The sequence below is a fragment of the Lepisma saccharinum genome, chromosome 2 (assembly GCF_977018435.1).
Source record: "Lepisma saccharinum chromosome 2, izLepSacc3.1, whole genome shotgun sequence".
Lineage (NCBI taxonomy): Eukaryota > Metazoa > Arthropoda > Insecta > Zygentoma > Lepismatidae > Lepisma > Lepisma saccharinum.
In genome coordinates this window covers 134,451,882-134,523,970 of record NC_139230.1, presented here as the reverse complement: position 1 = coordinate 134,523,970, position 72,089 = coordinate 134,451,882, and the positions used below count along the sequence as shown (strand labels likewise).

General features: G+C 36.1%; 1 long non-coding RNA gene and 1 other non-coding gene across 2 annotated transcripts; one reads left to right on the top strand and one right to left on the bottom strand.

The window, feature by feature from the left end:
- The first annotated feature begins 19,303 nt into the window (after window positions 1–19,303).
- On the top strand, window positions 19,304–49,962 carry LOC145984504 (uncharacterized). The gene is made up of 3 exons (XR_014441333.1): window positions 19,304–19,427; window positions 27,881–28,059; window positions 49,503–49,962. It is a non-coding gene; the product is annotated as an uncharacterized LOC145984504 (long non-coding RNA).
- A 16,199-nt stretch (window positions 49,963–66,161) lies between these two features.
- On the bottom strand, window positions 66,162–66,234 carry TRNAK-CUU (transfer RNA lysine (anticodon CUU)). The gene has a single exon. It is a non-coding gene; the product is annotated as a tRNA-Lys (tRNA).
- Window positions 66,235–72,089: the final 5,855 nt, after the last annotated feature.

The window sequence follows — 72,089 nt, the reverse complement described above, 5'->3', positions numbered from 1 at the left end:
AGGCAGCAGGTGCGAACCAGGAAAACTTCGTCAAAAATGTAAGCAATGGGGAGAACCTTTTTCATAGCCAGTCTAGGACTTCGTGGAAGCCACCAGTGAGAAGGCGTGGATTCGAATCCAGATCTTCTGATCTTTCTGGCGCATCTTTTGGACAGTTTGGATTAGAGGATACTAAACAACAATTATGTAATTTGAAAATTGGATTTTATGATGTTATTACTTCTAAGCTAGGACGTTTAAAGAACTTTTCGTATAAAATTAAATTATATGATAATGTTCCAGTACATCGGAGTCCATATTTAGTTTCTCCATCTAAACAACAGGAACTAGATGCAGTGATTATGGAATTATTAGAACAAAACATTATTGAATCTTCTTCGTCACCTTACGCAGGACCTTGCTTTGTAATTCCTTCTTCAGGGGGGCACTAAAATACTTATTTGTGATTATTCTGCAGTGAATAAGAAAATAATCTATGATGCGCACCCATTGGCTAATATGGAAGAAACAATGGCTCAATTGAGTCAGGGGCGAGTATTTTCTGTTATTGACTTAAAGCAAGCGTTCAACCAAGTAAATTTGGATGAATCTAGTAGAGATGTAACAGTTTCTGTAACTCCTAATAATCAGTATAGATATAAGGTCATTCCATTTGGCATTAGTATTGGGCCAAGTTGCATGTCACGAGTCATGAACAAAGTTTTTCATGATTATAAGGGAAGGTTTTTACATTTATTTTGTGATGACATAATTGTTTATAGTGCTAATGAGAAAGAACATCTGGAACATTTACGTTTAGTACTGCAGAGGTTACGATAATATGGGTTAACGATTTCCCCCAATAAAAGTAGTTCTTTTGAAAAGGAGAATAAAATTCTTGGGATTTAATTTGGGGCAAGGAAAATGTGAAATGGATCCAGACAGAAACGAAGCGATTCAAAATCTCCCCTCTAAAGAAATTTAAAAGGATTATTAAGATTGTTGGGTACCTTAAATTTTTATTTTTAATTTATTCCAGAGTATTCTACTGTCGTAGCACCCTTAAATGAAATCCGAACACCCAAAATAAAGTTTCATTGGGGTTCTAGGCAACAAGAAGCACCAGAAAAAATTAAAACTTTATTTAGAGAACATGAAATTTTGAAATTGACTGATTTAAATAAACAGTTTGATATTCAATGTAATGGGTCCTTGAGAGGATTCGGCTCTTGTCTTTTGCAAGCTGATGTAAATAATAATCTGAGACCAGTGGCGTTCTTTTCTAAAATATTAAAAGAAGTCGATAGAAAACGAACAATTTACGAGATTGAACTTATAAGTTTAATGCAAGCCATATCACGTTTTGAATACTGTTTGAAAATTCAGCCTTTCATAATTCAATTAGATAATATGAGCCTGAGTTATATGATTAAACAATCTAGGAAATATTCCAAGTATGTGAGGTGGATGGAAAAACTCTCTTGTTATAAGTTAGAAGTGGTGCACATACCCTCTAAGAAAAATGTGACTTCTGACTTTTTATCTCATATGTATGATTGGAGAGAATATCAGACGGAAGTATTAGATTCTGATTATGTTAGTAATGATAGTTTGGCCATGTTGGTGAACCCATTTCATGCTGATACCTTGAAGAAAGAAATGTTGAACGATCAAGAATTGGCTAATATCATACAATAAATGAAGCAAGGTATAAATTTACCAGATTATAGATTGCATCGGGGTTTCTTGTACAAAAGAATTAAAGCCAAGAATTTTCCTTATAGGATATGTGTACCAGATAATTCGAAACACCCTTTAATATTTTATTATCACACTAATATGCGAACAGGATCTCATGGAAATTTGTTGAAAAAATTTAAGCGTCTGCAAAGACACTTTACCTGGGATCATATGTAGCAGGATATTAAGGATTTATGTGATGTATGTCAACGAGCTAAGTGTAAAAACACAACCCCTGAAAATATATTAACGTCTGAAATTGTAACAATTCCATTGAAATGTTGATTCTGCGATAAGATATGTGTAACTGGGAGTACACTATGTGCTGGAAAATTGTATTTTGGGGGAGGGGTTGTTTTTTAAGCCCATAGTGTACAATAACTCATTGGTGACGTATTGAAGACGCACTATACATGTGACTAAGGTAGTGTATGCCATTTGCTAGGCTTCTGCGCTGGGTGAGCGAGGAGTTTGGCGTGGCAGATCCTTGCCGACTGGGGGAGACGTAGGACTAACTGGACACAGGCTGAGTATGCTGTATTTCCGTGTATCACCCTTTTGGGCCTGCATGGCATGGTGTAATTAGCCTAACGTTAATATAGTTATTTCAACTTCTTAAAAGTGCTAAAGACGAATATTTTTTTGGATAGATTGCTCCGGGTCATGTTGGCTGTGGTGGTTTTGGGCGGAGTTGCAGTTGACTCTTATAGCCGTTACGTACTGACTTTAGACAATTTAATTGGACTGACTGTTACAATTTAATGGGAAGATTATACAGATGGTTATTATTGTTGAGTAAACTAAAAGGTTTTTCTTAGGTGTTTTGATTGATTTTGAATAAACCATGTGATGCATATATAAATTTGGAAAGTATATTTACTGATATGATCTTTTAATAAATATTATGGTTGAATGAATATTAAGTTTACATTAACTAGTTTAATTACCTACTGAAAGATAATTTTCTTCCACTGCGTCGATAACATAACCCACGTCTCACTACTTTATTATTCATAAAAGGGAAATAAGAGACGTAGAGGATTTAATACCCACAAAGGATGAGGTAGAAAAAACCGAGTTGGTGTGAAAATTGTACTGGAACGTCGTCGAACGCTATAAAATCCACAAAAAATCGGCATAATATGATACGACTGAGGTTAAATGCATAGAAATAGGGGATACCCACAAAGGATTACTTTGAAACTATCAATATATACTACTTAGACATCAAATTACTATTTGTATACAAAATTGTATGATATGGCAATGGGTTCCTATGGAAATTAAACTGTATTACAAACAATATGTCACTTCAATCATTCAAAAGATCCCTATTGGATAAGTGGAGAAAGGAGTGAGGGGTTCGTCTATATAGTAATTAGTGAAACAATTTGTGTTATGCACAAACATATGAGTAGAGTAGTTGGCCGGTTCAAAGTCACACTTGGTACGAGGCCTATTATTTTTATTAATTTAAGCACAATAGAAAACCTATTTTGACGATGTTTTGTCGATTTTATACTATTGCAAATCTGTGTTTTTCATCTCACTCTTGGTACGAGTGGTACGAGGCCTATTGTTTATATTAATTTAACCACAATGGAAAATCTATTTTGATGATTTTTTTTGTCAATTTTATACTATTGCAAATTTGTGTTTTATCATCTCAAACTTCGTACGAGTGTCATAATTTCTTTCGAGTTAAAGTATGTAATACCTACACCCACGCACAGCCACCTACGCACACATATGCACACATACGCACACCTACGCACACATACGCCCACCCATCAACACCCACGCACAAGTTATTACGCTATATTGTGATGACCCTGTATCTGATGTGTTGTTTTCTGATTGGTTGGATTATGACGTAATGGGTGTATTCTGATTGGTTGGATTATGATGTAATGGGTGTTTTCTGATTGGCTCACTGTTTCTGATGTTTTCAACGCGTCCGCACTTAGGTTATTTAAATGCGAAAGCATTACAGGTCAGTCAGTATCGTGAGAGTTTTTGAAGAGTGCGGACGCGTTGTTGCAGTGCTGTCATAATTTTTTTTCATGTGCTAAGCACAGGGTGATATTTTTTATACTTAGTACAAATATATATTTTATATATAATAAAAAATAGCTAATATAAAATAAAACGTCATGAATATTTTTGGGTTTAAAAAGCAACAACATATTCAGCCTGTAGAAAGAATTCAAGTGAACATGGATGTCTTGAGAGAAATTTATCATCAATTGAAAGGGATACTTCTTATTCATTTGAATAGTATTTTGTCTCATGTTGACGAGGATACTGGAAAGCACTTATTTGTGTTTAATAATAACTTATCATCATATAAGTTACCTGTTAGTGGGAAAATTCAAATAAACGTTTCTCCACCCAATGCCGCAGTTTTGCACATAGGTCGAAATTTGTATAGAATTAAACATAGTACATTACTTCCTGATACGTCTTATGATGTGGAAGCTGGTGAATTTTTGTATGCTGAGATAATTGGAGAGTATGATAAATTGATTCCACTGTTTATCGAAATAAGAATAATCTATCCTCTTATTAATATATAAAATACCTAAAACAAAAAAAGACATGGATATATTTGGTAATAGAAGGCGACAGGAGATTCCAGATAATTCAAGCGAGATTGCTAGTTTAGATGCACATCTAAAGAAACTGAAATCCGATTTACTCATATTACAGAATTCGCTAAATCTAAATATTCAAGCAGAGATTACAAATCTTCAAACTCAACTGATTGATCCTATAGTAAAAATTGATGGAGAACTCAAATCTTTGCTTGAGAAATATACTAACTTAGCTTCAATAGATAATATTCAGAACTTAGAAGAGAATATTGCCAAATTGAAAAAAGAACTTGATAAATTTAGACAAATCCAGCGAACGAATACCGAACAGCTGAAACAGCAATTAAATGAGCAGGCAAATAGTATTCGTACCGAACTGCAAACCATCATCCAGAATATCAAAACTCAAGAAGAATATGAGCAGGTAAATGCTAGTATTGCTAAATTACAAGAACAGTTTCAATCTTTCGAAGTTCCTACATTGCAAAGTATCAAATCTGAATTACAGACAGATGAACTGCATACAGGTATAACAGAAGTTCAATCGAAACTGCAGACATTGGAAGATTTTATCAATAATTTACCTTCATCTTCTGAATTAAATGCTATTGCCCTGAGCGTTGCCAGCATCAAATTGCAGTTGGAGACTTATGAAGATTTTGTGAAGATAGAAGGTACCATAGCTCACATAGAAGATACTATGGCAACTATGAAAAATGAGGTAACAAGTGTACAGGAAACTCTGGAATCGGAACTGCCTGGCATTACTGATATCCTTGCTATAGTTCAACAGCAAGTTACTAAGCTTGAAAGCTTGAATACTGAATCAGAATTATCGCATTTCCATCATCTTATTGACGACATTCAGAGTAACTTAGAGACACTGCAACAGTCTACACCTACGCAGGATGACATAAAGCAACTGCAAGAAATTTTGAAAAATGCAGCTGATGCAACAGAACTCGATGCTATAAAATTAACTCTCCCCACACTTCAGAATACTGTAGCTGCTTTGCCTACTTCTCAGGAAATCAGAACTATGAGGAGAGCAGTACATCGAATTTTAAAATCTGAAGATATCAAAAACATTCAAGCAGAAATTGCGCAAATCAGTGAAACTGTTGCCACTCTCCCCAACAATCAAATAATTAACGAACTACATGCATTATTTACAGAAATCAGAAGTCAAGTACACGATCTTGCTACCCAGAGTTCTAAATTGAAACTTGTAGAAAATTTACAAGAGATTATTTCTAATATTACTCTTGAAGCAAGTCAAGAATCTGCTTTATCAGGTTTTGCTACTCAACTTCAGGATCTCAAAGAGGAATACAAACAACTGTATGTTGATGTAAAAATCAAACCTAGCTACGATGAGTTGGTTCGTACTATCAACGAACACTTGGAATCGGTATTAAGCAGACGAGATGACGTAGATACTCGTCAATTTTATTCTATGAAATTTGCTAGGTTACAAAGTGTTCCAAATGCTCGAGGGCACTGGACGTACGCCAATGCTGGCAATGTTTACACATTATATCCGTACACTCAGGTACATGAATTTTTTGTTGATGGTAGTTTAAGATTTCTGAAGTTTAGTTTTCTAAAACATGGAAATCATATTGAAGTTCCTCAGTTTACTATAGTGCGAAAAGATGCTATACACAAGGCAGTTCAAATACCTATCGCATACTGGGATGAGTCTACAAATAAATATAAAGTACATGACGACGAACAATTATCAGTTTTTGATATTGAAATTGGTGACAAGCTAGTATTTGACATTAAGCGGTTATACCCAGAGGACAATCCATTTTATGCGATATTCTCAATTCGAACTCGATGTCAAGACAAGACATAGTTCATGAATTACACAAACCAGCCCGTCGCAATTACAAGTGATTAAACGTACTAGCAAAAGGTATAAATGATCTGTTTCAGGCTGATCTGATCGAGATGGCCCCTCGCCTAAAGGGGACACTTTAAAAAAATTGGATAAGATACATCATGGTTACAAATATATGCTTACAGTTATTGATACCTTTAGCAAATATGCATGGGCTGTTCCCCTAAATTCCAAGACTGGTACTTGTGTTAAGTCGATATTTAGTGAAGGAAGGATACCAAAATATTTACAGACAGATAGAGGGAAAGAATTTTACAATTCTACATTTGCTAAGTTAATGCAACAACATAATATTAAACATTATTGTACGTACAGTGATCTGAAAGCTAGTATAGTGGAACGATTCAACAGGACATTAAAAAATCGCATGTGGAGACAATTCACTCTACACGGCAATTATAAATGGGTGCAAATTTTACCCGAGCTAGTTCATGATTACAACAATACAGTACACAGTACTATTCACATGAAACCTGCTGAGGTAACCAAATCTGATGAGCAACGATTCATTTCTACTGTTTATTTAAAAAATATACATACACTACCAAGAAGCCAAAGTTTAAAATAGGGGATCAGCTAAGGGTCTGTAAATATAAACAGTTATTCGAGAAAGGATTCACTAAAAACTGGAGTACGGAGTTATTCTCAGTGATTCAAGTTTAACCAGGGAATATAAATACATATATCATAAAAGATAACCATAAAAAAATACTGAAAGGGAGATTCTATGAAGAGGATACTTAGTAAAACAAAATATCGAGATACATATCTAATTGAGAAAATATTGAAGAAGAAAAATAATAAATTGTTTGTGAAATGGCTAGGTCTGCCAGACAAAAGTTGGATAGAAGTAAACCAGGTGATTCTTTGACACCAACATGGAATGTGGTACAGCGTTTAACAGATGTAGTGGAAACTAGTAAGAAAAATGGAGAGTTGTTACCTGATAACATAAGATGCCTCATTGCAGGCCCATCAGGTTGTGGAAAAACCACTTTGCTGGTTGATAATTTCTTGCTTGCCCCCAATTGGCTAGATTGGAAAAATAGACAGTTGTATGTATTCTCAAAAAGTTTAGAACAACCGAAATAAAAACAACTCATGAAGCTGTACGAGGGACTGGGCATAGCTACATTTGCATCAACAATAAAACCCCTCGACCAATGTTTGAAAAATTCTGTTGTAGTGTTCGATGATGTTATTCTAGAAAATCAGAATGAGATTAGAAATTTCTTTACACAGGGTCGTCACAAACAAATAGATGGCTTTTATTTAGCTCAAACTTTTTCCAAAATTCCCAAACAGTTGCTACGAGATAATACAAACTTAATCTGTTTGTTTCGTCAAGATCATACTAATTTGAAACATGTATACGATGATTATGTGGGAGGAGACTTAACTTACATTCAATTTTCAAAATTCTGTTCATCTTGTTGGAACAGCGACGATTTTGGATTTGTCACTATAGACATGACTCGTTAACCTAACAATGGTAAATTTAGAAATAAAATCTACGACTTTTTAAACGTTGAAACGATATAAATTAATCAAAAAAACAAAAATATGACGAAACGTAAAATAGAAGATAATTCGAAATTACGAGAGTACTTGTCCAAACGTTTCAAAGGTTGGAAATCAGAGAATCGAGGTTTTTACGAACAATGCAAGCGTCAAGACCAACCTATTATCGATGTAATCAGTGGTCTCGGTAAAGAGATTAAGAGTGTTACAGAACAAATTAGAAACCTCATCAATGAATTGGTAAATTATGTAAATTTCCTCCTACGCCATTATCTAGCATCCACGCTCCTCTAGTACTCAAGGAACCACCTGCTAAAGCAGCTATAGAAGAATCAGAAAAATCGAGTTGGGTCCCCTGGCAAGGGATTATTTGAGTACTGGAAAATTCGAAAAAGTTGAAGTATTTGGATTGTATCCAACTATGGAGGCTAATGAAGGCGTAGTATGGAAAATTGGCAAGTCTAAAGTAACATTTGAAAGGGACAACATAAAAAATAATTTGGATGGGAGCAACAGCTGGTCTAGATATCCTGGTACCGTAGGGCTATGGGAGCTCATCACTAAGAAACAACCAAAACATTTTACTGAAGATGATTATCAAAGTTACTCTGAAATTTTGACACTCTCTGATGCTTTGTATCAAAATAACGATGCTAGTCAAAAGCGTGTGAAATCGAGCAGCGGGGATAAATAAAAAAATCTGATTAAACCTATCTGGAATCAACTCAAAACCGGTAGTGGTATAAAACAATACAATACTCTACCTAAGCAATTTGTATGGGTAAACGATGTGAGAAAACTTATAAATAGGTTGCTGGTTATAGCAGGAGAGGAAAATGCTGGGTACAATAATTTCCACAATGAGAAAATGGGTATTGTGAACATGATTAGTGACAACTTAGCTAATTTTATCGTAAACGATCATAAAGGTATAGGATACTTAATTAAAATGATCAATACTCTACCTGCTAGATTCTGGAATATATCAGAGGGTCGAGGTTTAGTGAATTATATTATTAATAAACTTCCGTTCGAGTTACACGTACCTGGTTATGAATATTGTGGTCCTGGTACAAAACTTGAGAAACGAATAGAGAGAGGGGACAGGGGTATTAATCTTTTGGATGCAGCTTGCAAAGAAAATGATATTGCTTACAACACACACAAAGATCTGAATGATCATCATGTGACTGATCAAAAACTGGAAGAGGCAGCTTTTGGAAGATTAACAAGCAGAGATGCATCATTGGGTGAAATAATAACAGCGTTGGGTACAACTATTGCTATGAATACAAAACAAAAATTAGGGTGGGGTTTGTAATATAAATACACTGAAATATAATATTAATAACAACAACAACATGAAACCAAAAGGAGTTGTGTACCAAATATTGTATCACGATCTTAAAAATTTAAAACTTAATTCGATTTTAACTTAAAAAACAACAAGAAAAGAAGAGGCAATGTATAGCCAAAGGGAACGGAATGAAATTATTACTCAGTTCGCCACAATTAAAACGATTGCAAAATGCAAAAAGAAAACACACAGTGGTGGATTCATATTCAGCATTCCAGCTATCCTTGTTGCATTGGGAGCAGTTTGGAGCTTAGCTGGGGGTAGTGCTGCTATTGCCAAAACTGTCATTGATTCGAGGAAGAATAAAGCAGAACTAGAAGAGCAAAAGCGTCATAATCTTGTCATGGAGAAAAAAAATAGGCAAAGGTGTGAAGTCTAGAGCACTCAGAAAATTAAAGAAAAAGAAGAAGCACTCACGAACCAAGACATTGAATCTTTAGTTAAAATATTTAAAGTTAAACACTTCAGGGGGGTTTTCATGTCTGATTCTCTCCCTAAAGGTAGTCTTCACTCTCGAGAATGTGGCGTGCTGAATTTGGACAAGTCCGAAAACGTTGGTACTCACTGGATATGCTATTACAAACAAAATGACAATGCTTTAACTTTCGATTCTTTCGGAGGGGAACCCCCTGCAGAATTAATTCGTTACTTGAAACATGTTAAAATTTATTACAACGACGATCGTATTCAAGATTTCGATCAAATTATATGTGGCCATGTTTGCATTACGATGCTCAGAATTTAAAAAACAAATACCAAACATCAATTTAAAAGATTTTCAAAAAGCTGTATTATATATTAAATATGGGAATTTTCCATCTCTCCAGCGAGACTTCGGTTTTAAAACTACATCTTCACAATGATATTCTCTATCCAAAATCCATAGCTCTGAGAGCATTCTACAATATGATCTGATTCCGAATGTAACTACCTACAACAATACTATATTAGTAGGTAATGAAAAAAATAATTATTCCTCCTGGACAGTATAACTTATCTACATTACAATTTGAACTTCCACACACTGTCTTGCTTTCTCAAAATTCTGTAACACACAGAGTAGAAATTGTAACTACTAATGAAACAGTCGACTTATCTACCATGGGAGAACTTTTAGGATTCGAAAACAATAGCAAATTAGAACCAGGTGATAGGCACGTAGATAAATTTATACCGAAATTCTTAGCCATTGAATATTCACTGTAACATTGCCAAAGGTATTATCAAAGCAGATGAAAATTCGATTGGCAGCCACAAGGAGACAGGTATCATTACTACATTTAAACCGAATTCGGAATTTATGGAACCTATCTTCTATTCCCCAATCCCACCAGTCTATTTCCCTGTTGCTATTGATAAAGTTAATTACATAGAGATAACAATTACGAATGAGAAAAATGAGATCATCGACTTTGCCGGTGCTAATAGCACTGCGATATTAGAAATTAATATTTAAAATATATAAATAAATACCAAATGGAAAATATCGAGAGTCATGAATTACAGTCCTTCCCTCCAAACAGGAGAACATTTGCAAATTTGAATCAGCCCAACAAGGAGATACAGTATGACATCACAGTAGGGGATGGGTTCATTCATCCACATAGATCTGATCTGTATATAAAATTTGATATTGTAAAACAAAGTAATGGTGAAGAATATCCCCTCCCTGGGGCTAATATAAAACTTATAGATAATTTTGTTCCATTCTTATTTTCTCAAATTGAAGTCAGAAAGCATGGTACAGTGATTGACAGGATTATTTGCCCTGGAATTACATCCACTACAGTAGGGACATTGAAAGTGTCCAAATCAGAGAGTGCATATTATAAAGTTGGTGGGTTCGAAGCTGGAACAAAAATTCAAGCAACAAGTCACACAGTACTGTTCCCCATGAGATTGCTATTTGGTTTTTTCTCTGATTATAAAGAAATTATGTGGAAAGGTGGTTTGAGTGTCATTGATTGGATTGGATTGATTTGTTGTTTTAAGTACACTTTATGCACAGTAAGGCTAATCGGGACTGGACCTACAGTTTAAAGTGGGATCCGAACCACTTGTGCCTCCACCGGGTATCGAACCCAGGACCCCTTGATTACAAGGCGACGACGCTACCACTAGGTTTGAGTGTCATATTTGGCAGAGCACCCATTGATCATAATGCCATCATCAGATTCAAAACTTTGAATGCAGATGGAACAGCCAATGAGGCTAGTTTACCCGAAGCTGCGACATGTGTGATCCAGTCTATGGAGTTACGAATGCCTATAGTTGAATATGAATCGAATTATGCTCTCAAATACAAAGCCAACATTTTGAAAAATCCCCAAATTCCGATTCAATTTTATACTTATCGATGCATACAGAGGTCAGTGGAGGGTAAATTGTTTGAATTAGATCTTACTAATCAGTTCCAATCTTTGCAATATGACATGCCAGAGTTCGTAGGAAATCAGGAAAAGGATAGCAGCCAATTTGATAATTGTAAAGTTAAAAATGTGTATCTGAAGAATGGCAGAAATGAAGTATTTCCTCGTGAAAATTACAATTTAAACATTGCAGAACAAGATTATTTAAAATTATATGAAGCTTACAGTGCATTTAAACGAGTAACTGAAGGTAACATAGACATGTATTATAATCCAGATGAGTTAATAATTCACAGACCAATAATTTTAGTGAACGCGTCAAAAAGAAAATTAGTAGTTATCAATGATCGAAGTAATATAAAATTGATATGTGAATTTCATGAAACTCTATCTGAAAATACTACATGCAGTGCAATTTTAATTGTTTAGAAATCATATATTTATGATGTAAAAAATGAAAGAGTGATAGAAAAATTTTAATAATATAGTAGAGAATAATATATAAAAAATTATACTACGTGTAGACTGCAGTTATTATTAACTTCTAAACTAAAGTGCCCCCAAGGCAGAGTATGGATTCCACACTCGAGAATACACCTCTTGTCGTCATGTGGATCCAGAGCTACTTTTTTTATTTTATTCGTTGTAATCTCATGGTTTGAGCTTTGTATTCTATTATCCTCTCGAAGTATCCTCGACTGTGAAGAAAGACAACAAATATAATCTTGGAATGTTAGGTTGTTTTCCACAGTATCTTTGCACGTTTCTTTTGCTTTCTTCGTGACGCTGCTCTCTGTTCTGAAACGTATTCGAACGCAAAACAGCGAACTCAACAATAATATCGCCGTTACACTCATCTTTGAACTTGCCGAGAACCTTCTTTTTGTGGGAAGGAATTCCAAATCTGTTGGGTTGAGGATTGGAAGAAGTGTCGAAATACCCAAGCATGGAAGGATGTTTAAGATCTTCGTAGAGGTTAGATGTTTGTATGTCATAAATAAAACTATCAGTGTCCATGTACAAAATTGACAGCTTATCATTAGAGAAAGGTTTCATAATATTATAGTGAAATTCAAACATGTACAATTTCGACAAGTCGAGAACCGTTGCGCCAACGTAAATAGGTTTTCTGAATTTTATCAATTTTATATCTAGATTAAAAAGTGTTAAATTCTCATTGTAAATTTTTCGCGATTTGAATCTAGGATAAGATACTAATTTTCTACATTTATTGTTATCCGAAACCAATTTTATGTCTACATGCTTTCTGAAGTTCTCCATTGTCTTTCCATAAACGGCATTATTCATTAGTTTATAAAAACCTTTATCTAATTCTGAAATGGTAGCTGTTCTGTGTCTCGTTTTGGTCTCAATATAAGATTTTAGCCATGCAGAGTGTTTGAACTTGAGAATTCTTCTCACATTTACTACCTGAACACCCTTCCAAATCAAAAACTGGAGATTCTTGTAGTGGACGGCATATCTCTCTTTTCTCTCTAGAGTTAACATAAGCTTGCTTTGATTAGAATCAGGTGGACATTTAATTTCTGGAGCCGCAGGCAAATAGGAAAAAGTAGCATGCAAAGTATTTGGAAATTCAATGTCCACCTCAATGAACAAACCAAATTCACGATCGTCCAAAACGATTAATATCAATTGAAATAGGATCCAGCCACTCGAATCCTCCGTATGGAAGTTTCTGTATCATTGCGAACCCGTATAGATTGTTTACGTCATACATACAACATATCCAAAACTATTTGGATCATGAACCTGGTACGGTGTTGTGGAAGACAAGTCTGGATCCGGATCGCAATAAGACAATGGTTTGAGAAAAGCCTCAAAGTCCGCAATGATGATGGCCGGATGTTCCAACAAGGCCTTGTGCATTTTAAATTCTTCGAATTCATTTCCTTTGGGCATCAACATGCGAGCCGGTCTATAACTCCACAGTAGACTTTATGTTCAGCAAGTTTTTGAGCAGCAATTTGACGTCCGGTGTATTTTCTGTAGTCGACTTGTTTTTGATCGTCGAACGTGGTCAAACACCTTGGACAGATCTCGATGTTGTGTTCATGCTTGGTTGTTTGAATTCCCACCAACCGTGACATTGAACGAATGAGACAGTAATGAAACTTGTTATCGTCAGCAATAAGAAGCAGATTGATTTCCGTGGCATCAACAATATTAGTTATCCTAACAGGATGCACAAAATACTTAACTGAACTATACGAATATACATTTATAGCTAATCGTTTGCCTTCTCTACTTCGTACCCTGTTTTCAAACTTTGTTATGTCGGAAATAGCAACAGGGTATTCGATGCCTGTCATAGCATCTTCAATCTCATCGATATATTGTGTGTAGTGACTAACTCGACATGGATTATTTGAACGATGAACCGGGTGAAGCGCTGCTAAAATGCACCACATGAAACACTTATTGTCGGTGTTATGAATGTTCAGCACAGCTCTCTTATGCTGAATTTCTACCGGAAGTGGAACGTAGCTCGAAGCAGAAAAAGGTGTAAATTTGTTCACATAAGCGATTACCCTGTGAGGACTTCCGCATAGAGATCAACCTGATCCCTTAGCCTCGAACTCATCGTGTTTCCTAATCAATTCACTAGTAAGATTAGAATAAAAAACGTTCAAATTATCAATGTCTGCCAAATAAAGAACTTGGTTTTCCGTTTTGTGAAAGAAAACATTTCTTGTACCATTGGGTTTCTCATATTCACAAATTAGATCAACATATACTTTTATGCAGTTGTTTTCTAGTTTATTTTTCAGAATATTTATGATAGATGTTTTAATTTTACTCAAGAAACTGGAAATATCACAGCGTGGGTTCGAAGTAAAACAGAAATCCAAGAGTTGGTTGTTGAATGCAGATCTAATCGGCTTTTGGTCATTAGACATCTTAATTTGTTTAGAAGTAGAAGCTTCAGTTTCAGGATGATCAATTTTTCTTTTCAATGTTCCATGTCCGGTTGATGCTTTGCAACTTTTCATGTGTTTACTTAAATTAGCAATGCTAATTATTTTTTCCACATTCAGTACAAGGCCTAGAAGGTAACAAACGATTTATTTTCGAACCTGTTTCGCAACATCTTGCCCTATGCTTGCTAATATTAGTTTTGGAGATTAATTTTGCACAAATGACACATTCGATGAATGTGGTAGATGACATTTTTTTTAATATGCTTTAAGTAAATAACAATAAGACGCACAATCAAGTCAAGATTCAATAAGACAATTTTAAATTTACGATAATTGATAGAATGTAACTTAAAAAAACAATAGTTATAATTATAATATTTTTTTCAGCTCTGGTATTTATATATAAATTTTCTCGGGAAAAAATACAAAATTCAATACAAATACAAATTCATACAAATTCAATCTGTATGAAAAACGACTTGAACCCTCTTCAAAATAAAATAATTTTAGCTATTACGATAAAATTTTCAGCTATGTTATTTATACAGAATTTCCAGAGACAACAAGTAACAACTGATCACATCAAAACTTAAATTTGTGTGGTTGGGCGTGGGTGTGCGTGGGTGTATACTTAAAAAAATAAACTGGAAAAACTCACAGTTGTCTGTCAAGTAGACAGAAGTAGACCGGAAGTAAATAGGTGTAGGTGGGTGTGGGTGCGCGTGGGTGGGCATGGGTGGGCATAAGTGTGCATGGCTGTGCGTGGGTGTGCGTGGGTGGGTGTGGGTATGCGTGGCTGTGCGTGGGTGTAGGTGTTACATACTTTAACTCGAAAGAAATTATGACACTCGTACGAAGTGTGAGATGAAAAAACACAAAAGACTGCCCTTCTGGTCGATTCTCTTCTTTTCCAGAGTAGGGGAAGGAGTTACAAAATTAGTTTGTTTCAGTATCAACTGCAACCCAAAACTTTAATCCATATTTATCAGGTTTACTGCCCATAAATTGAGTAAAGCTGCATCGCGTTTTGCTGGGTAAAAGCTGTTCGTCAATTGTTACGTTTTCACTTGGTGTGTAATAACTCAAACAATTGTAGATAAATTTTCTCCAAACTTCTGACACCAGCGCAAATTTGTCGATCAAGATTGTTTAATTTCGAGATGACATTTCATCAAAACGTAAGTATCTCAGTATCTCCTTGTAGCGATCCCTTGACATTGTGCGTCGGAAGAAGCTAACTCCCCAACTTTCAGACCACAGATCTTCGACTGATATTCCTTTTGCACAATAAACACCTCTTACATACATCAAAGAGATTGCAGCTTCCAGTTCCTCCTTCCTGTATCACAAGCTGACGTCTTGCCTCTTATTCTGTGCATTTTCGGATTAGGCGTAACATTGATTCATCAAACAGAAGGCGAAAAGCACTTGAAACTACCTCTGCACTAATACGTCGTTTGGTGTAGCTTGTAGGTCCACCCATGTTATTTCAGTACATTCACGGCAGCTTTCCTGCCTCACAGAAATATGACCCTTCATTATCTCTCAAACAGAACTGTCTCTTCCAAACCAAACCTTCTTTTCAAGAACCCGAGCATCTCCTCCTGCCTCTTCTCTGCTGTGGGAAGACGTTGTTGCAACTGTTTGAATGGGCATGTCATCTTCTCGGTCACACACCACTGCATCCTCATCCGAAGATGATGATAGAGGATAGGGTAGTATTTCTGGACCTGATCCTTCAGAATCTTGACTTGAGTACCCCCTTCTTCCTCAGATAGCTCGAGAAAGCTTTCAATTTTCTTCGAAGACAACCCACTCTTACACATCTTCTAAAGTCAAGTACTCATTGATGAATGTTAGATCGAAGAACAAAGCAATTTGCTAGCTCAAATCGAAACACCTGCATTACTAGTAAAAGGAACGCGAGACCAACAATGAAGTAACAATCGTTGTATGTGTACAAACATGTAAAGAAAGAGAAGTTAGTTTTCGAACAATGAAAATAACAATAACACAAGCCTACAATCGGACATTCCAATGATTTTTTTATGACAGTCAAAATGACCATTCGTCGTCGTTCTAGGGTAATGTAGTACTCATACAGTCCATATTTTGGATTTTTTTTAATACTGCTTACATTCATCGAAAGGAGATATAAAATTATGAAAAGTCAAGTACATTGAGATTTTTTGCGCAAAAAGTAAGAGAACGAGAAAGAAAAAAGATTTTTGAAAACGATCAAAATGACCGCTCCCGTCGTTCTAGTGTTAATGCAGCACCCTTTAACAGAATCATCTTGATAGCCTTGCTGAAATATTTCAGCATTAAAGTATGCATTTCCTCAAGCATTTTTATAAACACAAGTCATATTTAATAGCTTCTGATTTTTTTTTCAATTTTGAACTAATACATTATATCATACAGACGCAATTCAACTATTATAGCGTTAGTTCTTTTTTTGGTAAGGCAGAAAAAGCATTAAAAAGCAATTTGAAAGAATTTGCACTTTTGTTACTATTTTTGTCATTTACAATTGAAAATTTATTTTATTTATTATATTCTTGTATTACATTCCACCTCGTAGTTTCAATTGCTTTTGTTGATTTTCATTATTTTACTTCCCTTTATGTGCCACTTTTGGCTAATTTGCGAATATGTGGGTGAGTGATGACATGTTGGAATTCATGAATGGACACTCACAAACATACAGGCCCAGGCCCGGATTCGATCCCGTGACCCTTGGCGTCGTAGCGCGATGAGCTAACTACTCCGCCACATCGGTCAGCACCTCGTAGTTTCATAATGTCCAATGTAGAGAGTAGAAGACACGAGTAAATTAGGTTCATCTTGATTGTCCTCAGACTGATCTGTGTGTTTAACATGATTACTGTTCGATGGCTCCTCAACATCACTATCATCTAAGACTTGAGAGTTGAACAATCTGTCAAGGTCTATTTTTCTTCGTCAATTGGTTCATCAATCTATGCTAGGATCTACTCGAGACTTAGCTCTTTTGGGGCCAGATCTGGCTTTCTCGTGCACTTGTTTGGTTCTGAACTGGGGTGCCCGCCCCCCATGCTCCACTATGATGCCTTCACTGGATCCGGCACACATAGATCAACTTTTGCCGTGAGTATACGTTTTGCACGTGACGTGATATTGTTATATTGACTGCTTCGGCCCGTTCCCTCTTACATTCCAGGCTATTTTTATAGCACCGTGGAGATGACATAATATTGTTATCCGGGAATCCTTTATTTTCGATATCATACCGACATCGATGGAATATTGAGATGGGTGATGACGCCGGAAAACTTAGAATAAATTGTCATTAATTTAAAGTTAATTGTAATAGCAGCGCCCCCACCCCTTTGACATCTAAATTAAAATTACCCTAGGAGACACTTTATCCAGCATTCGTAAATATAGCTCCTTGGAAATCAGTTTTAATTCAATCGGACGTGAAATTTAGCAACACTGTCAGGATAACCGTAGAAGACAACGATAAATGCATTGCACTTATGAGAGTATTATTTGATTTGTTCTTTTGGGAATATCAAACTTTCGATGGCATGAAAAAAATATCAACGAAAAGAGGGCAGTTTGAAGACGTGTTTGACAAGCGGAAAAGTCGAAACTTCAATTTGGTTAGCTGCAACTATAAGTTGAAGTCGTTGAGTTATTTTTATTCATAACGAATAGATTCGGATTCTGAAAATTCTCACTCATCATATATTTCAAGTATCGTGACTAGTTAATAATCGACATAATAAAACGCTTCCACTTGCAACGTGAGTTACGTTACTTTTCGAGTTGCGTTCCTGTGGTTCTCATACGACGCACTGTTTCATTCATGGCGAATATAGGATTTCGAAATTTACCATGCGGGAAATATTGGCAAATGTAGCTGAATCGAGACAAATATCAAAATAGTAGCAGAATAATCAAAACTCAAAGTCGTGGATCAATACGAATCAGCTATGGGCCTACCCGATGGCCTAGTTGTAAGGTTGTCACCTTGAAATCAAGGAGTGCTGTGTTCGATCCCTACTAGAAGCTCATAGTGTTACTCACGAGACATTTCTCGCCTCTTTTCGAAAACGTAATTACCTTCAAAATACTTCTGTTTAGTACTGTAAATTGAATTCATGGAAGTATTGTTTTAAGTCCACTTTATGTAGAGATAAGCTAATCTGGACTGGACCTACAGTTTAAAGTGGGATCCGTACCACTGTGCAATGTGCTTCTACCAGGTATCGAACCTGGCCTATCTTGGCCCTCCATTAAGCAGCTCTAACGTTCACCCAGCCTCTAAATGGTATTGGTGGTAAAGGTAGCTGAAGAGTGATGATGATCACATCAGCACCACAATGGTTGAGATAGTGACATCCCCCTATGTAACTTCATGGCAAGATGCAATGAACACGGGGAGCCTCCCAGATAGTGCAGTGGTAGCGTCGTCGCCTTGTAATCAAGGGGTCCATGTTCGATACCCGGTGGAGGTACGTAGTGGTTCGGATCCCACTTTAAACTGTAGGTCCAGTCCCGATTAGCCTTACTGTGCATGAAGTAGACTTTAAACACCAACTCGATCAATCAAAAAAAGCAATGAGCACGGGTTAACTTCACATTTTTCCTATATACGTTCATCTTCAGTAAAGGGGGGGGGGGATGCGACGACAGTTCCCGCTGTCACAAAAATGTTGGATTTGATACAACCGTTTTGTGCTGATAACAGTCGCTTTGTTATGCTCATGCTTTTCAGTTTTGTTTTCCCAATATAACAATAGGACAGTATTACTAAGGCGAAAAAATGTCAACTACTCTTAGGTTAGAGTTTTTAAACAAATACACGCTTCCTGACGTAGCAATACATTCATTCTATTGTTCTCGAAAAAAGGAGGTAGAATATACTCATTGTGTAGTTTCTATGTTAGGAAATTGACTGGGAAGTCAGTTAAAAGTGTTTCAACTGTCCTTGAATATCAGACAACTTCGAAGAAGAAATGGAGTTCGTAGGTAATATATATCCACTATTTTGTTTTATATCATAGGACAATTTATTTATCGTGTACATTCGTACCGTGTTAAGCGATATCGGTGTAAATACAAGCATGGAACGTCGAATAAAAATGGTGCTTGAGCAAGGGATTCCAGTCGGTTCGTGTTGTATTTTTCTTGTCAACATAGCGCCATTCCTGACAGGAAGACCTCTGAATAGGATAACACCCCACAAGTGTTATTGATTGATCTGTCACTTGGAAGAATGAAAAACAATTCTAATAATTTTGAAATATATTGTTTATGTAGTTCCCATACTTTATTACTGATAAGATTTCTCGATTTATTTATCCCTATAACAAGTTTAATGCTGTTAAAATTAATTTTAAGAACCAGATAAAATTCCTTTGCAAATACTAATTTTAGTGATTGATTAATTTTGATTATTTTATTTTGCATTTTTCGGCTGATTTTTACTAATCGCGAAGATGAGGATGGGAGATGATGTTATGAAATTGAAGAAGAGACATTCACAAAGAACACCCATGTCTAAGTCGGAATTCGAACCAGGGACACCTGGCATCGTAGTGTTCTGTACTAACCACACCGCCAAGGAGTCCAGATAAATAAATAAAAAATAGATGAATACTCTCGACTGCATCAGAAAGAAATACTAGGTAGGTAAAGGGGTTGGCATTTCTTGGAGGTAACGGGAACGTTAGTCACATTAACTATTCCACTAAATATCATAGAAAAATCGAAAAGCTTTCATTTATCTAGTTTCCATATTTACTGGTAAATCAGTAAGGTGGAAACTGGTAAACCGGTGGACCGTACCCGCCATTGCTGGCCCTCTGCACCTCACTGATACTCTCCCTTATTAGTCCAGTCCCTTGCCATAAGACCCGCAGAAATTTTGAGGTGGACGAGTTTTCTCTTTTGATCTGTTAAGGCATGCCTAAAGGAAGGGGAAGAAAATCTTGGGTAGATATCTAGCATAACGGGCCCAAATTTTCTAGGGGCCCGTAAATTCAACATGGCAGCCGCTTCACTCACCAACAAAGGAAATCGATCATAACTCCTTTAATATTGGTTTTTTTACAGTTTTGCACGCAGACATATTTTGTTCACAATTAAAAACGGAACAAAAAATTTTCTTACAGTTTTTTTCATATCTTGCACTGTTATGGGGATATATCCAGTGAAATAATTCCGTACCCTTTTCTGCAAGGATTCTAAGCAATATTTAATATTGCCAGCTCCCGGCCATAAGACCCGCAGAAATTTTAAGGTGGACGAGTTTTTTCTCTTTTGATCCTGTTAGGGCATGCCTAAAGAAAAGAAAAAATCTTGGTTAGGCATCTGGCATTCCGAGCCTAAGATTTCTAGGGGACCATAAATTCAAGGTAGCTACCGCTTCACCACGCACCAACAAATGAAATCGATCATACCTCCTTTATTTATTTATTTTTTTAATTTCGTATAGATACATATTTTGTTCAGAATTGAAAACGGAACAAAAAATATTCTTACACTGGTTTTTATATCTTGCACTCTTATGGAGATATATCGAGTGAAAGGATTCCGTACCCTTTCTGCGAGGATTCTAAGCAATATTTTACACAGTACTTGACATTCCGGCATATAAAGGGCAAAACATTACTGCCTGTGATACTTGGTTGATGCCTACTATTGTGGCGCATGGCCTGTGTGACGTCATACATCAAAGATTGCTGCCTCTGAAGACATTAACAAAGAAAATCCACCATGTCTCCTTATCTCCATCAGAAGTCATTTTGACCATTTGTAGGTTCGTTTGGTTATTTTATTGAAGGGAAGACTTGTGTATGGAGGATGCCTTCATTATGAGGCATGAAGTCATAAGTATAATACTAGGTGTCCCAAGAGAAGGTACATGGCGTCGGGAATCCAAGATGGCCGCCACGAAGGTTCTCAGCATAAAATACTGTCCATATCCTGATTTAGAGTTCGTTTATTAGAATTTTCCAGAAGTATTATCTGTTAATAAATAGGAAGTGAAATTATATTATTATAACTGTGTTAATGCAGTAGTGCCCAAAGTTAAGCATGACGAAGATATGAGAAAATGTGTTATTCATGATGTGTGAGAACTGCACAAATCATAGTGAAAATTAATGAAAACGTTTCTTGAATAAACAATTGTTTTTAGTGTGAAGACAAAAAGTCCAAAAATAAGAAAATTGAAAATCGCTTCCTTAACAAGAAAAAGAGGTTCGTATGGGTCGTGATCATCCCCAACAGCTACACAGCCTTGCAACGACGTAAAAGGTGGTTCAAGTGCTCTACATTTACAGTGGAGCCAGCACCATCAAAATTGGACCCTGAACGAATGGGGAAGATGCTCTTCACAGATCAGTCCACATTCAGTGTGCAAAATGATTCCCGTCGCACATTCATCTGGAGAGATCCTCAAGAACGATTTAATCCCAGGCAGGCCCGTAGCCAGGCAGGGGCCAAGGGGGCTGAGCCCTCTGGATCTGCCGTCTGCCCCCCCTGGAACTGCTTTCAGCCCTTTTGACATAGGCAAAACTATTTTATGTAATTTGTTTCCAGTGAAGAGTGAAAATGTAAACTGACAACTTTGGTGAAGGATACATTCACAGAACATGAACAACAGCTAACATATTTCTTCATCTTATTTGTAAGAAGACGTATAAGTAGCGGCAAGTATTTAGAACATTCTCTTCTCTAGACTTTGGAAGATTCTTTCGCAGGGCAGCTTCTTTATCTGTACCTTCGTTGCCCCATTTGTGACCTCCCACGACAGTAATCTGTGACTTTGATTTCATCATGCAAATTCCTTCCGCATGTGTGTCAATGGTCTACAGCCAGTGGCACAGGAACATTTTTTATTTAGGTGGTACAAAATTCAACACACACACTCACACACATGTGTGTGTGGGAGGGGGTGCACTGGCGTACACAGAAAGAAGATGAAGGGGCTACAGCTCTTTCGAAATTTTGAGAAAATCTATTCTTTTTGGCCTTCATAGCCTTCTAATGAGTTTCAACGTTGTTTGTATGAAAATATTAACTTCAAGTTAAGCGAAAGCATGTGCGGCATCATTAACTGAAGATCATTGCATCTTCAAAGAAATTCCAAACATTGTCACTTCACTCAGCGACCTTGTGTATCCAATTGAAATTGCAAGTTCAGTGCCATGAATCTAACCTTAACTGATCACAGAAATCTTTTAGAAGTTTTTATACTTCTAACCCTCCTTTTCCTTTCAATAAACGGACCTCCAGTTCCAGTATATTTCTTCGATGCAAAAAAAATTGCAAAATATTTTGCCTTTGACAAAGCAACTCGAACCTACAAAAACAACCCTAGTCAAACGTCTATTCAGATGATTTACATAATTTTCTTATACGTAGTTTGGTTTTACATTTTAACTTGAGAAGAAAGTTGATTTGTGTTCAATTCAATATGTGTACCCCCTCTTCTTCAATTATAAGCATACTTACTATGTAGGTAGAAAAGTGTATGCAAGGTTGAAATTTATGAAAACCTGTCTTTCTGGGGAACTATTGGCAAATATCAATACGTTTAGTGAAGCAGTAAACCACCACTCTCTATGAAAAATCAAAGGACACAACATTTTTTTAATATCTAGGAAACATCGCTGCTCCATTGCAACTGGGAATGTTATCGAGATGAGACGAATCAAGTCAAGTCAAGACTCCTGTCTGTGTGATGAGGTCGTTCTCGTTACTGTAATGTGCTTGTTCTTGTCTTGGTCTCTACTCAGAAGTTTGACAAAAACTTTTTCCAGATTAATTTTATGCTCAGATAGGCTAAACGGGACTGGATCTACAGTTTAAATGAAATACGAAAAATATAAAAAGCTGCAAATAAATTGCCTGATGACAGTTTTCCATGCATTTATATTTGCGTTAAAATGAAAAAAATGAATTCTGCTTATAGTGAAGGAATATGAAGTTATAATTTATATGATTTCACAGGATATAAAATTTTTCACAATTTCTTTTGTGAGAATTATTTAAGCACTCTAAGAAAGAAGGTAAGTCTTATACTCTTCTGAACCAGATATACATATATCATATCAATCAGTAGACTACTACTTTAGAAATGTGAACCGATATGTACCCCCTCCTTTACAATAAGTGGCATTAGCCTGCAGCATGATTTCCTGAAATTAAATTGATATTATTCCATCTCTCACACTATTTTTTAAACAATTTTAATCTCCTCAAAATGATTTCCAAGAGCAAATAGTACCAGAATATACAAGAATTGATTTACAGTGGTTTGATTTTCTTTTAAAAGGAAGGTAAATTGTGTAAACAATATAAACTTTGTGTTGAGCTATTAGAAAATAGGTTCTTTTTACAGCAGATCCTTGAGTATTTCAAATTATTTTAGGGGAATACAACTCGGATCTACGGTTTAGGAAGGTATAATGTACCCCTGTACCCCCTCGTTCCTGCGCCACTGTCAACAGCTCTAAGTTTTCGGAATGAAGGGGAGTTTCATTGCTTCCGCGGGTGTGGAATGTACTCTAGGCACTATAATTGAATATTGTGCATTTTTTTCTTGTGTCATATAAATAATATCTATATCATCAAAAGTAGTATGGAGTGTGCAGTAAGGGATGATTTCAGTAGCAGCCAAAAACGATGTTTTTAAAGATATATAAAAAATGTATTATTTGTATGATATTTCTAAATTTCATATAACTTAATGACCCCTTCCCCCCACATAATTTACCTTCATTTAATACTGTTAAACTTTTGAAAATTACAAAGTCCCCAATGATAACCCCCCCCCCCCCCCATGGAGATCAATTCTAGCTACGGGCCTGATCACAGGAATATCGTGGAAAGTGATAAGTTTGGTGTTGATGGGATACTAGTGTGGGAAGACATCACGTTAAGTGGTCGAACAGAGTTGCACCTTTTCGCTGGATGTACTATTACTGCTCAGAAGTCAGAGACGAGATACTCCAACAACGTGTGCAACTTTTCAGAGGAGCAGTCGACCAAGATTCAATCTTCTAGGGTGATAATAAATGTGTGCATTGAGCCAAATTGATCGATGACTTTCTTGAAGATGAAGAAATCACCTCATGGTCTGGCCACCGAGGTATCCAGGAATAAATACTGTAGTGCATTAAGGAGACTAGTTGCAGCGCGCCAGCCTCCACCAAAGACATTTTCAGAGCTCCGCACTGCTCTTCGTGGGGATTCGAACCATCTGGCCGTAGAGTTCTTGAACCACCTTTTACGTCGTTGCAAGGCTGTGTAGATGCTGGGATGATCACGCCCCATACAAATCTCTTTATTCTTGTTATGGAAACTATCTTCAATTTTCGTATGTTTGTACATTTTGTTTTCACACTAAAAACAATAGTTAATTGTAACGTCTTGATTAATTTTTACTATGTTTTGTGCAGTTCTGACACTTCATCAATAACACATTTTCTCATATCTTCGCCATGCTAACTTTTGGACACTACTGTAATTACAAAACTTATAATAATACAGGGTTATTATAAATGATTGACCCGATTTAATAAGTTCACTGTAGCTTTATTATTTGACATATTGTCAATAAACTTTGCAGACATATAGAAAAACTCAAAAAGTTTTTTTGTGTTGCAGGTTCGCTTCTGATTTCTGCCACGAGAGTGCAGCAGTGAGAATTTATTCAATATGGCGACAGGCAGAGAGAAAGCTTGTGTTGTGCTAGAGTTCATAGCATATGACTTTGTCATCAGGCGTCAGGGCTTGTAGCAATAGCAAGCGGTAAGACTTCTTCTTCAATCGCTTCCGTAAGATCTTCCAAACGGTAGGCTATGGAATGTTCAGCTCTCTGGTTGCTTTGTTCGTCGACTTCTGTGGGCTTCGTGCAAAACTCGCTCGCACGCGCTCAACCGTTTCTTCAGTCACTGCAGGCTGACCAGTTGATTTCCCCTTACAGAGGCATCCTGAAGCTGTAAATTGTGCATGCCATCGCCGAATGAACTTCGTTCGGAAGTGTCGTTGCATTGTTACGACAGACTGATGTGAATGAAACTCGAGCACAACATAAGATTTCTCTCTGCCTGTCGCCATATTGAATAAATGCTCAATGCTGCGCTCCCGTGGCAGAAATGAGAAGCGAACCTGCAACACAAGAAAACTTTTTGAGTTTTTCTATACGTCTGCAAAGTTTCTTGACAATATGTCAAAAATTAAAGCTACAGTGAATTTATGAAATCGGGTCAATCATTAATAATAACCCTGTATATTTTCACTTCCTATTTATTAACAGATAATACCTCTGAAAAATTCTAATAAACGAACTCTAAATCAAGATATGTACAGTATTTTGTGCTGAGAACCTCCGTGGCGGCCATCTTGGATTCCCGACACCATGTACCTTCTCTTGAGACACCTAGTATTATACTTATGATTTCATGCCTCATAATGAAGGCATCCTCCATACACATGTCTTCCCTTCATTAAAAAAACCAACAAACCTACAAATGGCCAAAATTACTTCTGAAGGAGATAAGGAGACATGTTGGATTTTCTTTGTTAATGTCTTCAGAGGCAGCCATCTTTGATGTATGTCGTCACACAGGTCATGCGCTACAATAGTAGGCATAAACAAAGTATCACAAGCAGTAATGTTTTTGCTCCTTATATGCCGGAATGTCAAGTAAAGTGTAAAATATTGTTTAGAATCCTCGCAAGAAAAGGGTACTGAATCCTTTCACTGGATATATCTCCATAACAGTGCAAAATATAAAAACAATTGTAAGAACATGTTTTGTTCCATTATCAATTCTAAACAAAACATGTCTCTATGCAAAATTGTCAGAAAACAATTTTAAAAGAGTTATGATCGATTTTATTTGTTTGTGCTTGGTGAAGCGGTGGCTACCTTCAATTTATGGGGCCCTAGAAATCATAAGCTCGGTATGCCAGATGTCTACCCAAGATTTTTTCCTTTCTTTAGGCATGCCCCACGAGGATCAAAAGAGAAAACTCATCCACCTCAAAATTTCTGCTGGTCTTATGGCCAGGGACTGGATTTTAATCATCGTCAGGTGAAAACCAGAGGGACGCAACTCCAATTTATCAAATTTACAGGAGAGAGGTAATGTTGTATGTCTGATCAGGCTCGTAGCGATGGGTAGGCTAGGAGGTCTTTAGCCTAGGGCGCTATGCACAAGGGGCGCCGCTCAAAGCTTTTTTATTTCATTTTCTTTTATTTATTTTATTATATCAATGTCAGAATATGCGACGAAGAAATTATCATGTGGCAAAGGTATATTCTGGTAACACACCGCTGAATTTTTTGTTTCCCAAGGTAGTAATAACAGTACGTTTTCAAGGATTTTCTCCAGATACTAAGACATAACTAAAAAAAATCTTAAATTCGCTATAGGGCCTCCCTGATGGGGCAGTGGTAGTTTCGCGGCCTTGTAATTAGGGGATCTCGGGTTCGATACCCAGTGAAAGCACATATTGGTTCGGGTCCCACTTTAAACTGTAGGTCCAGTCCCGATTAGCCTTACTATGCACAAAGTGGACTTAAAATACCAAATCAATCAATCAATCAAAATACGCTATAGTTCTTTTTTAATCAGAAATGCAAATCACATTTTGAAAATTATGACCTACATTATTTTGGAATCAGTTTTCTGTTTTCTCATTTCAAAATGTATAGGATGTAAATATGACAAACCATTGCATAAGAAGAAAATATCGAAGGACACACACAAAATGTCACTGGGGGTCGGAGGGGGGGGGGATGTAAACCACAATTTTGCCTACGGCGCCAAAATATCTAGCTACGGTGATATGTCTGACTTAAAAAGTGTTTATAAATTATAGATACTTGACTCCACCATACTGTTTTTAGAAGTAAGGATTAGACGTATGCCGATCTGGCTGAAAATAGGGCTTTTCAGAGGAGACAAGCTAAACAAAAGTAGAAAACAGCATTTTGGAAATGCGTTCCTCTGGTTCTCATGCGACGATATGTTAGAGCCAGCCTCCTTGGAAGAGTGGTAAGGACAGCGCTCTACGACGACTGGGGTACCGGGTTCGAAACTCGGCTTGGACATGCGTGTTCTTTGTGAGTGTCCCCTATTGAATTTCATCTTATCACCATTCACCTTAATCTTCGAAATTATCCATCAGTGACAGAAAGTCGAAGTAAAATATAGCGAATGTATCACATACATCATATATATTGGCCTGACACACGGTAGTAAATGTCCATTTTGTTATTTAATATTTAGGAAATAGTGAATTTAAAATTTATAACTGCAGACCAATATTTTTTTTAGTGTTCTTCATTTTTCTTTCAACAAATGTTCGATTTTATGCGGTAATAAAAAATTAAGATTATTTGCATATATTTTGCTTTAAATACTTGCTTAAAGGTTTGCTAATATGTGACCTTCCTATAGGTTTCCAAGAAAATGCAGAAGTGTTTGCGAAACCCTGCAATGGAACCAACTTCAGTGAAGCTGAAACTTTGGCACTGAATCTCTCTGCTTGGTTCTTGGTAGCCGTTGCAGTCCTTTCTGTAATGCTTTCCGGATGTACTTACTTGAAGGCATGCAGAAATTATGCCTCTAAATTCTTGGTAAGTTTAAATTCATAATATTCTTTGTTAAGAATGTTACTTCTGCTCAGAAGTAAAGGATAGTGGCCCATAAATCGTCGCCTCCACGGAAGAAGGGCGTAAGTGACATTTTTTTCAAAATGCACTTTTTTCCATTAAATGGACCCATAAGGTCCATATTTGCTTGTGCGGAGAAATTATAAGCGTACGATATGTATTAAAGGTATGACGAATTCAAATCATATTTGCCCAACTGAAGATGTGTTCCTTCCATTCGTCACATAAAGGCGTAACTGGCACTTACGTCCTTATGTGGCGATAAAGAAAGGCTTAACCTTGGCGCCAAACATCATTTGAGACGTACTTGTTTGTTACAAAGCGGCTTCTTTTTGGTTATTGTTATTGAAGGTTGTGCAAGAAAGCAACTTTTCTTTTCATTGTTGATTGCGGTCACCTCTTTCTTCATTAGTTATGTTGGTTTAGCTTTGAATTGATTTGCTTTGCCTTGTCATTTCTTATTATTCGCCTGCAGACAGCCATGAATCTTAGCAGGCTAAATACAAACGAAATTTCTAAAATTCTCCAGAAAGAAATGGAAGAAGATTCCTCAGTTTCTGATATTAGTGCAGTGTATGATAGTGATGTTGATCCAAAATTCAAAGTTTCGGAAACAGAAAGTTCTTCTGATTAAAACAACGAAATACAGATTCCGACAGAGTCTACCAGAAGAAGCAAAGTTTGTGCGTCAAGAGGAAAATATTGCATTCGTTCAGTTTCTAAACGCAAGGATGCAAAAATTAAGAAAAACTCGGGATTGGAATACACCACTACTAGTGGTAAGCTTCATCGTGCTCGTGTAGTGCAGTAAGTTTCGTGCAAGTGTGTTTATAACTGTAAGACGAATTTTAACGAAGAGCAGCGTAACTGGGTGCATAATTTCCATTGGAAATAGGAGATATTCAGCTGCAAAGAGAGTACCTTTTCCATCATCTCAAGTGCATCCCTAAGTCACGTGGGAAAGGGAATGCCTCATCTAGAAGGAAATGACAATCAACTATTTTCTGACAGTTGATGGGACAATGGTACAAGTTTGTAAACGCTTTTATCTTCGCACATTAGATGTCACTGAGAAAGCATGTCGCGTTGTCCTGGGGCGTGGTTCGGGAACAGGATCGGCTGGTGTCGATTTAAGGGAAACACACAAACCAAAGCACAGTTTAACAGAGGAGATAGTGGATGTAGCAAGGTCACACATAATGTCTATTCCCAGGGTTGAGTTCCATTATTGTAGATTGTCATCTTCCTGCTATTATTACGTGGAACCAGGATTGTCTTGTGACAAACTTTATCAGCTTTATAAGGACTATTGCCATGAGAGGATCATCGTAGAGAAGAATGTAATGGGCCGTACGTCTTACTTAAAGATTCTGAAAGAAATGAAAGTAAAGATGCATAAACCGAAAAAAAGATCAATGCAAAACATGTGTCCGCATCAAGAAATTAACTGCAGAGGAAAAGAATAGAGAAGAATCCTTACATGCAAATCACCTGAAAAAGAAGGAGGAAGCAAGGGAAGAAAAGCAGAAATCTAAATATAACACACATAAGGCTATTTGTTTTGACCTGCAGCAAGTTTTGACAACACCATGTTGTAAGACTGGAATATTGTTTTACACTCGCAAGTTGAATGCGTACAATTTAACCATCGATGATTTGGTAACTCACGATGGATATTGTTATTTATGGGATGAGACAAAATTTAAAAGAGGACCTGATGAAATCGCTTCGTGTCTTTTCCCTTATTTTCGGAACTTGTCACAACATGTAAAGCATGTTACAACGTACTCGGACTGGTGTGGGGGACAAAATTTTAACAGAAAATTTGCCGCCATGTGTATCCATCCAGTCAGTATCACGTTCCTTGCGTGCATAGACCACAAATTTCTAGAGACAAATGGAAGCAGATTCCATGCACAGTGTAATTGAGCGTGCAAAGAAGAATGTGAATGTATACACACCAAACGATTGGGCCATTCTTGCTCGTACTGCCAGAAGAAAACCTAGACCTTTCAATGTGTATGTCATGACCAGTGAGGACTTCTATGACTTTGACGCTGCAAACAAACACTACAGAGTTAAAACATTCAGGGACGAAAATGATGAAGGCATTCCTTGGCAAAATATAAGATGGCTGCATTTTGATAATGAACAATCAGATAAAATATTTTACAAAAAAAGATTGACAGACAATTTTACAGAAGCTGTGACAAGAAAATCAAACTTACGAAAAACTGTTTGTAATTTGCTTCTGAGTTATCATGGACCACTACCAGTCTCGAAGGAGAAAAGAAAGAATTTGTTGAATCTTTGTTCCACTAAAGTTATACCAAGTGAACATCATTACTTTTACATTGGTCTAATATGAACAGAAGGTGCCAAGACCATAATGATATTGTTTTCTCAGATCATGATTCGGCTATTAATAGACTTGCAACATTTGAGAAATTATTTAACTTAAAGAAATGTTATTTTGTGCACAATTGAGCATTTTATGTATAGTACTGTGTGTGTGTGTGTTGTAAGACATTCAATTGTAATTCAACACTAACGCCCCTCTCTCTATGATTTCTGAGAATGAGAAATCAATAATCATTTGTGACAAATGGGCGTAACTGTTTTGTTTCTTAAACAAAAACAATGTAAACAAAAATTTTAAGATTTTCTATGTCTCTTGTTATTATTTAAAGTATTATATCTGCTAACAGCATCAATATCCAAGTAAAGTGCTATGTCAATTAACTTGTCCTAATAGTGCGCTTCAATGCCCAGTAAACAAATCATTGGGGTACTGTTGATTAACCAAGATATTATGGGCCGAAAAGAGGCAATAGTGCATTTTAGATACTCTTTGTTAGCGCCTAACAATCGAAACCAACAACGCCCCACCAAAACAAGTTAATATTTATATGTAAGGAGAGTAATACTAACAGTATATGAAAACAGAAGTTTGTGGTGTTGTTGCAATCCAAAAATAAAGCACTCCCAACATACTCATGGTTCACCTTTCATGAAATTTGGCATTTTCTACTGGTTAGGAAAATTTTTTCAGGGTCTCAAAATGGCACAATATTAATTTTCCATGACCTACTTCAACAAAAAAAAATATCAAGGAGGCCAAAACATACGAGTGTCTCACTTTGTTGGAATTGCAAAATTATGGCTTTTAAATATTATTAGAAGCCATAATCATGACAATCAATTCTACATATATTTCTCAAAGGCTTTGGGCAAATTTGAGCACCGTTTCTCATAGGAATTTGCTGTACCTCGTTACACAAGTTACTATGTAAAAAGAAATGATGAACCCCCCTCAGGCAGATTTGGCTACACTTAAAACTTGCTCAACATGCCCATATGAGCTTTTTGCTCAAGTATGGAACCCTGTCTAATCCAAGATTTTTGTAAAAATGCCCTCGGGAAGTTCCTGTGAAATGATGAGCCCCATCAGATTGATTTGTCCACACTTACAAAAGGCACTTCTGTCAGATTGTTGTCCATAATCCTGTCAAAAATATGCCCCTCTTGATATTTTTTTTGCCCACACCTAAAACTAAGCCCCCCTCACCCACACCCACCCACATACACACACACACACACACACACACACCCACACACACACCCACACCCACACCCACCCACACCCACACATATTTACTTCTGGTTTAAGTTCAATTGGACATCAGCCTCAACTCATATATCTAGTACTAAGACAATGTAATATGCAAAAATCTTCTAGAATTACTCTGTGACTCTCTCATTTCTTACACCATAAATATATGATTTTTCACCTATAAGAATAACACTACATATGGTGTCATCAGGGAGTGTTTCGTGGAATTCACAGATAATTTTAATGTTTGTCCTGTCATTTATCACAACTTGTTTCCTTTTTGAAGTGTTGATGACAAACATGGGTCTCTGTGTTTTGAATTCATCTGGTGTGTAATACATGTCAGTATTGCCAGTAGTGACCCTTTTGTATGCTGTAAATGCTTCATATAATTTAAGGAAATCATCCTTGGACATGTCTAAATTATAATTTTCTCTAGGGAACACCTCATTTCTGCCATTTTTAAGATATATGTTCTTGATGTTGCAGTTATGAAATCTACTTGAATTTTTTTCCTGATTATTGTGTCTTCCAGTCTGAAACAGTACCACCACAAAATCCGGCAAGTCATATTGTATACTGGAGAATGAATTTGTAGCATCAAACTCATAATAAGTACCAGTGGCAGGTTTCTGTACACATTGATATGTATAAAATTGTAAAGGAATCTGTGGATTTTTTTATTATATCTCCTTTGTATTTAAGAGCATAACTGGCCTCATATTCAACAACCGGGATTCTTAGCTCCATAGTCTGAATAATGCATTTGCCTTCATCAGGTAGGGTATTAGGCAAAGCTTCCCCTGTAGAGTTTAATGTGCTGTACCTCATCAAAGCATTATTATCATTGGCAGCTCTTCTAAATGTGATTCTTAAACCACCCTTCCACATAATATCTTTGTAATCTGAGAAGAATGCTGGCAACAGGCGCATAGGGAACAGCACTGTGTGGCTTTTGGATATAATTTTATCACCAGCCTCAAATCCACCTATTTTGTAGTAAGAAGCCTCGGTTTTGGATAATTTTAGTGTTGCCAAAGCTGTGGAGGTAATGCCGGGATAATCCACTCTGTTTATAACAACACCATGTTTTCTGATCTCAATTTCAGAGAACAGATGTGGCACAAAATTGTCTACCAATCTTATATTTGAATTTGCCGGATAATCTGTACCATCGAGCTTTACAACATCAAATTTGATGTATAGATCTGCTCTGTGGGGGTGTATAAAGCCATCCCCTACATCAAGATCAACCTCAATCTCTGTGTTGGGTTGATTTAAATTTGCAAATGTCCTCCTGTTTGGGGGGAATGATTGTAGCTCATAACTCTCAATATTTTCCATTTTTTTTGTATGTATTTTTATTTAAATATTAATTTCTATGATAGCAGTTGTTGTGGCTCCAGCAAAATCAACTAATTCTTCTTTTTCATTAGTGACCATCAATTCAATGTTATCTATTCTATTATGGCACACAGGAAAATATAATGTTGGGGATGGAGTGTAGATGATTGGCTCCATAAATTCAGAATTAGGTTTAAATGTTGCAATGATGCCAGTTTGTTTGTGAGTGCCTATGCCATTTGATTTGGTGATCATACCCTCAGCCACATTACAGTGAATATTCAGAGTCTCTATGGCTAAGAATTTAGGTATATTAATAGCAGTGTGTTTGATGGCCGGTTCAAGTTTTGTGTTGTTCTCAAAGCCTAACAGCTCTCCTATAATACCCAGATCCACTGTTTCTGTAGCAGATACAATCTCTACTCTGTGAGTGACAGAATTTTGAGTTAATACTATACCTCTGGGTAATTGAGCATTTAGAGTGGACAGATTATATTGCCCTGGAGTGATGACAATTTTTTGATCCCCTACTGCAATTTTGTTGTTGTGATGTGTAATATTAGGGATCAAGTACATGCCATAAAATGCTCTGAGAGCTATTGTTTTGGGATACACTATATCATCATGTAATTTGAGTTTCAATATTGAATTTTGGCTGGTGAGATGGAATACCCCCATGATGTTTTAAATACCACAAGGCCTTTTGAAAATTTTCAATTGATGATTTATTTATTTGAGACATATATCTGAGGACAGATAAACACAAATGTCCACAATTAACATCTTTGAAGTTTTGAACACGGGCATTATTGTAATAAAGATTAGCTGATTTTAGATATTTTACTAAATTTTCAGGTGGAACACCTCCAAATGAATCAAACACAAATGCCTCATTGTTTAAATATTTAAGATAACAAATCCAGTGAGTGCCCTGATTTTTGTACTTATCCAAATTAACAATGCCACACTCTTTGTTGAGTGGTTGTTCTGGTAAAGAATCAGACATGTGCACACCTCTAAATTGTTTGATGCCCAGTGGCTTGATTAAAGCTTCAATATCTTGGTTTGTAAGCGGCTCTTGTTTTTTTTTTACTTATTCATGGCTCTCTTAACACCTTTGCCTTGTTTCTCCATGGCCAGGTTATGGCGCTTCAATTCATCTAATTCTGCCCTATTCTTCTTGGCATCTATTACTGTTTTTGCTATGGCAGCTGATCCCCCAGCCAAGCTCCCCACAGCCCCAAGTGCTGTTAAGATGGCCGGAATAGTAAATATAAATCCACCCACATGTGATTTTTTTCTAGATTGTTGTAATTTTTTTAATTGGGGGGTACTAAGCAACAATTTCATACCATGGCCCTTGGCAATACAAGAGCTTTTTTTCTTGCGCTGCTTTTTGGTTAAAAGACTATCAATAGTTTTAAGAGATTTAAGACCTGCATAAGGTATTTGATACATAACACCCTTGGCCTTCATTGTAGGTTTATTATATACATATTCACAGCCCCCACCCCAGTTTTTGTTTGGTGTTCATAGCTATGGTGGTCCCCAATGCTGCTATTCTTTCACTCAAAGAAGCATCTTTGCTTACAAATCTACCAAATGCACCCTGTTCTAATTTCTTGTCTGCAACATGTCTCTTGTCAAGATCAGTATGTGTGTTGTATGCTATGTCATGGTCTCTACAAGCAGCATCTAGGGGATTAACACCAGGATCACCTCTGTTTAATCTATGGTCCAATTTTGTACCGGGACCACAATACTGATAGCCTGGAATGTGTAGTTCAAATGGCAGCTTGTTTATAATGTCATTAACCAAACCCCGGACCTCAGAAATATTCCAAAATTTAGGTGGTAGAGTATTAATAATTTTTATAAGATATCCAATCCCCTTAGTGTCATTCACTATAAAATTAGACAATTTTGTGCTTATCATGTCCATAATTCCAACCTTTTCATTGTAAAAATTGTGGTTGCCAGCATTTTCTTCCCCAGCTATCACCAATAACCTGTCTACAAGTTTCCTGACATCATCAACCCAGACAAATTCTTTAGGCAGGGTGTTGTATTGTTTGATTCCACTGCCTGTCTTGATTTGTGACCATATGGGCTTGATTAAATTGTTGTATTTTGCTCCACTGCTAGACTTGACTCTTTTTTGTGTGGGATCATTGTTCTGGTATAGAGCATCTGATTTTATTAATATTTCTTTGTAGTGCTCATAATCTTGATCTGTATAGCTGCCAGGCCTTTTCCGAGTCATCAGTTCCCACAATCCAGGTGTGCCGGGATATTTAACAAAACCACCTTTTTCTCCAAGATGAGATTCTGAATATACAATTAGATCATCTCCCATAAATGTTACTCTGAAATTGCCAATTCTATGTATGATGCTACCATCACGCTCTGTGTCGGCATATAAGCCAAAGACCTCATCTTTGTTGTCTTTAGGTGTGCTTAAATATTTTTGAGCAAGAAGACCCAATTCAATAGGATCCAGAGTAGCTTCAATTCTTCGAGGAGCAACAGGACTAGGTGTATGAATACTGGAAAGTGGGGTGATTGGATAATCTAATATGTTCCTTGCAGCTACAGGTACAAGCTCTGTGATCAAATTTTGATTTTGCTCTGTAACAGTTTTGATATTTTTACCTAATTCACTAATAGCATCAATAATAGGCTGTTCTGTTTGTTTGTGTTGTTCATAAATTCCTCGGTTCTGTGATTTCCATCCCTTAAATCTTTTTACAAGATAATCTCTTAATTTAAGATCATCAATGATTGGCCTTTTCATGGTTATTTATACAGGGTGACAGGTAATTAGATGTATTCCCTGAAAGGGGTTAAAGTAGAGATAATTTGCAATAAATTTGACCATATGATACCCCGTCCGAAAATTAGTAGTTTTCGAGATAATCGAGTTTCTATTGTTTTTTCTAAAAATGACAATTTTCCACATAAAAAGATGAATTGAGAAAAAACTGGTTATTGTAGGGAACTTATTTAAGCGTTTTCTGATAGCTAACAAACAAGTGGTTCGTTTAGAAAAAAGTTTTTTCCAAATAACAATCACATGTAAGTACCGGGTGGGTCTAAACTTACAAGTGATGATAAAAAATGCACTCTTAATTTACTTGGCAACGTATTAATAACAAAAATGGTATGACACGAACCGTACAAATTACTTAAATTACTTCCTTGAGTCATCAGCTATCCAACAAGGTACAAATGTTGCTAACATTTACCTTTGTGTACAAGAAATAATACTTCATTCATCTTCATGTGTATGGAATCAATGAACAATACAATTAAAGAACATTACACGTCTTGCTCAAAGTGGGCACCTCCGTTACGAATGCAGGCACGTAAGTTTTTACGGGTCATTTGGTCTCTTAACTCATGATGTGATGGTGGCCTTGATGTGTTGACCAGCTGTTAAGATCCTCTCCCTGAGCTCTTCTTGCGAGTTTACCGGTGCCTTGTCATGTGGCTCCAAATGTAAAAGTCGCAAGGCGTCAAATCGATCGGGGGATCGAGCTGAGCAGTCATCATGCTGATAAATCATGTCACGTCTTGTAGCTAGAGGCATATCCTCCAACAACATTGCCATCCCGTTCCTCAAAAAATGTTCATAAGTGATGCCATTTAAGATTTGGGGCAGGAAAAATGGCTCGATGAAATGATTGTTGATTACGCCCATCCATACTTCTGCCTGGGCGTGCGACAGTGACTGGATGAAAAGTACCCAAAGAAATGGATTGGCCGAGGCGGACCGATTCCCTGGCCGGCTCGATCCCCCGATTTGACGCCTTGGGACTTTTACATTTGGAGCCATATGACAAGGCACCGGTAAACTCGCAAGAAGAGCTCAGGGAGAGGATCTTAACAGCTGGTCAACACGTCAAGGCCACCATCACATCACGAGTTAAGAGACCAAATGACCCGTAAAAACTTACGTGCCTGCATTCGTAACGGAGGTGCCCACTTTGAGCAAGACGTGTAATGTTCTTTAATTGTATTGTTCATTGATTCCATACACATGAAGATGAATGAAGTATTATTTCTTGTACACAAAGGTAAATGTTAGCAACATTTGTACCTTGTTGGATATACCATTTTTGTTATTAATACGTTGCCAAGTAAACTAAGAGTGCATTTTTTTATCATCACTTGTAAGTTTAGACCCACCCGGTACTTACATGTGATTTTTATTTGGAAAAAACTTTTTTCTAAACGAACCACTTGTTTGTTAGCTATCAGAAAACCCTTAAATAAGTTCCCTACAATTATCAGTTTTTTCTCAATTCATCTTTTTATGTGGAAAATTGTCATTTTTAGAAAAAACAATAGAAACTCGATTATCTCGAAAACTACTAATTTTCGGACGGGGTATCATATGGTCAAATTTATTGCAAATTGTATCTACTTTAACCCCTTTCAGGGAATACATCTAATTACCAGTCACCCTGTATATGTTTCAATGTCTAGAAAATTGTTGATTTTATTTCTGTATTTGCCACTATTGGGTTTTCTTGTCATATCAATTGTGACAAACCCATAACTGTTTTGATTCCAGCACCTACAGCAAAACTTGGAAAAATCATTGTAGCTCAAGTCCCCACCTACATATTCATCATGTATGTGTTTGAGGTTGGTATGATCTTGATGAAACACACATATAAAATTGCTGTTGTCTCGGATCAGCTGCTTCGGTATTTTTGAAAAAGTCTGTGCCAGGTAGAAGCAATCAATGTTTTTGTGTTGGCCCTGTGTAAAAAAATTTCTAACCTTGTTTTGATTATCCAGTATAATGTCATCAAACACAACAACAGAATTATCGAGACATTCATGGAGTGGCTTAACATCTGGTTCAAAAGTGGCAATATCCAATCCATCATATAGCTTCATCAGCTGCTGATATTTTAATTGTTCCAAGCTCTTAGAGAAAACATACAAGTGCCTGTTTTTCCAATCTAACCAGTTGGGTGCCAATAACAAATTATCAATCATTAGTGTAGTTTTACCACAAGCCGATGGCCCAACAATAAGACATCTAATATTTTCAGGCAGCAACTTGCCATTTCTCTTAATCTGCTGTTCAGGTTCTGGCAGCCTTTTTATAACATCCCAGGTGCTCATATTATCACTTTGTCTGCATCGATCCAGCTGTGTTCTGGAAGTCCTAGCCATTTGACAAATAACTTGTTGCCTTTTCTGCGGATGATTTTTTCTGTGAGATATGTGTCAGGCTGTTTAGTTTTGTTGAGTTCTTCTTCATAGAATCTGCCTTTGAGAATTTCTCCTCGGTGATCTTTTATTATATATGTGTTAAGGGTCCCAGGTTTAACTTGAACCACTGTAAATAATTCAGTGCTCCAGTTTTTTGTAAAGCCTCTTTTGAATAAGTGCTTATATTTGCTGATTCTTACTTGATCACCCACCTTGTATTTGGCCTTTCTTGTTGTTGGCTGGTATCTAGGATAATAAACAGTCCTGATCAATTTTTGCTCATCAGATGAAGTTACTTCAGAGGGTTTCATGTTGATTGTGGAATGAACCGAGTTGTTATATTTATGTAGAAGTTCTGGAAGAATATTAAGCCATTTATAATTACCTTGAAGTGTAAATTGTTTATACATAAGATTTTTTAGGGTTTTGTTGAATCTCTCTACAATTGAGGCTTTGAGATCACTGTAACTCGAATAATGTTTTATTGACTGGCTTTTAATAAATTGTTGGAACACAGAATTATAAAATTCTTTGCCATTATCTGTTTGCAAATAGCGCGGTGATCTTCCACTCTGATTGATGATTGTCCTGAAGGCTTCTGTAACACATTTTCCAGTCTTGGATTTGAGTGGCACAGCCCGGGCAAATTTTGAAAATGTGTCTATTACAGTGAGTAGATACTTGTAGCCCTTGTTGATTTTGTCTAAGTTTTTCAGCTGTCCACTTGCCATCTCAATCAAGTCGCTCTGCCATAAATCATCTATGCCTTTTGTGACTACTGGCAGTCTCTTATAATTATGTCTGGCTTGTCTGTGTAATTCATCAACAATAATTTGTCTAGACATAATATGAAAACAAGAATATTGCAACTATGGGGTGTTCAGCAGCTGATACTACAGGATTTTCTAAATATAATTTGTCTCCTATTTGTATATGAAATTCCAGAGAGCCATCATCTTCAGCAAAAGATGTTTCTAATGTATTGGGATCTGTAAAATCCTCTAACTCTACACTGGTGATTTTTGGTTTGTTGTCAGCATTTGTTATTGAAAAGGTGGGGTAGTGGTGTGCCTGTGGTTGAAGCCAATATTTGATCTTGATTGGTCTCAGTGTGCCCCCAACAAAAAACTGGTAATAAAATTGTGCAGGGGACAGCATATATATTTTGCCACCTGGTGTAAATGGTGAATCATATTCTTTGTTGGGGATACTGTACAATTCAAGAATTACTGTATGTTTAGGATTCTCGATTATGCCGGTTATTTCTTTTCCTGCTGTAAGCAATCTGCTTCTTACAGATTCAAGGTGCTCATTGATGGTCCTAACAACATCATCATGGCCTGGCTTCATTTTTATGTCCACAACAAGTTTCTTGTATTGTTGCACAATCTCTTGAAGCTGGGTGGCAAAAACAGACAGGGCATTTGCTTGATTGGATTCCATGGTCCCTAGCTGTTGCTTGATATTAGCTACAATTTGTTGCAAATTTTCAATAACTGCCAATTTTGAATTTTGAGCAGTAAGATCATGGACCTGTCTTCTGATATCCTCAAACAGGGCATGCAGTTCATTAATATTTTGATTAGTTGGTAGAGTGGCCACTGTCTGAGTAAGTTGTTTGATCTCTGTCTGGATATTCTTGATATCTTCTGATTTCAATATGCGATTCACTGCTCTCTTAATATTTTTAAGTTCCTGTGATGTAGGCAGATTTGTTACAGTATTTTGCAAAGATTCAAGTGCCAATTTCACATTATTTAATTCAGAAACATCAGCCACATTTTGCATAGCATTTTGGAGCAGGGCTATATCTGCCTGAGTGGGTGTTGATTGTTGTAAAATTTCAAGTTTTGTTTGGATATCATCGATCAAGTGAGGAAAATGAGATAGCTCAGATTCAGTGTTAAGGTTTTCAAGCTTTGTGATCTGTTGCTGGACACTGACAAGTGTGTCTACAATACCAGGCAGGCGAGATTCTAGAGATTCTTATACATTTGTCAAATCACTTTGCTGCTGCTATTGTACCCTCAAGATGGGTTATGGTACTTTGAATTTTTCCAAAATCTTCATATGTTTCAAGTTGCAGCTTAATGTTGGCAACACTCCGAGTTATTGCACTCAAAGCATCAGAAGATGGCAAGTTGTTCATAAAATTTTCAAGTGTCTCAATTTTTTCTTTAACCTCGGCTATGGCATTGTTCAGAGGGTCCAGATTAGGTATTTGGAGTGATTGAATCTGTTCTTTTAGAGTGGAAATCACTAGATCAAAATCTTCTTGTGATTTTATGTTTTGACAATTGTTTGGAGCTGTGCCTGGACATTATTTATCTGCTCTTCCAATTGCTGTTTCAATTGCTCAGAGTTGGTGGCCTGGGTCTTAAATTTGGCTTGAAGAGCTGCTACAGCCTCTTCTAAACTTTGAAAATTATCTAATGTGGCCAAATCAGTATATTTCTGAAGCAGCACTTTGAGTTCTGAGTCAATTTTAAGAAGAGGGTCCATGCATTGTGATTGTAAATTTGTAATTTCTAGTTGAAGACTGGCATTGAGTGTGGTTTGTATAGCTTGTAAATCACTTCTTAATTTCTTGACTCTGACATCAAGTATCAGAATCTCATCACTGTGATCTTCATGTCTTGTATGGCCAAATATATCATTAGGCATTTTTGTTTTAGTGGTTATTTATTATTGAATATCTAATTCTTAATTCTATAAAAAAAGGTATAAGCTTGTCATATGATCCCGGGACCTCAATATATAAGCAGTCACCAGCAGAAACAGTATATACAGTGCCAGAAATCATGTTTGAGTGCTTAATTCTATAAATATTTCTCCCTACTGAAATCTTGACATTACCCTCAGGGGTTGTAATAAATTGCAATTGACCACCTACAGGTAATTGGTAATGATTTACATTATTGTTAAATATGTACAATGTTTTACCTGTTTCATCATCAACATCTGTAAGTATGCTGTTCAGATGAATAATTAACAAAGCACTTAGTTTAGATATCATATCAGAAGAGGGTTGTGGTGTTGGCAGGTCCATAATAGCCTGTTTTTTGAACCCAAATAAGTTCATAGGCATGTTTATTTATTTCAAATCATGCTCTGTAATTGGGCATTGTTTGTCACTTTTCAAATCACAATGACCCCATGGTAAAGTATGTATGCCACATGACAAAATGCATCTCTTGTCATCATGTGGGTCCAGAGCCACTTTCCTTACAATATTACTAGTCAACAAGTGATCCACACTCTGAATTCTGGATTCTGATGTTCTGATTGTGCTACATGATTTGAGGCAATTTTTGTAATCTTCAAATTCTATCTCTTTGTCTACAGTCACTCTGCCAATGCCCTTGGCCTTTTTTGCAACAACACCACTACATGTTTCAAAGCTGTACATCTTGGCTCTTAACCCAGCAAATGCCACAATAACATCACCAAGTGTCTCATCTTTGAACTTGCCAGGCACCTTTTTGTTGTGGTGTTGAATCTCTGCATGTTCACTGGTATCAAAATATTTAAACAATTCAGGCTGTGTTATATCTTGATAAACATCTTCTGTTTGAATATCAAGAACAAAACTATCTGTGTCCATGTACATCAGTTTTACACTATCCTTATAAAAAGGCTTCAACACATTATAAAACAATTTTAACATGTGTAATTTGGCCAATTCCAATATCACAGCCCCTACATAAATAGGCTTATCAAACTTAATCTTTGTTTTTTTCATGTTGAAAAGTGCCATATTTTCATCATAAATTCTTCTGTAATTGAAGTTGGGCTTTGCTATCAATTTTTTGCTCCGGCTGGGGTCAGTAATTATTTTAACATCAATATGTTTTCTGACATTTTCAATTGTTTTGCCATACACTGAATTGACCATCAATTTAAACAAAGTTTTATCAAATTGGCTCATTGCAGATGTTCGAAGCTCTGTGTTTGTATCAATATATGGTTTCAACCATCTTGAGTGCCTGAACCTCAAAACTTTTCCAATTTTGGTTACTTGAACACCATGATGCATCAGAAACTGGAGGTTTTTGTAATATATGACATAATCCTGTTTCGGCTCTAGAGTCATCATCAATTTCTTCTGTTTAGAGCCAGGTGAACACTTAACCTCGGGAATTGGGGGCAGATCAGAAAATGTGTTGTGTAAATCATCAGGAATTGTCAGATCAACCTCTAAGAACAGGCCATAGTTACTATCATGAAAATTCTTAAGGTCTTCAATATTGAAATCTTCGACCCACTCAAGCCCTACATATGGCAATTTATCCATCATAGCATAACCATAGAGGCTATTGGCATCTACATACAGTATATAATTTGATGGCAGTGCTGGATCATAATCAGGAATATATTTGTTATTTGCTCTGGCATATCTCTGAGAACATTGCACCATGCCTCCTCTTATACATTGTTCCATAAACAGATACATATCTTGATCCTGGATCAGATCCAATTGCATTTTAGTGCTTAAAAACATTGCAGACCATGCTAGGCCCGGAGCACTGTAAAAATATATTGGATCCAGCTTATAATTTTTCATGGAAGATTTTCTGAATGCCTGCAGTATATCAGCTAAGAGGGTCACATCAAGTTTTAAATAAGCCTTGTGATAATCACCAAATGTCTGGCATTTTAAATTGTTCCACATCAACTGGGCATGGTGATAATCTTCATCAGTGATTCCAGATCCTCTGATTTTGCTGTAAAACTCTTGTTGTGGTGGCAGAGAACACTCATCAAATTTAGAAAAATCTGGAACATAATCATATGGATATACACCCTTCCGCCTAATTAATTTCAGCTCCTGATTTGGAAACAAAGCACATGTGATTTTGAATTGATCATCAGATAATTGAGTGGCCAGTGTAGCCAGGCTAGCAGACAGAATTCTGTATGAATCAAGAAATCTTAAGTGAATAGGAACACCATTAACTTTAATTATTTTGCTAATGGCAATATATTTTTCATTATTTTCAGCTAAAATATTTAAATTCTGCTTGTCAAACCCTTCGTACCTGATCAAATTATGAAAATCATAATTAGATGCACCATGGCAAATAGGGACAAATTTTGGTCTCTGGATCTTAATATTACAGCTATTACACAGGGCCATTAAGAATTTACCATCTGTATGAGAATGGTGTTTCACCTTGATATTTGTATCTGAAAATTCAGAATCACATACCGGGCATTTTTCTGCATTGTTGAAATCTTCAATTTGTTTCTCTGTTAAAGGCAACATGGGTTTTGATTTTAATAAAACATTAGATGCTATGTTATGGCACTCATTTTCTATTCTTTGTGCAAATTCTTTGATGGCATCTGCTCCCATGTATATATCTTCTTTACTAACAACCCCATCCTGTACAACCACATAATAAAAACTAGAAGGTTCATGTAACTGGTATGATGTAATTGAAGGTTCATCAGGATCTGGGCTACAGAATGCAAGAGGTTTGAGGTTTGATTCAAAATCACAGACTATATATGCTGGGTGTTCCAACAAGGCTTCAAATTTTTTGAATTTGGCATTTTCATTTGGGTTAGGCATAAGCATATGAACAGGTTTATGGTTGCCACAGTATTTCAGATGCTCAATTAACTTGTTTTTAGCAATTTCTGCATTCTTTTCACAAACACCATACACCATTTTTCTACCATCAAATACAGACAAACATCTTCTGCACAACTTGAATATTGTCTTAGTTTTGTCTAGTTGTGTTCTGACTAAAGCTTCAAGATTATGTATCAGAGTATAATGGCGTGTATCATCCCCTTTAATTAAGAGCAGATCAATCGGAACAGCAGAATCATCATCAAATGTACTGATTCTGAGAGGTGCTATCAAGCAATTGCCACGACCAGTAGAACAAATAAATACATTAATAGATAATTGTTTACCATTGATATTCCTGGCCTTTTTTTCAAATTTATCAATATTCTGAACAGACATTGGATATTCTAAACCCTCCATTGCTTCATCAAAATCATTTTCATGTTGTTTATAATAACTTATTCGCTCAGGATGTCTTGAAACTGGATACAAAGCAGCTAAAATACACCACAAAAAGCATTTCTCATGATTATTTTTTATATTAACCACGGCTTTTTTGTTTTTGATATTGTCAGGTAAAGACTCATAAGTGGAACCTTGTAATGGGCTGAATTCAGAAATATTAATATATAACTTGTGTGAAGATCCGCATAGGCTCCATCCAGACTCTTTTGCAGCACATTCAGAGTGTTTAATATTCAATTGATCTATCAGACTGCTTATTATTTTGTATGAATTTGCATTTGAATATATAGGTACAGTTTCTGTTATGTGGGGCTGTGTAAATTTTGTGCCATTTGGCTTCTTATATTTTGTAAACAATTTGAGGGACAGCTTATAAGAGCCATTTTGTGCATTTAGAATTGCCTGCACATCTGGATTTATACTGTTCAAAAAATTCTTAATGTCACATCTTGGCTCTGATACAAAACGGTGATCCCTTAATTGGCCGTTAAAACTGCTATGGATAGGTGGTGCATAGCGTGGCTGCTTTGCTGCTCTAGCATTAACAGGTGCTTCATGCTTCTTTTTCAGACCAGATGTAGATGGTTGTGGGGGCAATGTTGATGACTGTGCAGAGCAAGTACCTTTATGTTTATAAGTGAAGTATTCCATGCTATATTTTCTATGGCATTTAGGGCATATTTTTGTGGGAGTTCTGCATTTGTCTGGATTACAATTCCTTTGGTGCTTAGCCCAATTAGGGCTGGATATATTCTTATTGCATTGATTACAATATTTTTGATTTGGCATTTTTGTTGTTGTTTATTATATAAGATTTCCTGGGGTCCAAATCAAAATTCTATGCTTAATAAAAAATATCAGTTGGGTTCAGCAGTGTGATTGTGTGTGTGTGTGTGTGTGTGTGTGTGTGTGTGTGTGTGTGTGTGTGTGTGTGTGTGTGTGTGTGTATGTGTGTTAATATTTTTGGCTTTGCTATTTATATAAAATTTCTTGGGGTCCAAATCAAAACTTTATACTTAATAAACCTATGACAGGTTGTTAAAAATTCTGTATATTAAATCAAATAGATTTGTAATTCAATTTATACAAATCTGCAATATTTTTGTGTTTAAAAAATATGAGCAGCACTGCAACAACACACCCTTACTCTTCAACAACTCTCACAATACTGGCTGATATGCAATGCAAAATCTCTTTATATAGCCTAAGCACAGACCGCATTGAAAACATCTGAAACAATAAGCCAATCAGAATATAACACATCATCACATTATGTCATAACCAACCAATCAGAAAACAACACATGTCTAATAATTTTTTGCATAATATTAGGTAATAATTTGTTGCAAAACATGATGCAATATAAATAAACCAGAAATAGGCCACAAGTGGACCGGAAGTGGACCGGAAGTAGGCAAACCGGAAGTGGACCGGAAGTGAACCGGAAGTGGACCGGAAGTAAATATGTGTGGGTGTGGGTGGGTGTGGGTGTGTGTGTGTGTGTTAATACGTTTGGCTTAGTTTGAAGTGTATCCAAAGAAAATATCAAGAGGGGCATATTTTTGACAGGATTATCGACAACAATCTGACAGAAGTGCCTTTTGTAAGTGTGGACAAATCAATCTGAGGGGGCTCATCATTTCACAGGAACTTCCCGAGGGCATTTTTACAAAAATCTTGGATTAGACAGGGTTCCACACTTGAGTAAAAAGCTCATATGGGCATGTTGAGCAAGTTTTAAGTGTAGCCAAATCTGCCTGAGGGTGGTTCATCATTTCTCGCACTGGTTGTAGGTCAAATCATACTACTGTAATTAGAGTTGATTACTACCGGGCAAGTTGCACGTTAAGTATGGATGGGGTAAAGGACTGGTGTTATTTATTTTAATATAGTGATGGCATGGAATTGCGTACAGGTCAATGAAGACCACATTATCTTATCCAAGAAATTTTTCCTATATAAATCATTTTAATCCTTGCTACGTACGAAATGTAGTACATATTGTTTCAAATTTTAATTAGCACGCTAAGTTAGTGATAAATGGTGCACTCGTTTTAATCCTTTCAAATTAAGTAACGTAGTGTCTGTCACATGGTTTCCACCTGGAACGTATATCAATTAGTAGACGGGTGTGTGCAAATAAGTCAATTTATGCATATTGGATATAATTAGAATTTTCGAATCTTAAACACTTTTCCTTATGGGGGCACATTTCCTCTCAGTCATTTGTGGAAGATAAGTTTCGAATGTCAGAATCAATTCTGATGCCTGTTCCTTGCAATCACGACATTAAACTAATCAGATTTTGGATGTCAAACTTTTGGATTCTTTTGTGACCAAATGTTTCAGTTAGTGACGAGTTGTACTGATCAAGTCTTTGAATTCATTGGTAAAATTACTTACAGAATCGTTCGAACTGAGGCATTACTTACTTCACTATTTACACCGCAATTTCCTGAAAAATACCTGTATTCCATCCTGAGACTTTCAGGAATTCATATGAACTGATGTCCTCCCAGTACACCAAACGGCGAAAGAAACAGTAGGCGAACTGTCCACCATCATTTTCATTCGGTCTGTATTACACAATGTGACGACAATGAATTGAAATAAAGACGTCAATAAGCAGAGAACAATGCCTGCTTCGAACGAACATAGTTTCATTCCTTAGAATTAAAAAGTTATGGAAATAACGGTGTACAATTTGCCTACAATTATCTTCACTGTTCACTGTACCAGTTTCCATGCAGGCTTCCAGAATCTTCCCCAGTCTACCCTTAACTGTAATATTCTATCCTTTGATCAGTCCTTCTTATTATTAATACTCTGTATTGTTGCTTATATGCCATGCTTTTTCACATTCTATTTAACTTTTTTTTTAAAAAAAAAAAAGATTTCGTCATTAACTAATGAATAGATTTCCATTTCTATTTATAGATTCCAATATCTACAATGTCTGTATATCTAAGCACTCATAAACTTGCTTATAAAGTTTTTCTGTACTATATTTTATTTATTGAATTACAATTTTTTGTACTTTATATTTTGTTAACGAAATATGTTCTAGCTTCACTAGAAAAGTTCTGGTCCATTGCTCTGTACTCTGTCCCGACGATCTATAGAGCAAGGCCGCACATAGTGGCAGAGAAGGAGGAGAAATCGAGTGAGCAGAGCGAAACAATACACGCTGCTGCAAAGGCTGGTAACTGCAGTCGCTTCCCCCTCTACGCAATCCCGTTCCCTCTTACGTATTCATTGGTGCAGCCGTCTCGCGTCACTACTTGCGCAGACACTTGTTTTAGTTTGCTTGCTCCAGAGATATCCTGGACAGAGTATATGTAGAACTAAAATATAAATCATACAATAAAGAGAAAAATATAATATGAAAGGGAGAATCCGTAAACATTCGCGGAGTAAACGCTCGGGGATTAACTTCAGATACCTGGGCATAAGCGCAAACCTCCGAATGCATGCTGGTGGAGTCTGGGCATCTTCAAGGGGTCCTCCCTTTTATTACTTATCAGCAACATTCGTGGTGTATAATTTACATGCTATTGGCATTCCATTCTGCTTGTTCTTACACCAATCGTTCTCCCCATTACTATTCACTTAAGAGTATACTTCAGCATACTTCACATTCATTACTCTGTTATACAAGAAATTTATATTCTTTTAGTTTCAATGCGTCGTAATAAAAAATGTTAAATTAAAATGAATTCCACATCACATATTAAGTTCTTTCGTATAAGTTTATATTTATCTAAAATGAAGTCTCTGTTTGTCCGTTTTTATTTAGATCTTCAGATAGCATGTAGAATATGCATTTTGTTGATTTATTATATTTTACCAATTAACCACTCATGTGTATTGTTCCTATTAATAAATGGAGGTATGAAAGCAGCGCAAATTTACTAAAATACGTTGCAAAACAAAATTTTGAAATTAATCACAAGTACATGATTCTACTTGTTATGTAATACATCTTCCCCACTGGATCATGGCCAAGATGACTTAGCCAATTGTGGAACACAAAGCAAAGTAAAATAAAGCAAATCAATGAATCAATGGCAAAATCACTGTCCTATTTGTTAGTGCTGTGGTTGATATCAAAATCATACACACACTCATTAGGTTTGTGAGTTTATAAAATCGAGGAACCTAGTATAGCACCCCTTTTATCAAGGACCCTCTATATTTTTCGATCTACATAGTTTTCTGATCTCTATGGAGTCCTAGGCCGTGTCCGGATTGGCAAGCGCTCCGTCCCGTTCTCTCCCGTTGCTCTCGAATGCCGTCGAAGTCACGTCCAAGTCGTCCGAATCTACATGTCCCCTTGTAGTACGGTTGTCACTTTTCCCGCCAGGTGTCAGCCCGAACTTCACCCACCGCGCTCTGGGGCGCAGGCGCATCGCACGGAAGCAGAAGGCAGACGCCAAACAAACATGACAATGATTTCCACCTATTTACTAGTCATATTAAAAATGTAACACGCTATTTCATCATTTACAATTTTTCTACATTCAGAATTATCGATAAAATGTTAAAGTATAACTGAGTTTTACATCCTCTAATCAGTAAATGTTGTCTGTACAAAGTGAAAGTTAGAATATGGCTGCCAAGCTCAGCGTCACAGCGAGTTCAAGCGTGCATCTGTCGCGCCTCTCTGTTCTCCCCTCCGACTACACGTCTGCCGCGAATTCGGACAACGGAGGTTGGCTGAGTCCCCGGATGGAACGGTGCTCTAGGTGACATCTGTTGCCGATTCGGACGCGGCCCTAGTACACACGTTGGAATTTCATAATGAACCGGGCTTTCATACTTCTCACAGTTACACACCTTTGCATTTATTCTGTTACCTGCAATGCTTAATTAATAATAGGAACTAATTTATACACTTTTCACTCACATTTTACGAAAATTTTCCATTATGTGGGGAACTTTCGAGAATTAACGCAAATTATACCAGTGAATTATTTCATAATTATCTGCTGGATTTTGTATTCTTTTGTTTGGGGACCCAAGGAAAGTACCCTTAACCGATTTGGTTCCCCCCGTGTATTAGTGTGTATCTGTTTCCCGAAATGACCAATCTGTCAACACACCCACTCACATATGTGTGTTTTCGAGCTGACTAAAATTATTTACCAAATTAATATGTTTTCTTCCTTGCGATTTCAGAAGGGCGGTCGGCAGGTCAACGATATTGCTACTGTGTAAATAAGAAGAATTGAAAGAAGGAATGACATTTCAATGAAGGGCATGCGGAACTGCAAGAAATACCTGTAATGAATTTTCAGTGTACGTTTTCATCTCTTCATCAACCAAAGGACTCCACAAAATGTTTTTGTAGCGAAGTAATTGTAAAGATGGGGTTAAATCTAGAGATATCAAAGACAATCAGATACGCTATGATACTGTGGAATTGTTTGTAAAATATTTGGTAAATAACTAAAACGTTTACAACTACTACATGCTAATGAATTTTTCTCTAAGTTGTAACTTATACATATATTTTCATTTTCCATCGTATTGGTAAAATTGTATACATATTTATATTGTTGCTCATACAAATGCTGAAACCGATTTTTTTTGTGAAGAGTGCATTGCAACTGTAAAATTATTATTGAACATAAAATGAATCATAACAATAGTTCAGCTGGTAAAGTAACGTTTTTGTCCCTTCTTTGAACCCCATACAACCTGATAATTTACTTCTAAATATTATAAATGTAAGAACATGTTATATGCATTTACAAAATATAGGGAATGAAAGAAAATATTCAACCCTTTACAGCAAGTTTTTTTTTCTTGTTCTAGGCTGAATGTGAAATGAAATCACTTAGTAAATATTAATGTACTTATTTGGAAGATGTGAATATAGAGAATTATCAAACTGAATCAATATTTACACAGGCTACATTCATATATAACAAACATACTTAAGTGGTACTGAGAATGTGCATTGATAAATATCTCCGAAATTAAATTATGAAAAATGTTTTGTAAGTTATGTTATATAAATTGCTTTGACCTCCTTACACAGTGATATAGGTATGGAAGAAGTATTGCGTATTATAATGTTCGCAGAAGAAAATTTCTCGTAGATCACTGTGTTGAGAATTCGCTGTAAGGAGTTGAAAAATACATTTTCATTTAAATTGTTCTCAGAAAAAAAAGTTGTGAATTATGGTTTGCAAAGAATTATAAACGGTGTTTACAAAGTCCGTGAAACATTACACATGTTTGTATTTTCACAGCGAGACATAAACAAGGTTAATTGAACTTTATTGATAATATCTTGGTTCCGAAAACTTTAAGACGTATTTAATATATTCATTTTAATGGACAGATAGACTTGCAATAAGAAGAAATGCCGCGTTAGAGCTAATCGGGGGTGGACCTATAGTTTAAAGTGGAATCCGAACCATTAGGTGCCTGCACCATGTATCAAATCCGGGAACACTTGATTACAAGGCGACGCCGCTACCACTGTGCCATCGGGTGGCTCCATATTTATTTTATATAAACACATATATTTATATATATATATATATATATATATATGTGTGTGTGTGTGTGTGTGTGTGTGTGTGTGTGTGTGTGTGTGTAGACAAACCGCTCTAGAATTGAGTTAACTTACGTTGCCTTGTGTTGGTCTATCAGTCCACAGTGGTAATTTTTGATGCGGCTGGATCGACAGACTTGACATCCATTTTTCTATCGGCTTTGATACTAAAAAAGGATTTAAAGAACTCTTCCAATTTTCAATACATATCGATATTCTACTCTACAGGAGCAAATAACATATTTTATACCTAAAGAGGCACCAAATCGACGTTACAGTCAGTGCCTTCCAGTCTAGAAAAATCCTTGCTTCTTCACATACAAGTAGACGTGTGCACGGGAGTTGCCAGCGAAACCTCTTGGCACCCCCTAAAGTGTCCTCAAAAGAATTTTAAAATGTAGAAACTACTATTAAATAATGAAAACAATATCCGAGCTTGAAAAAGTAAGGAATTTTGGTATATTTGAAATGCTCATTCAATCCTTCTCTCTCTCCAAAACAATGTGATGTTTACTATAATTACCGGTAATCAAGCAGTAAAGAAGATGTTTTTCACTTTATAAATAACAAATAGATAAATGATAAATATGGCCCCCGAAATTTGTAATACTCAAAAATCATTGCAGCTATATTGAAACTAAGTTGTACATGTAGCTTTAGTTTGAAATATGCTGTAAGTAAATAAGAAACTATTATATTATTATAATTGTTTCATTGCGAAATGTTCGCTCGTTTATAAAAGGCTATGTCGTTTGAAGCAGTGTATTGCAAATTTGGAAATCACAAAGGCACTTCCTAATGGAGTTCCAATGGCTAACTTTCATCTTTAAATATTGATTTTCAGATATTGATTGCATCTTAAAGCTAAAACTCTACCCTTAAAATTACATGTAGCACATGGCATTAACTCTCAAATGGCCTGGAACAGTATTATATTTTATGAAGTAATGCGCGTTAGAAACCGTAGAAAAACTGCAGATTTATTTAATGAGAGGTTCAGATGATAAGTTTATGTTATATTACATTTGTTAGAGTAGGTTGTTCTGCAAGAATATTGATATTTCAATTGTCTATTTACTTAAATAATATTAAAAAAGTCTTCCTAATGACAGAAAAACCTGTGCTAAAGTGATAAGGGATATTCAGACTACAATGTGAAAATTTGATGTTCATATACCTAATATTTTCTGCAAAGAATGAACATGAAATTACTACAATTAGGCTAGTATTGTCCAGATAGGAAAATAAAACTCCAAATAGACACCACAAATAATTTAGTCTCCACACGCCTATACATTCTGCAGAAACAACGACTGTAGAATTGTATTTTCTAGAATCATATTTAGCCTTGAAAAACAAAGTACGTTCATCAAACTCTTATAATGTTTGTAACCATATGATCAAAATTTTAAAATATGCTCTCATTTCTTTGAATGTTAAAAATTTTGCAAAATTCGAAATTTTTTAATTATTGTACCTTGCATGATATGCACGACTCTGCGAGATATCAAGTGAGTGCCTTTTCAAGCTTCCGTATCTCGTTTATAAACAGAACCATTGAATTATAATGTAACTCTTATTTTCAATGCTATTATTTTCAAAATAGTGTAATTCGGGAATGGTTTCGGTTTTCTTATCTAACTTTTACATGCATTTACATCCTTAAAATGAGTAATTCCGCAAATGTAGTCAAAAAAGAGAAGGTGGTGACAGATGATATGTGATTTAACATGGAATTACCCTACTAGGTTCTTGATCATCTGATGCCGTAATTCGTCGAGATCGATAATGTGTGTGGGCTCCCCAAAATGGCATGTTGCAATATGCACTGGGAACTTTACCTGCATTCACTTCCCTTTTGATGTCTAAATTCCCAATGGTATCATAACATGGGTTTCTACAACTTCTCGCCCTCATAGTGCAATGGATAACTCACAATATCCTAGTAGTCTCTTGTTTATGTTTAGTAGATTAAACATGAAAATATCAAGCAAAACCATTTTTTGTTTAAAGTGAAAGAATTAATAAAAACATTGACAATATTGATTTCCTTTATACTTTTCACGACTTTGAACCTCAGCGAAAAATCAATTTAAATGTTGAAATTATGATCAAATAATGTACATTTTTAGCGTTATGTATATAATACTAAAAAATCGAAACACCGACACACATAGCCTGTAGCGGAAGAATCTCTGTTTCTGCAGGAGCATTTACTGGCACAAATATTTAATCCTTGAAAGGATTACATTGGTCAAACTTTGAAAGTGTATTGAGAAAATATCTAGTTAGTTAAGATAATAGTTAATAACAATTCGATAATGGGAAAATTTTTCGAAAAATGTGCTCAAAATTTTAAAGAATTTGAAATTTGAGTTTTTTTGTTTTTTTTTTCTGAGATAATATGACCTGGTTTAAGGTTTAAGTGTTTCCAAACTCCTTTTCAAAAAAAACAAAACAAAAAAAAACATATTTTCACAATGCCGAACTCAAAAGAAAGAAGCATGCACGCTCAGTGGACCTGAGAGAAATAAACGTGGTCACGTTTGGTCAAAATAGGAGAGGGTGGTGTCAATTTGCTTATTTTCCTATTTTACGTACATTTTGTTGATGAAATAAGTAGCGAGCTGGATGTCATTTAGAATATGGAATATATATATATATATATTTTATTTAAAATGTGAAATTACAAAAGCACTATTTCAAAATTAACATCTACTGAAGCAACTGAAGTACATAATATATTATTACAAGAAAAATACACTATATATTTGAACACAGTACGCTTACGTAGTTTGTACTCTAGTATCACAAATGTTCTTTCCTGAGATAATCCATATCAACAGACGTATATCTACTATTCAATTAGCACAGAAACATATTTACATAAACTTTTAAATACAATTATATTGGCGTAACAGCGACAAGAATATTTTAGTTCATAAACACCACAAATATAAACAATCTTTATAATTTTGTACATTCCCTAAGCTTATTTGAAATGCAGTTTTTTACTACACCCAGAAAGGGATTTAACAATTCGCGACCTTAAAGTAAAAATGTTCTATCTGCACTTTTGTGCGAAAATGAGTTTGCGACCTTAAGCAGACCATTGGCTTACATTCTAAGTACTCCGTAAATATCATGCTTCGAAGTATATTAGTTTCGAAGAAATCAACGGGTAAAAAAGTATTATCTGCAAGTGATGTTTTAAGTTGGGATAAAAAAGTTCTATCTGCTTTGTGTCCGATCTTTGTGACTAGTAGACAAATGACACAACGTTCATCTCCTATGTATCCATCTATTGGAACTTCCAACATAGAGAGGAAGCAATTAAGTAAAGAAAACGTATCAGATCTTACTTATATGATGAAGTGGATGCCGACTGTGGACCAACGTTACTTTGATACGGTGCTGAAGACAAACATATATTTTTTTTCCATTTGTTTACAGTCTTGTTGTCAATAAGGGATATCTACTCTCAATGAATACAAATACTTTTCATTTTTTTATCACAAGGATGTGCAATAGCATGTTATGTTACAATGAACGTTTTGTGTTTCCACTGGTATTATATATTGCAACACTATTTACAACATGGTTACTTTTTCAACTGACTCACATGTCAATACTTTCTATTAAACATTATTACAAAATCCAATCTTCACACTCTTACGTAATTGGTTTATAGTATTGGATGAAACAACTTGTATTCTTTTTGTACTCTGGAGTACCTTTTACATCTTATTTACTTTCACATGTACATAGTTTATGCAGAATATATAATAACTAGAATATAACTAATTTCTCAACTTTCTTTTCGTGCAAAAATTTTGAATATTTAAGGGATAATATTTTTACTCTCATCTCAAATGTTACTTTCAAAGTAAAAAGGTTCTAACTGCAAATTTGTCGTTGTAATACCTGAACATTAGTAATATTTTTTCATTAATTTTCCTGTATATATTAGAGAGGGAGGGATCACTATACAAATGATGCCAGAGGCACAACTTGTTGGAATAATTAGTTTTCCCTGTGCACATAGTCAAATCTTTAAGTAGCTCTCCTGAGAATATTACGACTTGGAAGATAGAACCTTTTTTCTTTAAGGTTGCGAATTTTAATATTCGTACCCTCAAGGAAACAATTCTATAGCTCGTCTCCCAACTGTGTCTGCATCATGAGATATGATCCACAATTATTTCTTGATTGAACTATCACAAATCTACTGCATCCTACACGGAAAGAAAAGTGTTTCAAGATAATAACACTGCATAACAATAACCTGAGAAGACATGCAATGAAACTCTTTTCCTTCCATTCAAAAATACTTCCTTGAAGGGTTGAACATCTTAAGCATTACTTTTTATTTTTTATTTTGTAAATTGAAGTATGTATATCCTGAGTATATATACGGCCTCTATCGTATCTGTGTGGACATGTTCAGTGTGTTGAATAACTGTTATTGTAATAATATAATTACGGCGCTTTCGATAACAAAGTATATAGATAGTGGACATTTTACATTTCTTTATTTTTCTCTTTTACTGGTAAACTGAGTACCAGTCAACAAGTTGTACATCAAGAACACACCACAGCTGTTTTATGAAAAAGCTTAGGCGATCAGGGAATAAGAAAATGAAAATGTTTGTTTTTGTGTCTGTAATACACCAATATGCCAATACCTTGTTCTAATTGGGTTACATAGTGTAGAATGATTTTCGCAGATACATCTGGTTGAAACTGTACAATTGCAAACAGACACAAAAGAAAACACAAGTAAGTACACAATTTGGACATTTGCACAAGAATACTACATATTTCCACCTGGTGAATTTATTCTGATTCTGTCAAAGTCAAAGGCAAGTATTACCTTCCAGTAGTGAGCAAACTTCACAATTATCGCGGAAGAAAAGTACAAAACCAACGATCTGTAAGCAACGAAATATTTAATAATTCTCTTAGTGTTATTGGCAATAGTTCTACATTAGCATGCAATGTGTAATGTTAGTTGGTAATTATCAATTGTCTAGTGCTTTAAACTATACCTGTTCTAACACTACTTTTGGAGAGAGCAACTATTCTCTAGTCTTCAGGTGAAATTTCTGTCTGTCTTATGTTCGATTCCCACCACCGGCAAAATAAATTTAACCTGAAGACGAGAGAAGAGGTCCTCTCTCCAAACATAGTGTTAGAATAAGTATAGCTTAAAGCACTAGATAATGAATAATGTCCAAATAACATTGGACGAAATATTTGTAATTCAGCCAATGTGCAAACTTTGTAATATGTGTTCACTAGTCTTTATACAGTACTGTGTATATATTTTCCTTGTGAGTTGCCATCCCTGCGTAAAGGTACTTTCAGTTTACAAGGGCCTGCTTCTGCTGAATTCCACCTGATACTCCACAACCACTTGGATTTTGAATGCGACTTCTGGTTGGTCGTACAATTACGGTTTCACTGTAAGACAAAAAGTATCCTTGCAATTAAATATAACATTTTTATATTTTTTTGTAAATTTATGTTATAATAATGTAACATTTGTACGGACATGTATCTGTCGTGCAGAACAAGAAAAACTCAAGTTTACGTGCGCGTTAGAGTATTCGCACACTTAGAATTGTCTACTGAATTTAGTATTTTGGCTGTAATTTTGCTAACGCTAGTACTGAACAAAATAAAATACGATAGATGGTCACATGGTGTTATTCAGTAAAATATTTCCACATGAAAATCTCATACAATTTACAAAAGAGAGTTCTAACAGTGATGAAGAACTCTTATGCAACTTTAATTTCTTTATTATACTGAAAAATATTTTGCTTCAACACTTAATTTGATAGATCTGGCACCTGTGAGCATAGTAGCATTGAACTAAATTGACATTCTCTAATGAGGAATTAGAGTTCGGTTCTTCTTGAAATGCATGTTTCAAGGTGTTCCTATATGTGTTACACATTATTCTAAAGCTTACTGAAAATCACTGACATAATGTACGATTTTATTCGATTAGGTATACAATCAATGAATTTGTGTAGTTGAAGTATTTTGAAGCAATCAAAAACTGGCACATATCGTCAAATTTTGGAATTATAATCCTAAGCCAGTGGTTTCCAAAGTGTGCGCCGTGGCCAACTTACGAGGGCGCCTCGAAACGTTCTATTTTCACTAAAATTCAATTAATTATATGATTGATCCAAATAGCTATGTGCTAATTTTGTACTTTTTTACAGATAAAAGTTTCTGAATTTGAAATAAGTGATTATTTTTAAACTTAAGGCAAGCAACCTAACCACACTAACTGTGCGTTGCAAGTGTTACATAGACATAAATTCAGACTTAGGCGCCGCTGAAAATCTTGAAACACTAAGGGCGCCGTAAAACGAAAAAGTTTGGGAACCCCTGTCATCAACAGATATATTTTTTTACACTGCCAGCTCTATAATAATTATAACCGTGTTATCGTTTGTATTGGAGGCGCTGTTGTGTGGTCGGTCAGCAGTCTTTGTCCCGGGGCAGTTGAGTCCTTATTTTGTTTCTATGTAATAGTTGAAATGTTAAACAATGACAAACTAATGATATTAGGCTTATATTTATATCAATTGTTAATTTTTTACGTCACGAATTATGCTTGGGTCGTTATCGACCAAGGGGACAAACCCGCTAACAGTACTGAAGAAAGAAATTCAATATGGAGATTTAGTGAAAGATCTCGGTACAATATTTCTCTATTTCATCTTGGGTTACGCAAAAGTAGCTTATATCCCCATTGGTGGATGTTTGTGTCCTTGGGCGTTTAGTGTTTGGAACCAATTTGCATGTACTTAGAATTAATTTACATATCATTAAAATAATTTACACTTATGTATCTGCATATTTATAACTTTTATGAACTTTTAATTTTTTTCATTTTATGAAAAATATGTAAATAGAAGATATTTAGTGTTACTAAATGTTATTAATGTGATTTTATGTGTAATGATGCGATCATTACTGGATCATTTTTATGTTATAAATTGTGTATGGCTATGTATTCCTGTACTTTTGGGTTCTTGGCCGTTGGGGGAGCGGTAAGTTTCCAGTAACGGTTTAGGTCATTAGCGGGGCCTATAAATAGGAAGGGCAGAGGAGCAGTCGGCCTCAGATGTTTGGCGGAGTACAGCAATGTAAGAGGTATCTTTTTCTCTGAGGGGAGCGGCTGGGCGAGTTTTCTTTCCTTATCATGTGAACCGACGGCGGGGATGTTAACTTTCTTTCTTTTAATACGCACACTTGCTTTTTTCACATTATTCCAATAGTTTATTTCATGTGGGAAACCGGGTACACAACACACATACCTTCAGCCACCTTTTTTGGTACTGAGGGTTATATTTTTTTTTTTACTCGTGGAGCCAGTGGCTACGCGAGTCTACACACTCTCTTCGGGAAGGGGGAACAGGGTACACCGGAATGTAATTTTGTGAATAACGGCCAAGAATTATCTTCTGTAAATATATTATGAATAAACCTATATATATCTAAAAGGAAATGGGCGTTAAGTTGTAATTTGAAGAGGTACGTGTCTATTGCCTAAACTAGCATCCACAGAACTTCAGGTACTGCAAGTTTTGAACCTCGGGACAAGGATTCAAAAATGTATGGTTGTGTATGTTGCTGAGAATCAGCTTAAAAGCTCAAAATATACCGCTACATACTGGGGCTCAGAGTCAGGGATATTTTCTTGTGAAAAGTACTGAAGGCATTAGTTATTGTGAAGTGGAAAGAAAATAACAGAAGACAAAATGGCAATTCAAATAGACAGGGAGCTCATTAGCAAGTTGCTAGGCAATGCGAACTTGGAAGGAAGGCCTGAGGAAGATATTGTGGGGGAACTTGAGAGACTTTCTCTAAATGTTACACAAGGAACTTCGATAAGGACCGGCGAGGAAAAAATGAGCAAAATCTTGGAAAAAAGCAACATTAACATTCCGATCTTTAAGGGAAACGTCGGCGATGTAAGTCCACACGATTATTTGTATGAATTACGCAATTATCAGGAAATCATGGAAATTGGGGATACTTTTCTCTTAGATAGAATCTTGCCGCTTTCGTTGAAGGAAATCGCTGCAGATTGGTTCAGATTTTCAAGACCTTTCGGCACTTTTAGGGAATTCGAGAAGGCTTTTCTTGAGGAATACTTTAGTGTCGATTATGATTCGGAAATAGCAAGGATCATTCAGAACAATTACCAGTCACCAGACCAGTCTCTTCTTGCATTTATTCGACACACCAGGAAGCTTTTTGCAATGAGGGAAAAACGGGGGACAGAAGACGAGGTCATCCAGCATGTTTTGAAATTTTCCCATCCTAAATTCAGAACACACTTGTACAACAGAACATTCGCAACAATCAAAAATTTGGAAACCCATTCTATGGACATTCAAAAGAGATTGTATTCAGAAGCTCTGTACTATTGTCCAGAGCTAAGAGATAGCAGTTTACCACTAGCGTCAACTTCAGGGAGTGTCGCAAGGCAATTAGTAGCCGCGGGGGCAACAAACCCTTTCGGCCGCGTGGGAACAGAAGTATCAATGAGTGCCATAAACCCGGGTCTTTTCAACCGCTTGAGCCTTTCCGGGAATTTTGGAACCCCGTCGAGAGCAGAAGAACCGGCGAGGAGAAGGGGGTATGATGGTCCGCAGAAAGGTGCCACCTGTCTCATTTCTAAAGATACCGTTAGACCAGAACAGATAACCCCGGTTCTTGCACACGTAGAAGGAAAGCAAAACAGGGGGAGGAATAGGGAAATACGCAACTGGAGAAATTTCACTTCTGGCGACAAAAAACCGTTAGTCACCTGTAAGGTTCAGGGAAAGGACTTCTCGCTATATTTGGATTCTGGTGCGTCTGTGAGCACCGTGTCTGTTGAGATCGCAAGAGAACTGGAAAAACAAGGAAATAAGATTAACAATAAACGTATTAATATTTCTTTGGCAGTAGGCTCTGTACAATCATGTGGGGAAATGTATCTTACTGTACATTTGAATGGGATGAAATTTAAGCATAAATTCGTCGTTCTGCGCAATTGTTTCACGGGATTTATCGCAGGTCGTGGGTTCATAAGGAAGGCCGGCATATCGCTACATTTGAAGCAGGGAGGCTACAGTTTTGAGGACAGTAACGTCATTCATTTATTTTCTGCGGAGAAGAGGGAAGTGGGAAAGAGGCTTCCGTTCTCGCAGCAGGGGAGGACGTCGACTGTGGAAGCTGAAGCAGGGCTAACCGCGACGATGACTGCGACGATGGAAATAAATGAAACTGTTACTGAAGCAACCGCGACGATGGGAAATTGCAAACCACACCCCGAAACTGAGGACATGATTGACCGTGTCGAATGTTCGACTGACACTGTGCAGAAATCAGTTGCAGATTTCAGCGCTTTGTGTACTGCAGAAAGTGCGAAGCAAATAAGGAAGAAACAGAGGGAAAATTTGCTTCGAAGCACAAAACTGCCCATGCTTCGTCTCTCTGGAAATAAAGATATGGAAGATTCTTCATTGTTGCCATTCTCTGCCACTGAGGGAAATGAAGAATACAATTCTGAGGAGCCACGTAGGCTTCTGGACACAGCCTCCCTCATTTCCGAGCAAATGAAAGACAAGTTTCTTGCTGACGTAGCGAGGGTTACAAGGAATGAGGAGGTGGAAGGAACGAAGAAGTACAAGGAAAAGGTGAAGACCCAGGCCAAATCTTCGTATTTCGACAACGAGGGAATTCTTAGGAGAAATTTGCCTACGGAAAAGTACAAAGAGAAGGGAAAAGGGAAAATATGGGCACCTACTTCACTACGTTCGCAAATTCTCGTGTCGTTGCATGATAATGCATTCGCTTGTCATCCTGGGAGATTGAAAACGTTAGCGAAGGTTAGGGAACAATACACTTGGATAGGCCTAACTAAAGACGTTATCCAGTATTGTAAGTCGTGCCAGCCATGCTGCGTATTAAAAGATGACAGGAATAAGAAGCAAGATTTCATGTCAAGTAAGGAGGAAACGAAATTCAGGATGGAAGACGCCAAGAACAAAGCTTGTGATAAGAAACGCCGCAAATGCACGTTTGAAGTGGGGGATAAAGCTTGGCTTAAGGAACATCCTATCTCTGGTAAGGCCCGCAGAGTAAGCAGTAAATTCTCGGGGAAGTCCTCTGGATCACACGCAATTGTGGAGCAAACTTCGGCAAATACTTTCAAAATGAAACACAGCGGGGACGGAAGAATATTGAGAGCCAACAGTGACCAGTTGAAGCCTTATTCTTTGCCACCTGACTTTGCAAGGAAAGTAGCCGAATCCAATTCAGCAAAGAGAGCGCACGTAACTTCGGCAGGAGGAGCAAGACGAAGATATATCCCGGATGCGTTACAAGCTGAGAAACAGATTCTAGTCTAATTTCAAAGGGGGATTTTTTGTAAATATTGTACATAGGGACTTATCTATCTTTTCTTTATTCTATCTTTCACTTATTTTCTCTACCTCATACCTCATACAGTACTCATACAAAAGTGTCGTTCCGCAGTCAATTTCATCGCGAAAGTAACGCAAAGTTAGTGCGTATTCTTTTACCGTGTAATTTCGTCGAGAAGTCGCAGTTCGGTGGCGAGTGAACGCAGTTCTAGCGCCGAGCATAGCAGTGACATCTTCGGATGTAGAGCCACTTCGATCCATTCATGTGGAAACCGGTAGAAGCGGTGTCTTCCGATCTCTGCAGGAGCGCAGACCAGTGGCGTTGCCGGGACTCGAACCAGCAGCCTTGATGACTTGGATGGATTTCCAGGAGACTGTCTCTCATTGGTCCAGGAGGAAGGATGGAAGAGATGCTGAGCGGGTAAGAATCGACGTGTGTTAACCAGCTCCAGTGCTGAGGGAAGATCACGGATCTCGAAGTACACTTGTGGACAAAATTAGAGTGAACATTGACTGTCAGTGTCGTGTTATCTAATGAAAGTGTGTTTGTAGTGAACAGAAACTGCGGACAAGTGTTTTGTGTATATTATTATTATTTTTTCTAGGTTACAGAACTTTGATTTTCCTCTCTTCAGGAAGGGGGGACTATGTAATGATGCGATCATTACTGGATCCTTTTTATGTTATAAATTGTGTATGGCTATGTATTCCTGTACTTTTGGGTTCTTGGCCGTTGGGGGAGCGGTAAGTTTCCAGTAACGGTTTAGGTCATTAGCGGGGCCTATAAATAGGAAGGGCAGAGGAGCAGTCGGCCTCAGATGTTTGGCGGAGTACAGCAATGTAAGAGGTATCTTTTTCTCTGAGGGGAGCGGCTGGGCGAGTTTTCTTTCCTTATCATGTGAACCGACGGCGGGGATGTTAACTTTCTTTCTTTTAATACGCACACTTGCTTTTTTCACATTATTCCAATAGTTTATTTCATGTGGGAAACCGGGTACACAACACACATACCTTCAGCCACCTTTTTTGGTACTGAGGGTTATATTTTTTTTTTTACTCGTGGAGCCAGTGGCTACGCGAGTCTACACACTCTCTTCGGGAAGGGGGAACAGGGTACACCGGAATGTAATTTTGTGAATAACGGCCAAGAATTATCTTCTGTAAATATATTATGAATAAACCTATATATATCTAAAAGGAAATGGGCGTTAAGTTGTAATTTGAAGAGGTACGTGTCTATTGCCTAAACTAGCATCCACAGAACTTCAGGTACTGCAAGTTTTGAACCTCGGGACAAGGATTCAAAAATGTATGGTTGTGTATGTTGCTGAGAATCAGCTTAAAAGCTCAAAATATACCGCTACATATGTTAATTACAGTAAAGTATGTAATGTATGAAACGATAATAATTTATGTTAATAATATTGAAAATAAGTTTTTACGGTTTATTAAACACTTTTGCATAATGGTAAAGGACTATTTATGATTTTGGTAGGTCCCGGTACTTCAACCCACGATATGTAACGGTAGTAATAATAGTGTACTAAGGAATTATAATGTTATATAGTTAGTAGTGTACTAAGGAATAATGGTATTATGTTATGAAAGACGGTGGTCCGAGACGCTAGACGGGAGAGGGTGATCTCTGCGCTGAGGGTAGACAGAGAAATTTGGGGCATGTTCGGTCAAGGCAAAATGACGTCAGAACACCGGAACAAAGAAAAAACCGGATTGTCCAATTAGATTGGTAGATTTTAAGAACCGGTTTCTTCAAGGTTAACTAGAACGCAAGAACAGGGGAAAGGTATGCAACACTGTAACACAGGACAAGGGAGGAATTGAACCAGACAACAAAGGATGTCTGGGACTGCGCGGCCAAGATCAAATCTCTGAAGCTATGTGTCGCTTGTAGAACAGGTTTTAGCGAATTAATATTCGGCTCAGGGTTGCCCCAAGGGCACTGAATGCTGTAGCATGGAGATTAGGGTAGAATGCTTGCTTGTTAGAATATATTTCTGTCAAAGTAACCCAAGGTTACCCAGAACCCAAGAAAATAGGATTTTGGGATATCCAATTAGATTGGAACGAGAATTTTATCATGAGCAAGGAGAACAAAGCGTAAGGGTTTTATTTGAACTAGGAAGAAAGGGAAAGCTATCTGGGACTGGACCTAAAGTTTTCACGATTTGCCTTTATCACGGTGTTCGAAAATCGGACCCATTGATTATTATTGATATAGCTAGTAAATTTATGTTACTGTGTGCTTTTTAACATAATATTGAGTTTATTTTTACCAAATTTTGACTATATGTCAATTGTTTTACAAGTTTTTTATGTATTTCTACTCAAATTACACAATTTAAACGATTCTGGCAAGATATTTTTTTATGTTTTTAACACACAAACTGTGTTCTTCAACTTTTAATTTTTTACTTTTGAAGTTTTGGACGTACAAAGTGTGTCTTGTCAAGTTTTACTTGGTTATTTTCCAAGTTTAGGTTTCTTTTCACTCATATAACACATTTTAGAAACATCATTTGGACGCACAAACTGTGTTTGTCAAGTTCTGTCCTTTCATTTTACAAGTTTATGCTTATTATTACTCAAATAACACAATTTAATCCATTCAGGCAACATTTATTTATTATATTTTGGTCTGGCAGACATATTTTAACAACTTTTAAAATATTATTTTACAAGTTTATACCTATTTTTACTCAAATAACACAATTCGATATGTTCAGGAAATACTTTTAGTTACATTTTCGACACACAAGGTGTGAGATTTCAATTTTTATCTATTTATTTCACAAGTTTATCCTAATATTTACTCAAATAACAGGATTTTACCAATTTAGGCAAGATTTTCTATTACATTTTGACCACAAAAGTGTGTTTCATCAAGTTTTACCCCTTTATTTTACAAGTTTACACCTGTTTTCACTCAAATAACGCGATGTAAACGTGTTTTTTTAATTATATTTTGGACGCCTAAAGTATGTTTTATCGAGTTTTGTCTGTTTATTTTACAAGTTTAGGCTTATTATTACTCAAATAACACAATTTAATCCATTCAGGAAAGATTTCTATTATATTTTGGACGCATAAAGAGATGTTCTCAACTTTTTATTCATTCTCTTGCACGCTTTGCATTATTTTTTTTATTGATTTTGTTTTGTATCCGACATTCACTAATTTTTAACTTAGAGTTTAGTATTTATTTAAATCTTTTCAAAATCACTAAAGAAAAAATACTTTTAGTTAAAATTTAAGCCAGAGAATTTTTTGTTTTGTATTTCTATATTAACTTAGGGCAGGTTACGCCTGCTACGTAGGAAAGTTTGTTTATTTTAGAATTTGCTGAGTATTTTGTTACTGTTATACTAGGTCAAGTTTCCTAAATATATTTGGTAGGGCTCCATATACTTTGGTTTTTGCTGTTTTGGAGATGATACGATCAGAAGCACTCTGCCTCTGCTTTTTATCTCATGTACCCAAGGGTGAAAGTTTCGATCTATCTACCCACAAGTATCTGTCAGAGTGTTTTAAAGGATATTTTATACTTATTATGTGCCACTAGAATATAAAAGCTTGCTTAATATTTATGTCTGTAACGCTATTATTGTATTTCTAGCTAAGACTTACTGGATAATGTACACAAAATGTTTAACATTTCGACTATTTGCACCTGAGATATTATATAAGGCCAAACTTTTACTATAACTAAAATAATTATGTGTCTATGAGGACGGAAATCCCTTTACCGAGGGGTCCATAAATGAACGCCTACCAACATTGTTTCTTTTCTCCTTTAAATACAGGGAGAAATATAACCATTTATCAATATATTGATAATTCACAGGACAAGACGAAGTTCAGAGACGACTGACTATATGGACCATAGGTCCACTTGCTAAACTTTTTATCAATGCTAGAAGAATAATTTAGCCTTATAGCACTCTTCAAAGTACTTTTCAAGTATTACTGGGTTTCTTGGGTGCATCAACACTTGGGTTATTATACGAGGCTACAATCACTATATTTCTATGAGCACTAAAATCCACAGATTGAAACTTAAAGCTTTGGCTTACCATGTATACTGACTAAACACAGGACAACACGAACCTTACAGAGAATTGTAGGTGATGTAGGCTCACACGCCAGAGCCTCATTAGCCTTCAAGAAGCACTTACAGCTAATCCTACGAGGAAATAAGGTTAATTTTTTACTGTTTCACAAGAAGGCTATCCATTACACACCCAAAATTTGTTTTTTCAAGAAACTACATGTACCTGAAGCACACAGGCCAACACTAACTAGATTTTGATTTTACTATCGAAGGTGCTAAATATAACAAGCACTTTGATTGTTTATATTTCTCAGAAATTAGGCAAAAGCAGATTTTTTATGTAAGTATATTTTTATTGAATGCTTTGTTTAACAGATCAAACAGAAAGACGACAAAATTCACTAAATATAGTTCTATAATATAGGTGATTGCATGAAAATATCTAGGTGAACGAGTGACCAACTGTGAGCTGAATGTATATATAGAGGGTCGCTCTCTATTATTATCACCTTCGCTGGATTGGCGAAGGAACGCAACTGTGGGCGGTAGAACCTGAACGGGCTCCACCAGGGCATCGCAGACTCGAAGCAGATGTCTTGGCGTATGAACCCAAGTAGGGTCATAGTCGTTAGGACCAATTTGGTCATTGCTTCTTATATGAGGAACTAATTTGGCCCACTCCAAAAATTAACCAAGATTGCTTATAACTTATGAAATTTGAAATCAGCACCAGATCCAATGACAACATTTAAAATTGTAAACGCCCAGACAGGGACTCGAACCCTGGACAGATAGCTTAAGAGCCTAACGCTATACCAACTAAGCTATCTGGGCACAAGGTATTATTTTCTTGAAAAGTTAGTTATCTTAAGAAATATATTGAAACACTTGAGAACACTCTTGGTCTGGATCGACAGAGAAGGAGACAACATTTCTAAATTTTTAGATTCGGCGTATTTTACCACTATAGAGGCCTTTACTATATGTAATTCGAAACGCTATAGTTCAGCTAGCTCTCGAAATTGGTAAAGATTGTGTTTGGTGAGCTTAACAAGTTACACTTATATCCAGTTACGGGTAAATAAAGCTAAAACTCTTAGATTTACAGTGAACGCAAGAATTACTAGCCTAGTTTTAGTAACAGTACTAGTATTTAATTTACAAAGTTAGGTAAAAACAGTATTTTTTTTTAAAAAAAAATATTGTTACTGCCTTCAAATTGTATGTCTCTTTATGTTATTTACAAGGTCTTAAGCTCTCTACTTGTAAAATGATGAACAAAATATGTAATACAACAACAGGTTTACACTGTTTGGCATCCTTTAAATAACAAAAGAAGGAATTATTGGTTTAGTATTTTTATTACTTTATATTTATTTAAGAAAGACAAGCTAATTATTTTTAGTTTAAGTTCATTTTTAACAAATTGTTACTAATTTATATATCAATTTTTTTTATTTAAAGTGTATGAAGGTGTATAAAGTTAATATTTGTACATATGAGTGCAACTAACAATTATATTTTACACAAAAAAGATAATATTTACAGTTAAATTACTTGAAAGAGAGACTATTATTTTACAGAATTTGAATTATTCAGCCCGAAGTCAGTAATTTAATGTATCAGAAAGTTTCTTAACTTTCTATACGTATGCTATTTTGCGCTATTCTTAAAATGTATTTCTATGGCAAATTAGTTTAATTTTCTGCTTATAATTCGAATTTGACATAGTTTTCACACAATGCAATGTACATTTCTTATATTCACTAATTACAACCCAAAAAATATGCTAATTTAATGTATCACTAACTAACTAACCAACTCTCTAGCCTTCTTAAACCCGAAGTATCATGCCTGCAGCAACATATGCGTTTCATCTGTACATGTCTTGAGCAAGATCTATATACTCTTTTCCATCCCTACCAATTTTCATTAGATCCATCTCAACATTCTCTCTTAATTTATGTTTTGGTCTTCCTATTAGACTCTTAGTATAAGGTTTCCCAACAAGAATCCTGTAAACTCTTCTCTCCTCTTTCATTGGTACCACATGACCTACCCACTTAAGTCTTCTTGGTTTAATCGTTCTAATAATATGTGGACACGAATACAAATTATGTAGATCTAAATTATGTAACCTTCTCCATTCATCTGTCTCCTCATTCCTTTTAGGCCCAAATATTTTCCTGAGGAACTTATTTTCAAATACTCTCAATTTATGTCCCTCTATCAATGTAAGTGAACAAGTTTATTTACTGTATTTAAGATCTATTTCTTGTAATTAACAAACGAATCTAATTACTATGATATGTTAAATGCTTACAGTGTAGTTACTTTAGTAGTGTAATTGGAACGGTTCAAAATAGTACTTGGTACGAGGCCTATTATTTCTATTAATTTAAGCACAGTGGTAAACCTATTTTGACGATGTTTTTGTCGATTTTATAGTATTGCAACTCTGTGATTTTTCATCTCGTATTTCGTACGAGTGTCATAATTTCTTTCGAGTTAATGTGCGTAACACCCACACCACCCACACCTACACTTACAACCACACAAATTTACTTCCGGTCTACTTCCGGTTTACTTCTGGTTTACTTGACAGACACCTGTGGGTTTTTCTAGTTTTTTTAAGTATATAGTTTTATTAAGTATATAGTTTTTGATTTGAGTCCCAAAAAATTATATATAAATACGAAAAACAAAAATAGTAACAGACTAAGTATACACACTAACCGATCAGATTGAGTTTTGATGTGATCAGATGTTACTTGTTGTCTCCGGAAACTCTGTATAAAAAACATAGTTGAAAATTTTATTGTAATAGCTACAATTATATTATTTTGAAGGTGGTTCAAGTTGTTTTTCACACAGATTGAATTTTGACTTGATTTTGTAAAAAAAACATGAGTGTCTGTGTTGTAAGTAGAAGAGCCAGAAAATCGCATGTCACAGCTTTTGATGTTATATGTAAAAAGTAACAAGAGCAAGAATCATGTCGAAAATAAACTTGTAGAAGGCGAGGCTTGCATCATGAAGTCTCGAGGATGGCAGTTTCTAATTAGCTCCGTATTAACTAACTAATTCTCTTGCCTTCTTAAACCCGAAGGTCTAGCAACAAAAGCCTTCCCTATCTCAATTTTGTATTTAATTCTGCGCAAATCACATGCCTAGAAGCTTGCGCGTATCACCCTCACTGTTTATTCAGGTTTTGACCTTAACTATTGATCATGCATTTTTATTGCATGTTTCCCATGTCAACACAAAATATATATTTTCTCTTGGATTAATTTTAACTATAATGATGAAAATTTAAGAAAGAGTAGAGAGAGAGAGAGAGAGAGAGAAACAGAGAGAATACCATAACAAATAGCTTCTAAAATTTTAAGATATATCCTACCATATTCTACATATTCAACAATTTCATTTGATTACAATGCAACAACATTTTATTATTACATCATATGTTTCAATATTTTCATAGTCATGCAAACGTTTGACAAAACATTTTTTAGTTACGAAGATAGGAAGAGAAAAAAAGTTTTTGAATAATTTCGAGAAGTGTTTCTTAATAGGGACAGTGTCTTAATTTCTCTTTCTTTCTTTCGTGTAACCACTATGTTATCGATGGGAACAAGACAAGACCAACATTACCACTATGTTATTGTGTTGAAGAGGATTTTTCCATTATCAATTGTGTCCACACACAAAACTTAGTGCCTGTCTGCATCCATACCTAGATCAAAAGATTCGAACCATGTCTCAGCCTATTATGACTTATTTAATTATTTACACTTGTGCTTGTATTTGCTCTCTACGGGTTTAAGAAGTCTAGAGAGTTAGTTAGTTAGTTGTTTCCCACTGCACTATTTGAATTTTGAATAATCACATGTTAGTTATAAACGCATCGTTGTCATCCTGTCTGATCATATATGTGTTTTGGGTTGAAGCTTCGTATCTGCCTGCAACATTTATTTTCTTCCTTTTCTTGTTATCTGCTTTCTATATAGAATATTAGAAACAACACATTTCCATTAACAGTATTTCATGTTATGCAAAACATTTAAGTTTATACACCATCAGAAGTGTGATTGTAACAACGTTACCACTACGTCATCCGACAAAAGGTCAGAATCGGTATTGTTATATTTTATTGCTCAGGTCATTTCTTTTTTTAATATGTACAGCTATAGGTGAACATAGTAACTTAAGCCCTCAGAGTCGTAAACCAACAATAATACACCTCTGTTAACTGCCTTGTGTGGTGGTAGGGGGGACAATTGTATCTGTTGGTGCAATAAACTTTGAAGTTTTGTTTTCTAAGTGCCACACATCAATTTCATCATAATTATCATAATTCATCCTCATCGTTGCCATTAGCCAAAATTCCCTCTTCTTTTTCACAAATTTTCGTACTGATATCCGTACACCCCGGGCCTTAGCAGATTAACAGAAATCGTCTGACGTTTGAACTCGTGACCCCTCCCAATACCGTTGCAAGCTTATTTGTGATTGTTCTCCTCAATTATTCAAAGTACCTCACTTTCATACTCAAATACACACAAGTGAAGGTGGTTCATATCACATTAGTGATTTTAAATTGTATTCTTGGGGCCATGCACACACTTTCTAACATTGTTGCCTGATATTAAAATAAGCAAAAACACACTGCTATGCTTAATAAAAAGAAACATCAATTCATTGCCAGATTGTACACCTGTATAGGTCGAGGTTCATAAGCCTCATCCATCTCATTCTAGGGACTGCATATTTTGTATACAGTTTTTTAGTGGCATCACAACACAGGTTATAACTTACTATTAAGTCTGTTAAAAAAATCGTCAGTAAATTTGAGAATTCTTGCTGTGAAATTTTTATGCTGTTTAACCTAACAAGATTCGAATCCCTGAGGGAACCAAGTACTGAGCTTTTGCATTCCATATTAGCAAAACCTTTATATTAATAACCTCAATTTACTAATCGGGAAATTCCCCTTAGTCAACCAATCAGCACATTCACATAACCTCCCATAAACAAAGGGGGTAGGGGCATAACATTCCTGAGCTAGTATTATTGATGTAACATTCTTAACAGGTTAATGCCCACACATAGCTGTAAGGGCATCAATCTGTACGCACACACTTAGGAATATTTGGAATACAAAGAATTTTCGTGACAAAACAACTAATCGGGAAATTCTCTTTAGCCAACCAATCGGCTCAAATCACATAACCCTCTCTCTCTTTTTTATAGAGAAGCGCATAACATTCCCGAGACAGTATTATCGATGTAACATTCTTAACAGGTCAATGCCATAATGTTTACACACATACATAAGCACATCAATCTCTACACACTCACACACACACACATACACACAGAAATGTTTGGAATGGAAAGAATTCTCAAGAAATTCCCCTTAGCTAAGCAAGTTACATGACCCTCTCTCTCTTATTTTATAGAGAAAAGAGAAGGTCATGACATTCCCAAGCTAGTATTATTGATGTGACATTCTTAACAGCTCGACGTCACATCTACACACACGCAGGCACACTCGGGGAATGTTTGGAATGCAAAACTATTGATTTGTCTGAGTAAAAACAACTAGGTTACATCAGAATTCATGCCAACATTTCTGTTAGTATTCAATTTGGTTAAAGTTACTGGTTAAGGAAAAGTTGTTTTTTTAATTAGAAAAAGAAACACTACGAGAACCTATGACCTTACTTAGATTCATTTCATTCTTAACAGGTCAATGCCTCAATATTCACACGCTCCCGTAAGTACGTCAATCTTCACACATACACTCAGGAATGTTTGGAATACAAAGAATTCTTCTGATAAAACTATTGATTTATCTAAGTAAAAACTAGTTTACATGAGAATTCTTGCATGTGACGCAAGTTAGGTTCCCAAAAATACTTCCTACACAGTGATTTATATATCACCGATGCAATCTACTTGCAAATAAATGAACTTGGAGAACATGAAAGAAGTAAGTATCACTAGATTCTGCCATCTTGTTGCAAAAAAATATACTTGTTGGAAAAAAGTTTCATTACTCAATGATTTTATATATCGTCCGGCAGTAATACAATTAGCTGAAGAAATATGACAAAGAGCTCTCGACTTCACGTAGCTAATTGCTAGGGCCCAAAATATTACTAGAATATCTTAAACTTGTATATTTCTTGTACCGCCATGATGTTACTGATTAGTTACAAGCACAAACAATATCATAACACTGGAGGATATGAGAATATGCAAGTACGGTATCTTCGATTCAGATATAAATGGACGAATGTATACTGTGGTATTTTGCAAAAAATTTTAAAATTGACTCATGAGAAACAATTATTTTTTACAGTTAAAAAAGTAATGGATTTCGCTTTAGTTATTTGAAGAAAATGAAATTTTAAAAATTAGGTGTCATAGGGGGAAATTATCTAAATCTTAGAATTTTCATACAATAAAATTGAAATTTAAGCTCTTGAATAAAACAAATTTTCAGTTTTTTACACTTGGAAAATCAGCTAAAATCATGATTTTCAGTTAAATTACACTAAGAGAGCTCACTATGAAATTGTTAGATTTGGGGGGGGGGGGGTTTCACTCGTGCCCCCTCTCTGACTACTAATTTTCTCGGGGAAAAAATACAATACGCAAAATCAAGTCAAAATTCAATCTGT